The sequence below is a fragment of the Centropristis striata genome, chromosome 8 (assembly GCF_030273125.1).
Source record: "Centropristis striata isolate RG_2023a ecotype Rhode Island chromosome 8, C.striata_1.0, whole genome shotgun sequence".
NCBI lineage: Eukaryota > Metazoa > Chordata > Actinopteri > Perciformes > Serranidae > Centropristis > Centropristis striata.
The window spans coordinates 15,676,619-15,748,707 of record NC_081524.1 but is presented as its reverse complement, the minus strand read 5'-3'; the positions used below and the strand labels follow the sequence as shown (position 1 = coordinate 15,748,707).

The window sequence follows — 72,089 nt, the reverse complement described above, 5'->3', positions numbered from 1 at the left end:
AGAAACTGAAATCCAGTGACATTGTAAAAAACCTGTCATGAAAAAACACCTGTCAGACATCAAGATGAAATTGAAAAACCAATCATAATGCATAAAAATATGAAAAAAAGAAATAACATAACATGATTGTGAGATTGTAATTTTTTAATCTTTATGTTTTATTTGTCAGTTGAACATTTTTCAGTGCCAAAACTTGTTGTTAACTGTCACTGTTCTAGCTCCATATGGGAGTTACACCACAAATACATTGAATGGCTATTGCTGAACAAATGCTGGTCATAATAAGCTTAATATTATTATAATAACTTTAAATCTGAAGTCATATTTGAGGAAAGATTTTGCATTTTAAATTGTTACCAGTTTATTTTTGCGCAAATTCATCAGAAGTTAAATTGATTTATAATTGTATTCATGTTAGTAAGGTTAAAGTGATATTTGGGGTTGGATATGCATCAATTCCAGTTAAGCTTTCAGGATTCCTCCAAAGAATACATGCAAATCAATGAAATGTCCCCTAAAATGACATATGCAAATGTGTATGTGTGTGTGTGTGTGTGTGTGTGTGTGTATGTGTGTGTGTGGGTCTGTCATATGGACGTGCATGGTTGTTTCCTCTATGACAGCTCGTGTCTTGTTTCTTCAGACCAGCCAAATGCAGATAATAGCACTGATTTACACACTGCACTCCTTTCTCTGTCCCCTTGTTTTGTTCATCTTAAATGGGCTTGAATGAAAATCAAATTGAAGGCGGCTCTTAGTGGAGTCTGGCTCTGATGTTTCACTCTGCCTGTCCATGCTTAACGGAGGACAGGTTTTCTCTGAGTGGATGGCTGGGGGTGGGGGGAGTCCAAGCTCTTTGACAGAATTGTAAAGCTGCAGAATGAACAGATGTCTCCCAATGATTAATGTTCCTCCCTGCCTTGCCTCAGAGGAGCTGCGTGCCCATGCATCTCTAACCCTACACCTCCCCACACACTATAAAGCTAATTTCTTTAACTCACAGCTTTCTCTGTCCTTTCTCTAAGTTCATCTTGCCTCTTCCCCTTTTATATTTCTCCCTCTAGAAACTTCAACTTCAATTCCGTGCATGTTTTTGGAATTAGAAATAGTAAGTGCCTTCCCAAACTGAAGCATTTCATCAGATCTTGGTTTCTAGGCGATGCACTGGACCTTTGGACGTTAGACATATGTAATGGGAAGGACATTAGGATGGTTTAGTTTTACCTACTGGGGTGTAAGTGTTTAAATGGAAATCCCATCTAACTGCAAGGTGGCAAGACTGAAGAAGTCAACAATGTGTTTAAGGGATCAGTCACCGAGAGAAATAAATAGACAGTCAGGCACTTCACTTTCTCTCCACTGTAATCTAAAGAACACCTGAAAAACCATTATCAAGAAGTGTGCGCCTGACCCCTATTGGCAGAGCTGGAACGTAGTGCTATTCCTTTTTCCTTTAACGTGCATAAGATAAATTAATAGTAATAGTAATGTGGGTTTTTTTGGTAGCATGCATAAAGTGGACAACACTCTGGGCAGCTGCCTCTCACATCTCACAGCTGATGTGCTCCATTATACAATGTCTGTAATTGCTTATTCTCTGGCATACAGCCATAAAATGTTCTCAAATGTAGACACTTTAGCCTATGACTTCAAAAAGAGAATAAACTCACACAGTAAGGCACTGAGCAAAAACTGCATATTTTAGTTTCTCAAAACATGTCCCTTTGTTTATCTCCTTTCTATATAATGTTTTTTTTTTTCTTTTCTTTTTTGTGGATTTTCTCACCAAAGCAGTGCAGAGCAACAGCGTCCCCTGCTGCAGCTTTCAGGGTAAATGGAGACCAACACAGTCTCCAGGGAAATTGCCCATTTAAATCCAGCACTGCCTGGTAATGAATACCAGGCCTATGGTAAAGGGCTCGCATTAAATATTTACACTGTCGGTTAATATTTCATATGGTAATTTTGTATTTAAATTGGATTTAATATTTAATATAAATACAGAGCTAAGTGGGGTATACTATTCTCAAACACCAATCCAGACACCTTCCATATGAATAGGGGAGTAAACATGACACGGACAGCATATATATGTAGATCCTCAGACCGAGAACACACACGTACACACCCGGACACATAGACACAATATCCACTGTGTCTGCACCACTGGGTTTATCTGATGTGAACTGGGCTGTAGGAGATGTTGTGCATTTTTGTAAATTATCAGATTATTCTAAAATAAACAAATTGAAAAAGGCAACTTGCCAGTTCAGAAGGTGTTAACTGCCCCAGAAGGTGCCTGCAGTTCCCCTCAGCTCTATTGATTTTCTCAATCAACCCCATTTCAAGCCACAGTAGGCTTTTTTTTTTTTTCTTGATTTGGGGTGTTTTTAGCTGAAAAGCTTTAAACTCACTGTACATATAGAGGAGCAGCTGAAGAGCCAATTATCTTTATCAGCAGAGACACAAACGGAGCTAACTGGGAAAGTGCACTCAGTAGAGTGCAGATCTTCACCAAGCTATGAAAATCTCCAGCATAGCATGGCTTTGATTGATTGCAATTCCACTCAGAAAATAAACATTTGGAAAGCTGTTTGCTTATCGTCTTGCAGGCAGACATGACAAAGCACAGATCTAGACTTACTTATACACTGCAGAAAAGGTGTGTCTAAAAACCATATAAAAACTAGCCTGGCTAACACCAGACTATTCTCAAATGAGGGCTCGTCTGGCAACGAGCAATGGATTTCTCCGTAGAGGAGGTGTGGTTTACGATCCTCCAGAGCCGTTTATTGGACGCTTAGAATGTCTATCAAAGCGTCTGTAGGTAGCTCTTAGCCAATCAGATCAGTTATACCAGATGACGTAGTAGAGCAACAGAGATGGATGTTTGTTGTGTGTGTGTCTGTGAGAGAGTGTTGCTTGCTGCTTTGCTTCTCCAGTTCTCGCTTTCTGCAAGATTATTTATTTTCACGCTTTATTCCCCCTCATGTCATTCAGCCACACACATCCACTGATTTTATGGGCAATAAACAAGCTGCTGCGGGTCTCTGGGGGCTCCGCTGTCCCCCGGCTAGTAGCCAGATCACCGGCGTTACAATAGCGGGGCTAATAGCTACCGCTAACGCCGTAATGGTAGCGTAGCGCTACCGCTATTAGCCCCGGTACCGTGACGCCAGTGATCTCGCTACGAGTCGGGGGACAGTAGAGCCGCTGAGAGACCTTTCGCCTTTACAACTTTCGCTCTAAACTATTTAAAACACCGTCTACAGCTAAAGAGAGTTTCGCGTCTGCTGCAGGATCCGTAAGAAAACGTCTGCCGGGTAGTACGCGTCATCGTCTTGCCGTCTCTCCCCGTTCTGTGATCGGATCCCTAAAACAGGGCTAAGATCTCCCTCTAGTTTCCAGACCCCTTGGCAGTTCGAAATTAAATCAAGCGCGCAAGGCAGTCTGGGTATACCCAGGCTAGATAAAAACAGTAAATCTGAGGAAAATGATCTTGCTGCATGGACAGATAATTTCACTTGACAAGATTTCTTAAATTAAGATATTAAATCTAGAAATAAGCATGTTGAACGTTTAAAAATAAGAAATTAACTCCTAAAACTAGATAAATTAAAGCTGCAAGCAGCGATGTTTTGGGGACCTCTGTCTTTACATACTACTATTGTCCTTTATCACCAGCGCTACTTATCGACTTATGACTCAGTACTTTAAGCCAACTGTCTACATTTCAGTTTCTCTCCATTTCTGACTGGTATATTGCCTTTAAGCTGTTTTGGGGACCTCTACTTTAACTTTATCTTACCCTGTTAAGCCACCATTGCAGTCTAATGTGTACTCGGCACTCTGGGTTTTTAGGATCAGGAAATTGAATAGCCTACTGAATACAAAATTCATTTTATGACCTTATTAAATAATTATTTTTAAAAAGATTTTTGGATGGATGCTACTTTTTAAATGTATATTTTAAAATCTCACGTTCCCCCTGGAGTGCCTTCACGTACCCCCATTTGAGAACCACTGCTCTAGTTTGTCCATTATTATCCACATTTTACAGTCTAAAAACGTTATATATTTAACCTTGTAGCCTTTCCACTTTTTTCCTTTGCCTTCCTAATTAATTAAATACAATGAAAGACTTATGTCCGACTTTGATTGCAGTCTTCTGCTGAATAGCAACGTTTCTTTACCAGCTTAAATCACCACACTGTCCCCTAGGAAAATAAAGCTAATCCCTTCTCCATATGGCATTGGCAAGCATCATTATGAATAACAAATGGCAAGAGATAGTGAGAGAGAATTTGATCAAATTTTGATAAAATTCCAAATTGCAATTTCTTGGATAATACACACAAACGACATACAGCACAGATCGGTTAGGATTAAATTGAATAAACGTTTGACCTATTTGGCATGGCACTTTTATCCGTGTCGGCACAGCACAAAACTATGAGTGACAGCATCAGGAAGATTTCTCAAAACGACAAGAGCTGAGAGAGTACATCGGCATATTTGAGGGTTTGTCATCCAGTCAGTGGCTGTCATAAGCTGTCATATCCAACATCCAGAGCAGAGGAGAACATGGAGCAGCACAGATCTGGGCCTCCCTACGATCATCTTCATCTTCATCATCTTTCATCTCAAAGCAGACTTTACACTGTTTTAAATTATTCTGTAGTCATTTCATTTTACTTCATATATTTGATAAAATGTATTAAATATAAATGCAGACTTGATTTTGAGGCAGTTGTTTAAGTAACTTTAATATAAAAATGTTTGAGATAGAATCTAGTTATTTTGATCACATTAACCCTCTATGGTACACTGTAAAAAATGTTTGTAGAAATGACAGTAAAACACTGTCAAATTACATCACAAATAGGGTGTAAATTGTGTATCACTGTAGTAGACACTTTTAATTACTGTAAATCACAGAATAGCACAAAACTTTAACTTTTACTGTTATAAACTGTAGAAAACACACAGTTTTGCTGTAAAAATATAACATTACCATGTAAAATTAATGGAGAAATACCATGATGTCACAATGACCCTAAAAATAACAGGATTATTAATTCTAAATTAGAGGTTTTGCTGATTTTTACATTTAAATTTACAGTAGAAAATCCACTCACTGTATTTTTTACGGTGAAGTTCTGGCAACCACAGCTGCCGGTATTTTACCGTAAATTAAACAGATTATTTTTTACAGTGTACGCATTATGATGCCTGTTAAGAAAAAAATGTTTGGAGTGCTTTTTTGTCTTAAAATACACAAAACAAACATAACCTGAAGAAATGTTATAATTCTTGTTTTTGTGGAAGTTTTTGGGGTTTGTTAGCCCGTAGGCAACATTGTATCATAGTAGTGCACAAGTGAAAAAGAAAGTTTTTAAAATAATTTTTAAATCATTTATTTAATAAACGTGTGAAAGATTCAGTAGCTTCAACAGTGTACAATACATAACATTTTACATTTAAAAACATTATAAAAGGAACTTTTTTAACCGTTTTCTTGTCTGAATGTTGCCTGTAGGAAACATTGAACCAACGACGCATTAAAATGAATGTCTTGAACAGTCTAAGTGTATGAAACTATCAAAAATGAAGGTTTACTTACCTATAAGTAGAAATATATATTTTTCCAGATGGAAAAGGGCCAGGAAATTATGTTTTGAGTGATTTTTTTTTTTTTTGTGGCACAAAATGGCAAAGTTGTTTCCCTTGGAAAAGTCTGCAAAATAGGGTTTCAATATGGCCGCCTGGGTTCCCTAGACTCTTCCCTCTTTTTTAAAGTATCGCATCACTCAAAAACATGCATTGTAGAAATTTCACAGGCCAAAAATGGGTATGTCGCCTGAGGGCAACACTGTACCATAGACCAGTAGTTATCAACCTTTTTGAGTCGCGACCCTCAATTTAACATGCATATTGTCCGCGACCCCCACTCACTGAACGGAATCACACACACAGTTCAGATCACCCAAAAAAAGAAACAAAATGACCAAAAAAAGGAAACAAAATGACCAAAAAAGACACAAAATTGCCAAAAAAGACACAAAAGGACCAAAAAAAGACACAAAATGACCCAAAAAAAGAAACAAAATGACCCAGAAAGACAGAAAATTACTAAAAAAAGACAGAAAATGACCAAAAAAGGAAACAAAATGACCAAAAAAGATACAAATTGACCACAAAATGATCAAAAAAAGACAAAATGACTAAAAAAGACACAAATTGACCACAAAATGATCAAAAAAAGACACAAAAAAGACACAAAATGACAAAAAAAAAAGACATTAAGTCACTAAAACACATTAACACATGAACACTTTAACACAGTGGAGACAGAGCTGACTTCCAAAATGATTTGGCGATCCCCAGAAATCATCTCGCGACCCCAATTGGGGTCCCGACCCCAAGGTTGAGAATAGCTGCCATAGAGGGTCAAATATAATCTTTATGTGTATGTAATTCTAAATCAAGAGAATTTTGAATGAATCCAACACAATAGAATTAGTCCGTTTTTAATTGACAGGCACTTCCTGTTAAGTTGTTATTAACTCAACTTGTAACTTAGGTAGATTTAATTAATAATATTGCGTGCAATCTGTTGCCTCAATTTTATTGAGTAGCTATTGTTCATCTTTTTTTACAGTGTACGTGGTTTGCCCAAAAATGAAGTGATGGAGAGGATTCACCAGGCTTGAGCTTTTCCCAGCGAATAGTGTGAGCTGGTCAGGTTTAGACAGATTGTTAGTTCTCCAGTGTGACACATTCATTTCATCCATTTGTCTCTTGTTTGTTTCATACATCTTCATTTTATCCTTCACCTCAAGATCAGTATTTTCAGTATTTGTGCCTATAATGAAACAGCTAGGCTGTTACCTGAAATACAGGGACAGATCTCTTCACATTCTCCTCTAGAGTTAGATATTTGTTCACTGCTCATAATTGTTTGTCACTCTCTGATATTAAAATTATGTCAGTCTCATTTCCTTTTTGTTGCATCATCTTTATTTGTATTGTACCAGTGCACTGTCTGGCACAGCATTTTATGAGAGCATGAACACTGACATGCCACTCAACCTACACACTGCAAAAAAGGTGTCTAAAAACAAGATAAAAACACAAAATCTTGCTGCATGGACAGATAATTTCACTTGACAAGATTTCTTAAATTAAGATTATTTAATCTAGAAATAAGCATGTTGAATGCTTAAAATCAGAAATTAACTCTTAAAACCAGATAAATTAAAGCTGCCAGCAGTGATCTATCTATCTATCTATCTATCTATCTATCTATCTATCTATCTATCTATCTATCTATCTATCTATCCATCCATCCATCCATCCATCCATCCATCCATCCATCCATCCATCCATCCATCCATCCATCCATCCATCCATCCATCCATCCATCCATCCATCCATCCATCCATCCATCCATCCATCCATCTATCTATCTATCTATCTATCTATCTATCTATCTATCTATCTATCTACGTATCTATCTTTATATTTTATATGGATATATCGCCCAGCCCTAGGTTCTACTTTTCCACATGCTTCGCAGCCACATTTGTTTTATGTTCCCATTTTTTGTGCTTCTCAACTGTCTCTGTGCTATTTCAGTTTTCAAACTATTAACTACTAACTGGGTTGTGCCACATTTCATGCACACATTACATGACTCAAATTTTAAGACACCATGTTTATTTAAAACATGTGGGATGTAGGAACAGAGTGTAAATCATCTTCCCACTCACAATGCTTCAGTAGGTCAAAAGGAAAGTTAAAAACTGAACAGATATCCTGCATGGAGTCTGCCTGCCTCTGTCACTGTTGCTTTGTCTCCTCTAAATGGCCAACATGAGAATTCAATCCAGAGGCATTAAATAAATCAAGTGGTGTGAGAATATTTTGAGTAAAAACATGTAATCTACCAAACTGCAAAGGCTGGTCAAACACACAGCATCCACTCTGAATTCTGATGCCCTTCATCAAAAACAGGAAGTGGAATGTGAAAGAAGGTGCACTGACGGTCACTCCAATTATCTTGATGGAAGTGCATCCTCATATACCACTTTTCTTTAAGAAGCGTCTACACATGAATATGAATCAGAATCAAGAGCTGGTGGGTGGGAGGAAGTTATCTGTCCAGTTTTTTTTACGGTGGTGATCCCAAAGTCAGTGTGACAGGAGAGGACAAAGCTTTCAGGGCAGTGAATTGATTCATTTGCATCAGCGATACACATAAAAAGGGAGTGTGCTGACCAGCAATCCCATCTCAGCCAGTTACCACACTGATGGTCCTATTCAACCCATAAATACAATATTAGAAGACATTAGGCACTTAGCTGATCGGGGAATGTGTTGATCATTTTTAGCTTTCCTCATTATTGCTCCTCCCTCGTCTTCATCTTCACTCATTTGTGTTAAAACAGTGAAATAAGAGGTATTTTCATATTTTATCTGAGCATGCTATGATAACCATACAATGCACATTTGCACTCAAGAACTGGTTGAAGATTACCACTACAGCCTTCCCTGGCTCTATTGAAATTTAAATTTTCAGGTCAGTCAAATCATACATAATACATGTATACATGTGTATATGTCTATGAATGAGTCGACCAAAAAGGTTATTCGGCCCCAAAGACTTGTCGGGCAGCAGAAGGAGCCAAAGACACCTTGGCCCTCTCTCTACTGTTTTATTGGCAATCAGTCAACCGAAGTATTTATAAAAAAATAATATATATCATCAGCCCAAAAGACCTGCCGGTCCACCGGTCAGTCCAGCCCTAAATGTGACCATACTCTAAGTCAGTATTTCTAGTTTGAGTCACGACCCCCAATTTAACATGCATGTTATCCGCGACCCCCACTCACTGAAGATCAGATCACCCAAAAAAAGGAAACAAAATGACCAAAAAAGACACAAATTGACCACAAAACGACCAGAAAAGACACAAAATTACCAAAAAAAGACACAAAATGACCCAAAAAATTAACAAAATTACCAAAAACACACAAATTGACTAAAAAAAGACACACAATTATCAAAAAAAGGAAACAAAATTACAAAAAAACACGCAAAATGACCCAATGACAATAAATGACCAAAAAGACTAAAACACATGAACACTTTAACACAGTGGAGACAGAGCTGACTTCCAAAATGATTTGGCGACCCCCAGAAATCATCTCGCGACCCCAATTGGGGTACCAACCCCAAGGTTGAGAATAGCTGCTCTAAGTCATGCCAGTGTGACAGCGAGCCAATAAGCCAATATGGACAATCATAATTTTTTTCTTTTTCGTCTTCTTTTTTTTTTTTACACCTGTGCTTTTTCCTTAATTCAATCAGTGCAACATTTTTACACTTGTGTAAAATTGTGATCAGTAGATATCACAGTTTGAGACACATAAGCTGGAAGGCTGTATGCAGGACAGATCAGCAGAATGAGAACAGCCTACGTCACATCTTTTCTCTCCTTGTATCCTTTAGTATTGGAGGTGTGTGTGCAAGGTTACGAGATACAGAGTCATATATGGAGGCAGGTGAAAACAGTTTATATGGATCCGCTCTGACCTCTGAAACAAAGACAAAAGCAAGCTGGGTAGAATTTATTAGATTACTACTGATCTTTGGAGACGGGCTGCCCTTCCAGGCACACAGACACCAGGAACAGACGGCTCAATACTGCCACCAAGAGGAAACAAAAGGCAAGTTACTCCTCCAGTAACGCCCCTGCAACGGTAAACTGCAGTACATGCCACAGAGCTACTGTTAAAAACAAAGTATGATACTTGGACATATTTTTCTGGCCAAAACACTGATTTAGTCATTGATTAGTTTAGTGTGACCCATCATGAGGAATAAGTTCATTGCACCTTATTTGTTTCATAGCACCAACATTTTTATACTGTATATTCATATTTATTCTGCACTGGAATTCTATTCTACTCCTTAATACATACTCCTTCTTTAGATGCTTTACATTTTATTGTATTTTTTATTGTATTTTTATATTTTATTGCTTGAAGTATGCCTAGGTTGTTCTTTTTATTTAATTGTGTTGTTATTGTCTCTGTGTGTAATGCTGCTGATACACTGTAATTTCCCAGCTTGGTCTAAAGTCTATCTATCTATCTATCTATCTATCTATCTATCTATCTATCTATCTATCTATCTATCTATCTATCTATCTATCTATCTATCTATCTCTCTATCTATCTATCTATCTATCTATCTATCTAAATACAGCTTTTTTAGGCTACAGTGAAGTGGCATTAACAGAACATATGAATAATTTGGATTCGTTGTAGTGTCTGACCTGACAGATAATGTGGGAGTGATAGGAGTGTCTAATCTTGTGTTTTGATTTTTTAATGGTGGTGTGACTTTTTCTTGACATGTTTTCTTTACACCTTTCTTCATTTATGACAGTGACATTAATGTGTGTCTTTACATTACATTACATGTCATTTAGCTGACGCTTTTGTCCAAAGCGACTTACAATAAGTGCATTCAACCTGAAGGTACTAGACATAGTAGTGTCAAACTCTACACCCCTGCCCGTCCTCTCCGCTCTGCATCAGCCAAACAGCTGGCGACTCCCACCCTCCGTGGGTCAACTCGCCTCAAAACCTCCTCCAGACTTTTCTCTATCTTGGCTCCCAAATGGTGGAACGAGCTCCCCACCGACATCAGGACCTCAGACAGCCTGGACATCTTCCGCCGCAGGCTGAAGACCTATCTCTTCCTTCCTGTGGTCTATGTCTAGTACCATCAGGTTGAATGCACTTATTGTAAGTCGCTTTGGACAAAAGCGTCTGCTAAATGACATGTAATGTAATGTAATGTAACATAGACCATATGTATATAAATAAATAATTATAACTAAGTAATATTGGTTAAAGCAGAGCCTGGGTGAAGGCAAATTGTTGAATTGTAACGCTTTATCATGGAATACCATTAATGTCACTATTAAATAAATAAATAAACCTATGAAATAGATCCTGAATATAAATACATGTGACAATAAATATAGAAATAGCAAATAATAATACATATGAATATATAAATCAGCCAATTAATTTATGTTTCAGGGGACCTTTATTTCCCAACTTGAATAGTTGTACAACAAAGGCTATCATCAACTCTTATTGTTTGCACAAATTATTAAAAAAAAAAACATTGATTGTATTCTGCTCTACAAAGTCTAACTGCAGTAACAACATTTTTTGTCAAAATTGAGTTATAACTACAAATCAACTCCTTGACGTCTGTTTTATCTTCTGACAAAGTTTTAGATTTAAATGTTGCTTTATTTCAGAAAAATAATGATATAAAAATATAATATAATAATATATATAATTGCAGTAACTACAAAATTCAACTCAAAACCAAAGCAGTAAGTTTGACTGTGATACAGTGTATCCTTGAATTTCTTCATTGTGTTGAATAGTGAAGACAAAAATAATAGAAATTATAAGTGTATTTGAAAGGGAAATTATTATCTAGATAGTGATTAAGTAAAAAAGTGAGATCAAATTATATTAAAACTAAAATATGACATTACTTTATAATATTAAGTCTAAAATATGCAAATCTTTGAATGGAATTATTAGACACTTTTAAATACACTTATAGCAAAATTAATTTGAAAATGTTTATTCACTGGCAAAAATACAAAATTATAATTATAAAGGATTAATTATAACAATTGATCCTTTAATAACTTAATTTGTTTGAATTACCAGCTGGAAAAGAGCTGGGGAATAAATGCAGCCTTGGGAAATAAAGGTCCCCTGAAACATAAATGAAATGTATTGGCTGATTTATATATTCATATGTATTATTATTTGCTATTTCTATATTTATTGTTTATTTATTTCATAGGTTTATTTATTTATTTAAGACACTTTTAAATACACTAATAGCAAAATTAATTTGAAAATGTTTATTCACTGGCAAAAATACAAAATTATAATTATAAAGGATTAATTATAACAATTGATCCTTTAATAACTTAATTTGTTTGAATTACCAGCTGGAAAAGAGCTGGGGAATAAATGCAGCCTTGGGAAATAAAGGTCCCCTGAAACATAAATTAAATGTATTGGCTGATTTATATATTCATATGTATTATTATTTGCTATTTCTATATTTATTGTTTATTTATTTCATAGGTTTATTTATTTATTTAATAGTGACATTAATGGTATTCCATGATAGAGCGTTACAATTCAACAATTTGCCTTCACCCAGGCTCTGCTTTAACCAATAATTAGTTAGTTATAATTATTTATATACAGTCTATGACTTTAACCAGTTCATGCCCGTCTTTTTTTTTTAAACTTTATTTAAGCATTCAATTTACATATTATCTCAAACATTAACACATAACACAATACATAAGAGCTCTTTCACAGATACAAAAACGAAAAGTCAATAAATAAAACAAATTAATTTACAGAATATATTCCCAAAGTCTCACATAAGATACAACCTAAATAATAACAAATAAATAAATACTAATAGCTAATACAAAATCATTACATCATAAAATTACAGAGAGTACATCAAATATCTTTTCATAGTAATCTAAAAATTGTGTATTCTTTTTATTTTTAACCAGGGCTAAGGATTTATAAAGTGAATTAAATTCAACCAAAAAATGAGGAAAGGTTGGCTTGGAGGCTGAAAATTTTTGCTTATGAATAAAATATTTTCCCAGTAAAATGAAAAAATTCACTAAATACTGAAGACACTTGTTCTTCTTATTTTCATAATAACATATAACATATTTTAGGGAATAACAGTATGACATGTTAACATGGGTGAAGACATGAGTGTTCTTCCCCGTCAGGCCATTGGTTATCATTCCTTATGACGTGTTTCTTTGTAACCAATCAGGTGAGGTTGACAGCCGGATGTTGTTGCTTGCGGGAACTGCTGAGACTCAAATCAACAAACCAGGGAGGAAGACCTATCAACAAGTTTCCAGTTGATAGAGCTGCCAAAGTCCAGTCCATACGTGAGTTTATCGATGCAAGAGGGATATATTTACGTGAATGATAGTGTGGTGCGTACCCCGCATTCAGTGGGGAAAGGTAGCTTACGTTTTGGCCAGCTATCTTTACTAGCTAATGAGATAAACTACTTAGCTACTGTTAGCTTTAGCAATTTTATTCTCACCGGAAGTAAGGCAATGTTCCCTTCACAATAAAACTAGGACGCTCATTCTACTATATAAGCAGATAAACTACTTAGCTACTGTTAGCTTTAGCAATTTTATTCTCACCGAAAGTCTTATATTATATTCATTTTCCTTTCATACTTTATGAAGAATAATAGTTTTTGTATTATTACATCAATTTTACACACATGGGTCAAAATGACTCATTCATCCAAATTTGTTTTAAAATTAAATGACCTAATACTATAATGATAGTAATTTGTTTCAAATAGTTACTTTAGCAGTAAGAGGGGCCAAACACTCATATATTTATTATATTTAACATGTTTATGTATCATTTTGTCACACATACAGTGTATCTGGAAGGTATTCACAGAGCTTCACTTTTTCCACATTTTGTTATGTTACAGCCTTATTCCAAAATTCATTAAATTTATTTTTCCTTAAAATGATACACACAATACCCCATAATGAAATTTTTGACCCATGTTGTGCATTAGAAGCGTAGTGATACAAAAAGGCTTTTTATTCAAAAAGTAAGAAATTAAAACAAAACATTAGGATGTATGATGTTTTGGTTAAATAATAACATCTATTTATTTAAGTGCAAAAAAAATTCCCTTTACCCCAAATGATCATCAATACCAAATACTAATAAAATGTTTCTTTGATTGCCAGTATTTTGGAATGGTATCTAGAATGAAAGGAACATAATGGTACTTGTACATAGGCCTACTGTATATCACATTTTTCACATTTAGTCAATTAATTTATAAAGTATGTAGTACCATTTGTTTTAAATTATGCTAAACGTGAAGTGTAATTTTTCTTTTTGTCTTCCTGTTAGTTGCCTGATGGAGTGAATAGTGTCACTATGTCTCACAGACTGACCAAAGAGCAGCTGGATGAAGAGTTTGAGCTGTTCCTCAAAGAGGTAATCTAACATTATGTGATCCTGTTCATACGTTATAGTTTTATCCATTTCGGGTTGAAGGAATCAGAGTTATTAATCTGTTAACATGCTTCATAAGCCGTTTTCAGGGATCAGGATTGTAAGGGTGATTCTCATGAACACGGTGCAGCTCACAGCAAAAATCCAAGAGCATTGAATACATATTATCTATGACCCTTTATAACATATACAATCTAAAGTCACTGTTTAATATGAATTTATAATCTATTTAAACATTTTTAAGGTATTTTCTGACATTTTTAGAGACACTGAGCAAAATTCATTACCGTAACACTTTTTTAAATTAAAAAAAACAATAAAAGTTTTTTTTTTCTTGTTTTTTTCTTTGGCAAGCACTTATTAAAATTGACACATATTTTAATGCAAAGGATTCTATCATTACCGTAACATTCAACCATTTTTTCTCATCAATTTTCATTCAGATTTTGTTCTTTATACATTGTTAAAAAACATTATGTTTGATTGTATTCTGTTAAATTATACATTTTTAAACAAATGTGTATTTATTTTTATAAAGTTTATGAAGTATTTATTGCATATAAGTGTGGGGAAAACCATGACATTTTTGTCTGGACACATTGTTTTAGTTTTAGGCCTCAATGGGTTAAAAGTAATCGGTAAAATCTTAAAACCAATTCTAAAACCTACTGGGAGCCAGTGTGTGTGATCATATTTCTGGTTAAAAGTCTGGCAGCTGAATTCTGAACAATCTGGAGTCTATGAATGCATTTTTGATTCAGGCAGGTAAAAAGGCTGTTGCAGTAATCCAAGCGTGATGAGATAAAATGTAACAAAAACAAACGTAAAATGGTCTCTGTGTCTTTAAGAGTTAGCATAGATGGTAGCGTCAAAGCTTTGTGGTGGACCATGGTTGGAGCTTCCAGCAGGACAAAGATCTCAAGCATACTTCAAACTCTACACAACAATGGTTCACCGACCGCAGAATAAAGGTTTTTCCATGGCCATCACACTAAAATGTTGTCTCATGTGAGTCAGTTGTTTTTGTTTGTAGCCTTTGGAAGTTCCACATAAGAAAACAATGTAATTGGAAGTACAGTATTGGTACTTTAAACCAGCTATTCTCAACCTTGGGGTCGGGACCCCAATTGGGGTCGCGAGATGATTTCTGGGGGTCGCCAAATCATTTTGGAAGTCAGCTCTGTCTCCACTGTGTTAAAGTGTTCATGTGTTAATGTGTTTTGTCATTTTGTGTCTTTTTTTTGTCATTTTGTGGGGGGTTTTGGTGATTTTGTGTCTTCTTTTCGTAATTTCGTGTCTTTTTTTGGTAATTTTGTGTCTTTTTTAGTCATTTTGTGTCTTTTTTTGTCATTTTGTGTCTTTTTTTGGTCATTTTGTCTTTCTTTTTTACCATTTTGTGGTCAGTTTGTGTCCTTTTTAGTCATTTTGTGTCTTTTTTTGTCATTTTGTGTCTTTTTGGTAATTTTGTGTCTTTTTTGGTCAATTTGTGTCCTTTTTTTTAAAAAATCATTTTGTGTCATTTTGTGGTCATTTTGATTCTATTTTGTGTCTTTTCTGACAAATGCCAAGTAGTAGCAAGTTATTACTTTACAAGGAATCTCTGGCTTGAAGCTGACTGTTTTTAGTTGTTGTCTGCTTCATTATTTGTCCAAAATACATCATATCAACTGAATTTGGGTGATCTGAACTGAGCGTGGAGATTGTGTTCAGTGAGTGGGGGTCGCGGACAACATACATGTTAAATTTCTGTATCCTGATATACACTGTTAACATTTTGGCCACATTTGCTTGTGCATAAAACATAAAGATTGAGTAACAATACTTAAATAACAATGTTTTTAAAAGGCTGTACAAAACTCACATTTATTTTTTCTCTAAATGTATGGTTGTGGTTGTGGAAGTTTTTGTCAACTTGGAGGCATTCAATTAAGACTTTCCCCATGCTGAAAGTTTCAGAAATGTTGCAAGGTCTAACCTTAACAACTTCACAGGCACGAAGGACTTACAAATCATAACACAGACTGGATTTTAATGTCTCTTAATTAAAAGTGCTGTAAGCCCATTAGAAGAATGATTATCTGACTAATTGTTTAATATGCACAGTCTTAGCCTAAAGGCATCTCTCTGACATGAACCTTTATTTCTTGTCAGTCTGTTTCAGATGACTCTGACAAGCAGCCTGGAGCTAAAAGCAGTCATAAACCAGCCCAGAAACCAACTGTGTCTTGGTGGAAAGATGACAAACACAGCGCTGGAGGAACAGGGAGAGGTAAGAATGAAGAAGATTCTCCATCATATACCACAAAAATGTAGTGCAACTATACTGCCCTACAAAGCCTAACTGCAGAAACTATCGTATTTTCCGACTATAAGTCACTCTGGAGTACAAGTCGCACCAGCCATAAAATGAATAATAAAGAAGGAAAAAACATATATAAGTCGCACTGGAGTATAAGTCGCATTTTTGGGGGAAATTTGTTTGATAAAATCCAACACCAAGAACAGACATGTCATCTTGAAAGGCAATTTAAAATAAAAATAGAATAGAGGCAACAACAGGCTGAATAATTGTACGGTATGCTTACGTTACATGACACAACTGAGAACGTGCCTGGTATGTTAACATAACATATTAAGAGTTATTCAGATAACTATAGCATAAATAACATGCTAAGAAGTTTACCAAACCATCCGTGTCACTCCAAATAACTAAAATCCAATGAAATCTTCATCCTCGGTGTCGGAGGTAGAAGATGCGGCGCTTCTTCTTCTTCTACGTCGCTTACGTCAGACTCATCCTCATACTCGGCCTATAGCGCCCTCTTGTGGTTTAGTGTGAAAATAACATGTGAAATGATATACCGGTAATAATGTGTTAATAATTTCACACATAAGTCGCTCCAGAGTATAAGTCGCACCCCCGGCCAAACTATGAAAAAAACTGCGACTTATAGTCCGGAAAATACGGTATATATTTGGTCATTTTTGCTGATTTGCTCATGTTGTTATTTAGTGTCAACAACAACAACAACATTATACAGAGTAGGGGTGTGCCATATCGTATCGTTCACGATAATATCGGTATATTTTTTTTATGGTTAAAAAAAATGCATATCACGATATTGGCAACGTTCCTACTTCTTGATGTAGTGGTTAAGGTTAACAATTAAAGTTGTTTTAATCACAAAAAGCTACTTACTCTCTGTCGCTAAACACATGCAGCTTTCAAAATAAGAGCACGGTGTGTTAACAGAATCCACCACAGAACTTACAAGAAGACTGTCAAAATAAGATGCCGTAAATAAAACATACAAGAACCTTTATTCTCCTTTACAAAATGTCATTAAAATATGCCCCCAGAACCCCTAAATGGTTATTTTTTATTATTTGCTCATACTCAAGAGTCAAGAGAAAATTTTTTTGTATTTGGCAACTGTTGAGATTTGCACTTCACACTACATGTTAGATTTGTATTTAATCATACAGACTAAAAAAAACATATTTTCTATATCTTTTTAAGTATTTCGTAATATCGTGAAGAATAATCGTTATCGCAAAAATAGCCTGAAATATCGTGATATTCTTTTAGGGCCATATCGCCCAGCCCTAATACAGAGGACCTTACAGGGAATTGAAATCTGTTTCTTTACCTTCCCCTTGATTCCATGTTTGGTATTGTGTCTAATCAACTCTCACTCGTGGAGAAGAATTGTTTTTAAATCTTGCAAGAGGACTTTTTGCAAGAAGCCAATGTTGGAATGGTGAGTGAGGGAGTTAGGGAGAACACAGGGAAGAGTTTGTTGTGTTGTACAGAAAGCGTAGCTTAGTGTTATCTCATACATTTCCAATGTTGAATATTTAGCTGATTTTGGTAGTACAAGTGTTCCTACACTGATTTGCACACTTTACTGATGCTTTTCTGTGGTGGTGCCGTGGCTGCAGAAGAAGGGAGGTTGTGGGGTGTAATTGATAGCTGGAGACACCTGGTGGCAGCAAGGTGCTTTAATTCTGACTGAACGGGTATAATGTAATACAGTGGTTCTCAACCTTTTTTCAGTGATGTTCCCTCTGTGAAATATTTTTTCAGCCAAGTACCCCCTAACCAGGGCAAACCATTTTTGGTTGAAAAAGAGACTTAAAAACAGAGCGCTGTGCCATCAGTGTCTGATTTATTAAACTTTGGAACTGATAAAACACATACAAAATTCAAACATTTGAAAAAAAACAACTATTTCAAACATTTTACATGTTGATAACCCATGACTAAATGTATTGGAAATATTTCTCATCACTAAAATGTAGTGATTCAACCTAATGTAGTAAAAACAGTGAGCATATAACCATTTAAAACTATAACTGCTACGCTTCAACCACGGTTTTTAGGAGAATCAAATTGAATTGTCTACTGAATATAAAATTCATTTTATGAACTTGTACTTATATTTTCCTAAAATATTTATTAAATAATTATTTTTAAAGGATTTTTGCATGGATGCTACTTTTTAAATGTATATTTTAAAATCTCACGTACCCCCTGGAGTGCCTTCATGTAATAATGTATTTGTTAATGTATCAAATGTAAAGCTTTTCCATTTTTTCTCCTTCTTCTTGGCTACAAAAATCATTTAACTATCATAATTTTTCAATGTAAGGAAATCTTTGCTTGTGTAAAACTCTCTCTACCTAAGATAACAGAGTTTAGCTTGTAAATGCAAACATTGTATTTTAGCTGTCAGGTTTTTAGCAATGAGTTTTAAGATAAAGAATTATTTTTTCCTGCATTTTCAGCTGTGCTTCATGATGCATTTCAGTTGTCAGCATTTCCATGCATTTTCTGCAGGAGATGTGATCTCTAGTTCTACTTTAAACTTGTCCTTGACTTATTTCTCTCCTCAATATCTTCTTTCAAAACACTGTCCTGTCTCTTGGCTGGATATGAACTTTATTTCCACAAACTTCCTTGTGTCATATTCACTGAGCAGGGAACACACATGCAGTATAAAACATGCTCCTGTGCAGAGGGTGCACAGTAAGTCATTTGACTAAAATCTAAAATGGCAATTTATGGTAACTTTGTTTCAAAAGCAACATTAAACTCATTTAGATTCTAAATTAGTTTGGGGAAAAGTTACCCAAATATATTTAACACTATCTCTATAAATATCTCTTAGTGCTACTATGTTAAATTTAATTCACTGCAAAAAATGTGAAATTCTGCATTAACATTTCCCAGCTTTGTCTCTTAATGATCTCCTGTTTCGAAATTCTGTCCCCTTCTGTTCTTTCTTTTTCCTCACCAGATTTGGCCAAAAGCAGATTTATCAAAGTCAAAAAGTCTGACAGCAACAGTGGTGAGAGCTAGTTCAGTTAGGTTCTTAGAACTAGAACTTAGTACTTTTACTATTAAAACACTTTGTACGTGTGAAAACGTCATGCATCCATAGTAGAGTTTGTGTGTGTTGTGTGTTGTGTGTTGTGTGTTGTGTGTTGTGTGTGTGTGTGTGTGTGTGTGTGTGTGTGTGTGTAGAAGTGTATTTACAATCACCGGCCATGTTATTAAGTACAACTGTTCAACTGCTCATTTATGCAAATATCTATGCCAAATGAACTGAGTTGCTGCCATGTGATTGGCTTATAACATGTTTGCGTTAACGAGCAGTTGAACACGTCTAGCTAATGAAGTGGCTGGTGAGTGTATATATCTTGTTTTAGGTTCCTTCATGAGTCTCTTGTGGGGTGTTCTCTGACCCAGAACTCAGAGTTATGTGTGAACCTTGTAACACTCCATTGCTGTTATGCTTGCAATGATGAATTGTAGTGTAATAGTAGTGAAATAATCTTTGAGACTGATTTTTATTTTTTTTTTGGGGGGGTGCCCTCTGTGAAACTGCTAAATAGACTTTTTATTAATGCTTAACTGATTGCAGATTTTAATAAAGGATGGTCAGTGTGTGAAGATGAATGAAAGCAAAGACTTGTGTAGTTTAGATGCCACATTCAAATAGCTTTTGAGGTAATTCAACAATACACAAATCTTATTGACCTTATTTTTCTTCTTGCTTTTTGAAGTTGTCAATACAGAGCCCTTATATAAGCCGGTCCCTAAACCTCGCAGCAAAGCTCTTGATAAAGCAGCTCAATTGGACCACACCCTCAAAGATACAGCTGTGGAAGTTTCCCAGAGCGTGGAAAGACCTAGAACGGCATCTGATGTTTGTGACAGTCTGAGCGGTCCAACTCATGAAAACTCCCAGTGTGTGTCAGGCGAGAGGAGCCCTGATCAGACACACTCTGATGATCCTTCACCAGCCAGCACTGATAGTTATTCCCACAGTGACAGTGAAGATGGTAACTTCAAGTCAAACCCTCAAACCTTTTGGGAGTATTACACTGAACAATTGTAATATAAACGGCCCATGTCAAATGTTTGAGTTTTTATTAACATTAGGGTTATGCAATAAATGAAGCGAATAAAATTCATTTTTGTTAATGACTAATCTTCAGATCACCGTTTCAATATCTTGTGTGTCCACCACACACGATACTGAACATTTTTAACTCACACCTCCTTCATGGAATTGATCAGGTTGTCTATTATGGCCTCCACCCATCCATCCATCCATCCATCCATCCATCCATCCATCCATCCATCCAACCATCCATCCATCATCCATCCATCATCCATCCAACCATCCATCCATCCATCATCCATCCATCCATCCATCCATCCATCCATCCATCCATCCATCCATCCATCCATCCATCATCCGTCCGTCCGTCCGTCCGTCCATCCATCCATCCATCCATCATCCATCCATCCATCCATCCATCCAACCACCCATCCATCCATCCATCCATCCATCATCCATCCATCATCCATTCATCCATCCATCCATCCATCATCCATTCATCCATCCATCCATCCATCCATCCATCCATCCATCCATGCTCTATGGGCGACATGTCCAGCGAATATGAACTCTCAAAAGATAATTAACATTCAGCTGCACAGCGACCTCTGGTGGACGTCCCTGCATCCAGCAGCCAATGGCACGTTCCCGCATGACCTGAGACATCTGAGGCATGATGACTGATGACAAAATTTGACAGTTTGGGGTGGCCTTTTATTGTCCACAGTATATGGAGTGTCTGGGTACAGCTCATTCTATCTGATCACCATCTGGAACTGCCACACCCATGTACTGAGGGAAATCACTGCATCACTGAGCAAATACTCACTAGCTGTGTTTCCACTAGGGGGGAAAGTGGCCACCGGGAAAGTCTCAGGCCTCACCCTCTAAAAAGTCCTCTCACTCTGCGTGTTTCGACTACCAGTTAGCCCCCAGAGGGATTTAGAGACTCTGGAGGTGACGTTTGGTTTTCACCGTCGCTAACTGTGCACAACGTCAGCAGCTGAAAGAATTAGAAAAATTAGGGGTGTTTTCGGCGAGTGAGACCCGCCTCATTGTGGGTATTGCCCGGTAGTAGAAACAGCCCTACTGACAGAGAGATGGATTAAAAATGTTACACAAATCAAGAGAAATAATCTTATTGTACAAGTAAAAGTCAGCATATGTTCACTTAGAGTTGTTAACTCCATGTGGCATCAATATTTGACATGGTCGTTTATATTTTTGTTCAGTATACATTATCCCTTGGCAGAAGAGTGATAGAGATCCCCAGCATTACTAGTTCGCTTAAATTCTTGTCTTTGTGCCTAGATTTTATTTTGTGTGTTATAGTTGTTTTTGTCTCCCACTTAGGCCTGAAGACTTATAGTCTTCTGTGTATATTAGATACACTCCTGATCAAAATTTTAAGACTGGGGGAAAAAATACCAAGTATTTGCATTTTGTGTTGGTGGAACACAACCAGGTTGTAAGTAGAGCATTGAAATGCAAAAAGAATAAACAGGAGCAATAGGCAAAAAAATATATAGTAGGACATGTATTCAAAACTGCATTTAAACCCAAACCCTGCCATGTTCAAAGAATTAAAGCATTTTTGCCTTTGCCATCAGGGGGTCATGACAGCATGAATGTCTGGTAGAAAATGACATGAAAGCGGGATTTTTGCACAGATTTTGACTTTTTAAGGGTACGGTCTTGCTGAACAGCTTGTTTGAGTTTAAATGCAGTTTTCAATAAATTGCCTACTCTATTTTTTATTGCTTGCTCCTGTTTATGCTTTTTACTGGTTATGTTTTACCAACACGAAATGCAAATACTTAAAATTTTCCCCCAGTCTTAAGACTTTGATCAGGAGTATATATCTATTACGTGTTTTTCGTTGAGGTTTTCCCTCTTTGCCCAGAAAACATTCTGATGGTTATTCAATTTTATTTCCCTTAAACTCAAATTTAACATGGAAATAGATTATTATTACTATTATTATTATTATTATTATTATTATTTAATGGCGGGAATGTAACTATAACATGTAATAACAACTGAACAGTTGGGGGTGGCCTCGTATATATTTGTGGTTGACACGTTTTTCCAGCACTTAAAACAAAGCATTAATTTTAAATATGTTAGGTTCTCTAAAGCAGTAGTTCTCAACCTTTTTGAGTCGCGATCCCCAATTTAATATGCATGTTGTCCGCGACCCCCACTCACTGAACACAATCTCACACGCACAGTTAAGATCACCCAGAAAAGAAACAAAATGACCAAAAAAAGACACAAAATGACCAGAAAAGACACAAAATGACCAAAAGAAGACACAAAATGACCAAAAAAGGAAACAAAATGACCAAAAAAGACACAAATTGTCCACAAAATGATCAAAGATAAAAAAAAAGATCAAAGATAAAAAAAAAAATGATAAAAAAAAGACAGAAAATGACCAAAAAAGACAGAAAATGACCAAAAAAAGACACAAAATGACCAAAAAAAGACACAAAATGACCAAAAAAGACACAAAATGACCAAAAACACATTAACACATGAACACTCTAACACAGTGGAGACAGAGCTGACTTCCAAAATGATTTGGCGACCCCCAGAAATCATCTCGCGACCCCAATTGGGGTCCCGACCCCAAGGTTGAGAATAGCTGCTCTAAAGTGCATATCTGAAATCATGTATATTAATTTATTAAAAAACACACAAGGTTCCATCAACCAGTAATCAGGATTAGTTCCCACCTGCAGCTTATATTCATCGATAGACTAGTCATTATAGTCTCTAGAAACAGAAATGCATAAAATCCCTGTAAGGATAAGGACATTTACCAAATGTTAGCATAGATGTGATGAAACCACAGCAACAGGACCACACTGTAAAATGTAACACATTGAATACAATCTCATATGAGATGCTGCCTTTTGAAGTAATTATGTTGTGATAATAATTTGTTGTTATGTATTTTTACTCACTTATACTACTAGTACTATACTGCCCTACAAAGTCTAACTGCAGTAACTACATTTTTGGTCAAAATTGAGTTATAACTAAAAATGAACTCCTTGATGTCTGTTTTATGATAAGTTTTAGGTTTCAATTTTGTTTTATTTCAGAGAAGTAATCATATAAAAATTGCAGTAACTACAAAATCCAACTCAAAACCAAAGGGAAAGTGTGTTCGAGTAAAAAAGTGAGATAAAAATATATTAAGACTAAAATATAACATTTCTTTATAATATTAAGTCTAAAATGTTTATTCACTGAAAACTAAATATAAAAGCTGAAAGATGACAAAAACATTGCTGTTACTGCACTCTGTTTTTGCTTTACTATTAGAACATTTACAGAAAAACCAGAGTGCAGTCACTACATTTTTGGGGTTCAAAGGTCAAATAAATCATCATAATTTTTGAGCATTTGAGCAAAAATGACATTATCAATACATGTAGAAATAAGTATATTAATATTAAAGTGATCCGTTTCATTCTGAAGAGTCAGCTTTTTCAAAACCAACATGGCTCAGTTCAAAATTTTGTTTCAAAACAAAACTTCTCATCTCTTCTCTGACATGTTTTTGACATCTCTGTTCATTTGGCTGGCCAGTTAAAAACATTAAACAACTTTAAAGCAGTTTTTCTCAGTTTTACCCTTTGTTTAGTTACTGCAGTTAGACTTTGTAGGGCAGAATAGTCTTATATGAAGAAAAAATGTCTACATTAAAAAGGTAAGTATAATCTTTAGTTCCAGTTGTAAGGTTGGTAAGTCACTAGTGCTTTACTCTCACATTGTTCTCTAGGACTGCTGGGATCTGGGAAGACTTTCAGGAAGTCTTTGGGGAGATCTGTTGGAGTGGAGGATGAGGATGCAGGAGACACTGGTTCAAAGGAAGACAGCCTGGAGGCAGCTGTTCTCAGCAGAAACAGTACTGAGCTAGAGAGGAAGTCTGAAAAAAAGAGGAACATGATAATATTTGGTCATATTTGTTGGGAGAAAGTACTTAATAAAAGCACATATGGGCTAGGAGTTTGTTGAATTACATTTCATAGTTGGATTAAAACAGCACTGGTTCTCTATGGAAGGGGCTTCTAGACAGACAAACCCCCTTGTAATATTTTGTACTTCTATTTACAATTTATTTGAGGCCTATGGGAGGCCTCTGCATGGTTCATATTCAGATTAAGATTAAGATTTCCTTTATTAGTCCCACAACAGGGAAATTTCAGCAGCAAAGTGGATAGCAAAAAACAACTAGAAAATTTCCTCTGGGGAAATTCTGAAAGGGCCACGGGGGCTACTGCCGGTGTGTGTACACTATGATGAGACTCTTCAGAGATTTCTAACTATGCCCTTTAACCTCAAAATGTGTGTGTGTGTGTGTGTGTAGCGAAAATCGCATAAAGTTACCTGTGTGTGTGTTTGAAGCATATGTATGCATGTGTGAGGAGTGTGCGTGCTTACGCGCATGTGTGTGTGTGTGTGTGTGTGTGTGTGTGTGTGTGTGTATCTGTAACTGTAATCACAGCAAAGATCAAAGGCAATCAGATCAAAGCAATCAACAGAATTAACTGACACCTGTTCCTGCTCAGTGACAGCAGAGGTGGACAGACTGGAATTTCTGTGTGTCCAGTGTTTAGGTTAATAGTTTTTTTTTCAGTATCGAAGTATTACAGTTGCTCTTTCCATATGTGCTGTCTTTATGTGTGTTCAGACCTAGTGAAGATACCAGCTGCGGAGACAACAGCACTCGGCTTGGACACTATAGAGGAAGAAGAGGAGAAAGCCAAGTTCTTTGCCCAACTAGAAGCAGCGGCTCTAACTACTATAGATTACTCCAAGCTAAACAGAGAGCTGGACTCAACAAGTTCCACTACTGGAACTACTCACCTCAGGTATGTAAACAGCAATGCTGTACTATTACACCCACTAAGTACTAACTGTTCCACTACTAACTGGTTTAATTTGATGAAAGATTTTCAAGTGGTCTTAAATAAGCCGACAAAAACACAACATAATTATCATCCACATTCTATTATTTAATACCTCAGAAACCACATTGATAGAAAACCCTCATTTTCACTAGCGAGAAGGTACAGTTGAAACCAGAAGTTTACATAACCTATATAAAAAGACACATATGCTTTTTTTTCTCACTGTCCGACATGAAATCAGACAATCACTTTTCCTGTTTTAGGTCCGTTAGGATACCAAAATTATTTCTATTTGCTAAATGCCAGAATAATGAGAGAAGGATTTTTTAGACAATTTTTTATTACTTTCTTCAAAGTCAGAAGTATACATACAGTACACTCCCCTGAAAAAAGCCTGGTTACTGATTGGATAGAACGCTAAGCAGGATGTGATGTAGTACTCGACACCAAAAGCCAGCGAAGCAATGTTGCCAACTTGTTGCTATAATTAGCAATTTTTCTGCTCTTCTTAACGAGCTTCGGTATGGCGGCTCGCTAAGAGGAGTAAGAAGCGGCACATTCCTCCTGCAGCAGTCTCTTCCAGCTGCAGTCACAGAGCCGGCTAACAGTTAGCTCTGTAGCAGTACAGTGTGTATGTGCTAACAGGCTAACAGTTAGCTCTCTAGCAGTACAGTGTGTATGTGCTAACAGGCTAACAGTTAGCTCTGTAGCAGTACAGTGTGTATGTGCTAACAGGCTAACAGTTAGCTCTGTAGCAGTACAGTGTGTATGTGCTAACAGGCTAACAGTTCGCTCTGTAGCAGTACAGTGTGTATGTGCTAAGAGGCTAACAGTTAGCTCTGTAGCAGTACAGTGTGTATGTGCTAACAGGCTAACAGTTAGCTCTGTAGCAGTACAGTGTGTATGTGCTAAGAGGCTAACAGTTAGCTCTGTAGCAGTACAGTGTGTATGTGCTAACAGGCTAACAGTTAGCTCTGTAGCAGTACAGTGTGTATGTGCTAGCAGGCTAACAGTTAGCTCTGTAGCAGTACAGTGTGTATGTGCTAACAGGCTAACAGTTAGCTCTGTAGCAGTACAGTGTGTATGTGCTAACAGGCTAACAGTTAGCTCTGTAGCAGTACAGTGTGTATGTGCTGCTGCTGCAGGAGGTGTTCACTTAGCGATCTCTGTTTGTTTACAACAAGCACCAGACACTCTGTGCACAGTTAGTGATGCCGTTAATTCTCAATCACTATGTTTATGATCAGCAGAGACGCTGTGTATAATTATTAATTAATGATCAAGACTATAATGTGCCTACAGACCCACTCATCGACATCTGTAGTTATGGTAAGATGATGATGTACACTAACTGCATACACTGTGAACATAAAGCATATAGTTATTGTTACTCCTACTGACAGTTTGTTTTACTCAAAATATGGCTGTCTCTTTTTCTTTCTGTGCCACACAGAGCATGTTGTGTTTGTCTGTACTTGGGACTTGGGATGCACATCACATTTCATGACAAATGAATGCAGAAAACCATGTAATTTCAAATGGTTCACATACTTTTTCTTGCCACAAAGGATATTTTAACTCCAGATTCATTCAGGAGGATTCATTTAGATCATGGCATTAGCAATCCTTATAACAAACTGCCAGTGATAGCCACAACATATTGGGAGACGATTAATATAATGCACTTTTCATCACAATCTAATGCTGCAGAATCAATGCTGTTTCTGATTTATGACTTCAGTCAAAAATCATGATCAGCAAACTTCTATGAGCCAAATTAACTTATTATAAAAAGTCAAATTAAAGTCTTGGAAATTCAACTCCTTTATTTTGATGATAGCTAAAATGCTCATATGAATTATAAATAATGAAATTGCATACTCACATACCTTATGCTTGCTTATGGGCTTGGATTCAGTATCTTTGCAGCTGCTCTGCCCTTGTAGATCAGGGTTGTGACTGTAATGTAATGAAGATGAATATTCTCCATCCAGGGAAGCTGAGGAAGTAGCTGAGCAGAGTAATGGTGATCCAAAAAAGTCTGGAGTCACAGAGACCGTCAGGGAGTCTCCAGGTAAGAATAATAAACCTGCCAAAACTCTCTTACTGTTGGTGTTGTTTTTTTCTGTGTGTTCATCAGCTCTTTTCTCTCACAGCCTTTGCAGGATTTCCAAATTACAGTGAGGATTTTGAAGAAGAGGAGAATCAAAAAGAGCCACGTGATGAGGTTGGTAGTTGGACTCTATAATGATTAAAGGTGCCATTGGTAATTTTCAATTTCATGCTGAAATGCATGTAGTTGTAATGAGGGCCACTTCAAGTGAGGGTGCGGGCCGTATGCGGCCCCCGGGCCTCCAGTTGCCCTAGACCAAGGTTATTATAGTTAGTTTTAAAGTTTAGAGTTTTTAAAAAACGATAACTAACTGAAACTGTGTGGTTACAAAACTAACTAAAACTAACTAAAATTACAGTGAAAATGTACTTAGTTTTTGTCTTTGTCAACTTTTTTCATCCGTAAACCTTTTTGGTTGATATGAAATCTATTTCATCTATCTGGTTTTATGACTTAATAAACTTATTGGGGCTGAGATGGATCAGACAAAGGAAATAAAGGAAACAAATACCCCATTACAAAAAAACTAACACTAAAACTAATACAAACTAAACTAAAACTAAGCAATTAAAAAAAATAATAATAATAATTAAAACTTGCGAACACACTCTAAAAACTAACTAAAACTAACTGAATTTGAAAACAAAAAATCACAACGAAACTAAAACTAAAACTAATGAAAAAAGCAAAACTATTATAACCTTGCCCTAGACACACACACACACACACACACAGACGCTTCTTGCTTTTATAGATAGATAAGTATTTTTATGTGTCTGATGCTGTTGACAAAAATTAAATGTGGATCCAGCAAACATACAGTTTACATAAAAATATACAACTGGGAGGTTGAACAAAAGAATGTTTGGATAGAGAAGATAATCATTTAACGAAAATGTATTATTATATTTTGGAAATTATCCAAATATTTTTGTAAAATCAAAACCTGTTTTGTCCCTTATCTCAAGAATCACTGTTTTACATTACTAGGGCTTAATGCTGTATTTGTTTATACTGAAATATAACAAACTGACTGATTGCTACATGATTCAGTAATTCATGCTTTTATCTTTTTCAGGAGCCTAAAATGTCTCCAATCCTTGCAAAAGGTAAGAGAAAAAGACAAGATATTTCACTGAGGTTGTATGTGAGCTTTATCTCATTCAAATGTCTCAAGTTTCAGCTTCTTGATTGTCATATGCACAACGGAAAAGCAGTCATTGGCAATGAAAATATATATATTTTTTGTGATCAATTTATTGAAAAATGTACAATATATACACTACCGGTCAAAAGTTTTAGAACACCCCAATTTTTCCAGTTTTTTATTGAAATTCAAGCAGTTCAAGTCAAATGAACAGCTTGAAAGGGTACAAAGGTAAGTGGTGAACTGCCAGAGGTAAATAAAAAAAGGTAAGCTTAACCAAAACTGAAAAATAATGTACATTTCAGAATTATACAAGTAGGCATTTTTCAGGGAACAAGAAATGGGTTAACAACTTAACTCTATGGAGTCTCTCTTTGTAAGTCATTTTGTGTCTTTTTTTGGTCATTTTGTGTCTTTTGGTGTCTTTTTTGTCATTTTGTGTATTTTTTTGGTCATTTTGTGTCTTTTTTTAGTCCTTTAGTTCAACATAAAATGTGATTTTGAATCTTTTTTTTTTACTTTCAAAACACTATCATGCTCAATAAAGAATTTTAAATGTTGCAAATGTGCATTAATTTCAGAGTACACTGAGACATTAAACTGCATCATTTTCAATTACATTCTGGAAAAGTTGGTGTGTTCTAAAACTTTTGACCAGTAGTGTATATTAACATCATATGCACTCTTTTCATTAGTTTTAGTTTTAATTTCGTTGTGAATTTTTGTTTTCAAAGTCAGTTAGTTTTAATGAGTTCTTAGAGTGAGTTTGCTAGTTTTAGTTTAGTTTTTATTAGTTGTAGTTTTTTGTAATGGGGTATTTGTTGGGTGGGAGATTAAAAGAGGTCACAGTAAATTTTGTCTTTATTTCCTCTGTCTGATCCATCTTCATTATGTATGAAAAAAGTTGATAAAGACGAAAACGAAGGACATTTTCACTATAATCTTAGTTAGTTTTGTAACCACACAATACAGTTTCAGTTAATTTCATTATCATGTAACATTTAACCCTTAAAACAAAGTCTGAAATCTCAAAAAAGCCTTTAGGCTGATGTGAACTGCAAATAAAAGAAAACTGAGGCTCCTCTCATTTAACTGTTGTTTCAGTTTCTCTCCATGATTCCCTGGATGACACAGGTAGAGACAACAGAAGAAAGGACGCTGCAGGGTCACTGGACAAAGGTAACACAAACACACAGGCTAGTTACAGTGCTATCCAGTAGCATACAACAACTAAAGAGTATTTTCTTACATGAAAGTTACATTCCAAAATAAATATCCAGAATGTACAGGGAGCAGGTTTTATTTAAAGTTCATGTTTGTTTAAGTATGGTCATACAAGTCAGTACATGTACTGCAAAAAAAGGTGTTTAGTCTAAAAACAGGATAAAAACAGTAAATCTGAGGGAAATGATCTTGCTGCATGGACAGATAATTTACCTTGACAAGATTTTTAAAATTAAGATGATTAAATCTAGAAATAAACATGTTGAACGCTTAAAATAATAAATTAACTCTTAAAACAAGATATTCAGCCTAAATATATCTGGATATAACTTTTTGTCCATATCGCCCAGCCCTACACAGTGTTAATATTTGCAATGTGTAAGAAAAAATATTTCAGACATGTACTTGAATAAAGAGGCCTCAGACTTTCTCCCCATGTAAAAGTGTCATTCCATAGACATTTCAGTCATAATCAGGCCTTCGTCAGATTAAAGACATCAGTTTACTTCCAGCAAACATCACACTGTTGTTTGTCCAAAATGTGTTTTTTTCCCCAAAAATAAATCAATGATCTTCCAAATGTTTCTCATCAGACTAATTCAAGCGGGACTTACAATCCATTGCAGTTTCTCCACAAGTTCATTTTAGTTTAACCTCCTCTGACCCTGCGTCCTCATATGTGGACATTTAATTTTAGGTTTGCTGGACCTTAATACTTCATTTTGCTTAACTATGACCTGTTGTCCTCAGTAGTCAATACATTAATCAGTATAAAAATCAGATGGCAGCATCTTGGTAAAGTCAATCAGCAGCTTATCCCCAGAAAAAAGTGGACCAGGTACAAAAACTGATCAGATTTTATAGTTAAAACTTGTTTATTTGTGCTTAATAATGTTTGTAGTTTGACTATTTTTAGCAATAGCAACAAGCTAAGACACTGCTAGTCAGGAAGTACTCATTTGAGATCGAATAGACTTTTACTATCGTTCTTTAAATGAGAGGGTGTAAATGTAAAGAAATAAACAGCTTTATAAACTGGTGAATTAATTGTGTTATACAGTAAAATTAACCCATCATTTTTCTTCCTGTTCAAAGACGATGCTTAGTTTTTGTACTTATCAGGTTCTATTGATCCAAAATATCTAGGAGAAATTAACAATATACAAAAGGAGGTTAATCTTGCATTGCTTTTGATACAAAGTACACTAAAGTTGTTTTCTATGCAGGCCAGTCATATGTGCAGAGTGGAGGCTCAGAGATGGAAGCTCTTCATGAGGCCTACAGGCAGATCCATGTGGTGGAAGATTCAGATGACCATAATCCCAGATATTCATTTTTGAAAGGGACGGAGAGAACGAGCAGACCTGTGTTTCCATCTTCCCCTCCTCCACATTCATCTCTTCAGCATGCTTCTACCAATGAATCAGGTCAGACAGCACCATACTGTAAATGGTGGATTCTTTCTATCTATTCTGCTCTACAAAGTCTAACTGCAGTAACTACATTTTGGTCAAAATTGAGTTATAACTGAAAATGAACTCCTTGATGTCTGTTTTATCGTGTTTCAAATGTTTATGTTTCAATTTTGCTTTATTTCAGATCAATAATTATATTAAAAAACACACAATCCAACTCAAAACCAAGCAGTAATTGCACTTACCACTGGCTGCTTTGGATATATATACTAATTTAAACATAAAAATAATGGAAATTACAAGTTTATTTGAATCTATATAGTGATGAAGTAGAAAAGTGAGATAAAATGATAATAAGACTAAAATATGACATTTCTGAATAGAGTAGAATAGATTTGTTAAACACTTTTAAATACACTTATAACAAAACCAATCTGATTTTATTTACTGAAAACAAAACCTAAAAGCTGAAAGAAGACAACAACATTGTAGTTACTGCACACTGTTTGTGCATTGTTACTATTAGAACCTTTTACAGCAATGCAGTAACTACATTTCTAGGGTCAAAGGTCAAATAAATCATCATGATCCTTGAGCATAAAAATGACATCAGTCATTAAAGCAGTCTTTCTCAGTTTGACCCTTTGCGTAGTTACTGCAGTTAGACTTTGTGGGCCAGAATATAGCTCAATGGTTTAACTAAAGCAGGGGTGTCAAACTCTGGCCCACGGGCCAAATTTGGCCCGTAGTGTAATTTTATTTGGCCCACGAGGCAATACCAAATTATTATCTTATTATTGTACTATAAAAGCTGACCCGCAGGTATTATACGGCACATTTACAGCTAATACTACAAATCCCACAATGCCCTGCTGTTGTTTTGGCGCGTCAATCAGGACAGGACCCAGAAACGCTCATCTGTGACAGTCGTCATAGCAACCTCAAGCTAGAGCTGTCTCCCAGCTACCCCTTCCCAAAAATGGAGAAAAGAAAGGCAGAATTTATTAACCTGTTGAAAAAGTTTATTTTGATATTTAAATCAGAAGGATGCAAATAGAAAAGAGGCATACGATTTTTATTTAATTTTTATTAAATAAATTAATGACACTGATGTGTTTTTTATTTGAAATTTGATTTTGCATGTCTGCACTATTTAGTTATATATTGTATGTTTATAAGCGTTGCTGGTTCCATATTTAATGTTAAAGCAAAACATGTTTGGTAAATATTAAAAGGTTTATTTGTTCAATGTTGGCCCGCGATTTTATTCAAGTTTTAAATTTTGGCCCATTGTGTATTTGAGTTTGACACCCCTGAACTAAAGGATTAACTCCTCTGGAGGACACAACCACGGTATCCTTTTACAGCTGTCAGTAACTAATTTTTTGTGATACATTCTGGCGGTCCTCGTCGCCCCCTAAAGTCACCAGTCTCTTGATAATACTGTATGCTCATGGCAGGACTGAAACAATCATTATTTTGTGTATCTAGAGCTCCCCACTGCAGAGGAGCTGATGAGACCCATCCAGCCAGAGAAGGGCAATATCAGGGGCTTCACCCTCCATCCTGTCAGGTATGGGCTGCAAAATTGTGAGTTAATCGGCATGCAATTAATGAATGTTTATCATCTACATGCAAACGTATGACGTTTAACAACAGAACTAGGTCACATGGAGCGCTGCTATCAACTTCACTCCAAAGGACAGGCTTGAAACTTTCTCCCAATTCTTGTTTGACATTCCTCGGTCATGTAAAACCAAAGATATGATCGTTTTAATTTGATAGAACAGAAATATTTGAGCGTTGGTGTAGCTCTCTGTGTAATTTCGCACATAGTTTGTTTTGAAGAGTTGCAGCTATTATTGGACTTTTTTGTATATAGTTTTATTATATTTAAACTTTTACCTTTTTATATGTTCATATTTGTATCCTATGTTTACATTTTCAAAAAAATTTTAAAAAATCAGGTTTTAATACTCCCTTGAAATGAGGTCTAATTTTGTATATTTGACTCAAATTGACCAATAATAATGAAAAAAATATGAAAATTAGTGGTAATATTTTTTTCTACATGTCCTTAAACCAGTCTGATGTCATGGGGTCCTTTTTGACTCCTGAGGACCACAGGTGCTATAAAAAAAATGTAAACACGTAAAAATGTATGAAGAAATTCATATTATCTATAAAGGACGCAGAGCGGCACATATGCTGAAAATTTCAAGCAATTCAAGTTCCAAAACAGTTCATTGAGCATATTTGTGGGTTTTTTTTAGTAAAAAGTATCATTTTTAAACTCAGATTTCATGATTTTTGGGCTCAAAATGTTGATCAAGTAGGTTAAAGTGAGAAAATAATTGTCAGATCATATTGGTGAAGAAAAAATGGATACCAAATATGGGTATAGTAAACATTTTTTATGTGGTACATGAAGGGCAAAATCAAAAGTATTCAAAAACGGCCAAAAACGGCTCAGAGCCCAGAGGGTTAAAACTGGGATTCAAACAAGAAAACCAATAGTTAATCTGAGGGATCTGAGTTGTGCTTTACTCACCTTCCAAACCTGCAGTCTGTTAACAGCCAGTGTTACGACCCAGCTCGATTTTGAGAGCAGTAACATGTGAAAAGGTATAGAAACGAAGGTGGAATGTAACACTGGGAGGTTCTGGTTAAATCAGGTTTTTATTAACCAGTAAAAGAAAGCTTTAAAAACAAAATCTAACAAAAAGAGGCTGTATGGGGCTGACAATAGGCAACACAATATACCACTAACATAAATTACCAAACTCTTGGCTTAAAGAAAACTCTAAGAAACAAAAGGAGATCAGCACCTATAAGCTTTCACAAGACAACAAAGCAAACTAAGATTTAAACAAAGGGTGTCCAAAGTCTTGGTGTTCTTTAACTAACAAATTTGTAAACTACAAAATTAACAAAGAGTCCAAGATAACACAACATCTGAAACCCCTCAGACAGTCCAACAATACTGCAACACACACACTAATACAATACTCCTAATTTACACAAATTGACCCAACAGCAAAGGCAGACTGCTCACAGCAGCCATGAACTGTGAACACATAAGCCTTTTATAAGGTGCAGCCTGTTGATTGACGACTTCTGATTGGCTGCCTCGCAGGAATCTCTGCCGCACCAATCACAGACGAGTAGAGGCAGTAGAACCAGGAAGTAGGCGGTCTCTCAGCTCCAGAAAAGGTCCAAACAACTCCAGGCAACCTCACAGCTGAATTTACATAAATACAGAGTAATGCAGAGAAACAATACAATAAATAAAGAACGGCAGGCGGCCACAACACCAGTCACAACAGTAAAGCAAAATGTTTCTTAAAATGTTTCAGTTTGGTTTTCTCTTTACATGTTCTGATTGCAGTGCTGCAGGACTTGATGGAGAAAAGACACCCAGCTTCTTGGAAACAGCGTTCTCAGACGTAACTTCTCCAGAGTCACAGCTGAAGCAACCAGAAAAGGCCGACTGTGTCCAAGTGGCAGAAAGAGGCGAGGGGTTGACTCGCCCCCCCTCCAGCCCCCCAGAGCCTCTCAACCTCACACGGAGCATCAGACAGGAAGTAGAAAGGCTGATGCAGGATCACAACAAATATTCTCCTTACACGTCCTCCGAGGCCGGCAAAGCTAAGAAACAGCAGGTTAGGAAACGTTTCTCCATTTGAGCATCACTTGGATCTGTTGTTGTATCAAACATATCACTTATATCACTTCATTCAAAACTTTGGAATGAATTTGATATACAAATTAGAAGGTCAAAAACTCAGCACTCAGCACCCTTGAGATCTGTAAGGTAGGCCGGTTCCTGACTTGTACCCATAAATGCTCCTCACTTCTTATAGGAGACCTTTATTCTGAAATCCATCTAGACTAAAAGCGTCAGGACAGCTTTTAGAAACCAGAAAACACCTCTACCACACTCCCAGGTGTATTATTTTGTTCCGTGTATTTGATACAATATTTTGTAACAATGAGGAATTCTGGACATTTTCCCCAGGCCTCCCACGGCTCCACTACTTTTCATTCCTCTACATCTTCACTGAGAAAACCCACTGTGGCCTCTGTGAGAGGCAGGAGACCGGAGGGGAGAGCAGCATCGAGGCTGAGTGGAGCTGCAGCTAAAGCCCAAACCCAGTCTGCTGCTCCCCGTCCTCGGCAGCATCCACAGGAAAAACCCAAATTTACAAAGAGCCAAGAAAAAGATGAATACACAGGTGATTTGTCGCACTCCCATGCAAAATATATTCTTCTTATACTGCTCAGATTAGATTACATACATTTATTTTTCTTTGCTTTTCTACTCTAACCTAAGTTTTTTTTCTCTTCATATTATCAGTTAGCTTTGAAAATTGATTTTCAATCTTGTGTTTTCCTCATTTCTGGATCCCTTTGTGTCTTCATAATGCATGAGCATTGTGTGAAGGGCTGGACCACGTTGTCATGTTAAGAACTGAGTGTTTGATATGTTCCGTATTTCCTCAATTTAAAGCCGGGCCCCTATCAATGACCGGCCTCATTTAGTAACCGGGGGTAAAAACAATTTTTATTAAATAAAGGTCGGCCTCTTTTATAAGCCGGGTGTCTTAGCGGTGTTAAAGTCTGTCCCACGTCGATATGTGTCCCCCTTACCTTAACCTGACCCCTGACCCCTGACCCCAACCACTCCTCCTTTCTCTGGCTTTGTTGGTCATTTTGTGTCCTTTTTTTTTGTAATTTTGTGTCTTTTTTTGGTCATTTGTGTCCTTTTTTTGTAATTTTGTGTCTTTTTTTGGTCATTTTGTGTCTTTTTTGTAATTTTGTAACTTTTGTTGGTCATTTTGTGTCTTTTTTTTAAGGAATTTAGCTTTTTTCTGTCATTAAGTATCTTTTTTGTAATTTTGTGTCTTTTTTTGTCATTTTGTGTCTTTTTTGTCATTTTGTAGCTTTTGTTGGTCATTTTGTGTCTTTTTTAAGGAATTTAGCTTTTTTTCTGTCATTTAGTATCTTTTTTGTAATTTTGTGTCTCTTTTTGGTCATTTTGTGTCTTTTTTTAAGGAATTTAGCATTTCTTTCTGTCATTTTATGTCTTTTTTGTAATTTTGTGTCTCTTTTTGGTCATGTTGTGTCTTTTTTTAAGGAATTTAGCATTTTTTCTGTCATTTAGTGTCTTTCTTTGGTCATTTTGTGTCTTTTTTGTCATTTTGTGTCTTTTTTTGGTTATTTTGTGTCTTTTTTTCTGTCATTTAGTATCTTTTTTGTAATTTTGTGTCTCTTTTTGGTCATTTTGTGTCTTTTTTTAAGGAATTTAGCATTTTTTTCTGTCATTTTGTCTTTTTTGTAATTTTGTGTCTCTTTTTGGTCATTTTGTGTCTTTTTTTTAAGGAATTTAGCATTTTTTCTGTCATTTAGTGTCTTTCTTTGGTCTTTTTTGTCATTTTGTGTCTTTTTTTGGTTATTTTGTGTCTTTTTTGTGTCATTTTGTGTCTTTTTTTTAAATAATAATTTGTCTTTTTTGGTAATTTTGTGTATTTTTTTGTCATTTTTCTTGTCTTCTTTTGTCATTTTGTGTCTTTTTAAGTAATTCATTTATTTTCTGTCAGTTAGTGTCTTTTTGGTCATTTTGTGTCTTTTTTTTGCACCAACCTGACCCCTGACCCCAACCAGTCCTCCTTTAAGTTGTTAACATGAGCCCAAGTTTACCTGAACCCCAAACAGTTCTCTCTACAAGGCCTCACCTTAAACTGAAATCCGAGTTAGGACTACGAGTTAGTCCTGTAGGTAAATATGGTTGTTTCTCCTGCCGTCCTAGTCATTCTCTGTAAAGTCCAGCCATTTACACACGTTCTTCTGGGCTTTTTAGTAGTTTAGACATTTTAAATCCTGCTAAAATGAACATTCAGCTGTTCATTGTTGGTTTACATCCCAGTACTTCCAATATGGCCGACATCCTGGTAACTGGCTACAATGCGCTGTGTAAAACACTCTAAAAAGTTCTTTTTTTAATAAAAGCCTCTTTCAAATAATAGCCTGCCCGTATTATTAGCCAGGTCCCAAACTGATTTTTTATTAATAGAAGCCCCGGCTACTATTGGAGGAAATACGGTATGTGTGTTTGATGAAAGTACTAAATACATTTTATGTGTTTTTGATGAGCAGAGCCAGATGTGAAGGTGAGCAGTGAGCTGGTGGCGTCTGTTCAGTCCTTAGTGGCTGTTATCCAGCAGCAGGTAGACATCAGCAGCCACCAGGACCCAAACACACAGAACACCAGACAGACACTTCCTCATCCAAATAACAAGGTAGGAGTGTGTGTGTGTGTGTGTGCGTGTGTGCGTGCGTGCGTGCGTGCGTGCGTGCGCGGAGATTGCCGCCTGGTTTCAATTTTTGGTAGGAGCCACTGCTATATCTGCCAAGCCACTTAGAAGGTCAATCTTGGTGTCAAAATCTACATTTTCTGGGTCAAGGAATCATTTAAAGCTGTTGAGAATATCACTAGATGATTATTTGATCAAGTAGATATGTTCATTTTCACTCAGACTGGGCAACTCGCTTCAAGTGCTGCAGCAGGGAATCCTGAGCTGAAAATGTTTGGAATCAATGTTCATGGGAGAGTGCGGATTAGCTGCCATGTCCACTGCTGAATAAAATCAAGGGAACGCTTTCATCTCATGTCAGATCTTGATCAACAAATTATTTACAGTGAGTCATCCAGTGATATTCTCAATAGCTTTAAATGATTCTTTGACCCAGAAAATGTATATTTTGACACCAAGATTGACCTTCTAAGTGGCTTGGAAGATATATTGGTTCTCATAGACTTTATATGGCTGCCATCTCCTATCTGCAATCTTGATGAAGTGGCTCCTACCAAAAGTTGAAACCTTTGGTGATAGAGAGCATGTGGAAAATGTTTGGTGCTTTTGTCCGGCGTGTCCCCTTTCTTCTCAAATCTGATCCTAAGCCGCCTGACTAACTGTATTGTTCCTGAGGTACTGGACGAGCGTTTTTGGAAGGATTATATGTCAGTTATTGCAGCTGGGATGCCAGTGAGGGATCATGTCAGTGCTTATGGGCTGCCCAACCATTCTACTACTACAGATGAAATATGAGGGGAGAACATCTGAGACTGTTCATGATGCATGTGATCATCCTTGTTGTCTGACCTGCAGAGGGAGGACAATGGCTCCGTGGTGGAGGAGCTCAGAGTCCAGCTGGCTGAGAGAGAGAAGGAGCTGCAGATGATGAAGGGAGGTGCAGAGGAGCTCAACTCACTCAGGAGGCAGAACTATGTACTGCAGAGCAAGGTACCAAGTGTAGCAGGCTGCTTTCTGCTCTCACACTGCGTTGTGTTGAAATAATCGAGACATGGTGGAGTATCTGTGGGGTTTATTCTTCACAGGAAAAATGGGAAAAAACACAGGCGTTACACAGGAGCCACACAGGTCTTTTACTATATCGCACAATAAATGATATAGCCTAAACTACATTATAAACAACATGAAAATACATAAACTCTCTTACACACCTCTCACAGTCAAAAAAAAATAATTTTACCCACACATCTAATTTTTTATAGTGCAAAAAACTGGCATACCTTCACAGGAAAAATGGAAAAAACCACAGGCGTTACACAGGAGCCACACAGCCACTCTCCACCCTCTAGTTAGGCTTAGTTAGCTAACTCTGAATGCATAACTAGATTTAAAATAAATTTATAAATTGCAAGTCATTGTAAGCTTGATCAACAGATTCATAAGTTTCTTACATAACATTATATATGAACATATTGTGGTTTTGAATGGAAAAAATAGTGAAAATAAATAGAGAGAAAGAGAGAACGCTTTATCTTATGACTTTGAGCACAGCCAGCTCTTTGACGCTAGGTGGTGTAACACCAAAACAACTCCCCAGAGGAACAAAGGGCATGAATTGATGACCACCATGGGAACTTTTTTACAGGCAGAAAATAATTATATTTTTGGGGAAGTTCACAACACAAAAAAAATAAAGGCTGTCTGTATTAACTGCCAAATAAATCTAAATTGTCCAATCTAAATGTTTTTTTCATGACTATATAAAGTATATAACTGTTTGTAGATCAAATATGTTGTTTCAGATCTTCAGATCTTCAGTACCGAAGGAATTGTAATTAGATGCAAGAAAAACTGCAGTAGCAACAATGATACATCTAAGAATCGTAAATAAGCTTTTTTTTTTTTCAACCCTTCAGCTGCAAAGTGCAGAAGAAGCCAGTCAGAAGAGGAAACGGGCCGAAGCCACGGACTCTGCTGCAGAAGAAAAGCTCAAAGAAATTGAAAAAGAAATAAAAGAGCAGGAGACTCTCATAAAAGGTTACCAGCAGGTTGGTTTCCCTCAACACTTACATCTCAGAATAATTGTCTTAACTTGTGTGTGGTTTCTCCTCTGATTGTCATTTAATCAAATCTGATTAGGATGTTGTTTCTGTTACATGATTTTATTCCAAGCGTGTGGACTCTGTTCTACATTTGTGTCAGAAAGTTGTTTTCCCCCACATAGTCTAGACGGATTTCAGAATAAAGGCCTCCTATAAGAAGTGAGGAGCATTTATGGGTACAAGTCAGGAACCGGCCTACCTTACATATCTCAAGGGTGCTGAGTCCAAAAAAATGGTTCCCAAGCGAAATTTTGAGTTTTTGACCTTCTAATTTGTATCAAATGGCCAATTGCCCATCTTGCTCAGTCATTGGACCATTTCCCCTTAGTTTTTTTGTAAGTAGGCAATCAAGATGAGGAAATTAAGTTTCTGGATCTATAGTCTAGAGTCAGAGCAAGAATATAGTGGAGGCTCAGTGTCTTTTTTATGTATATATACGTGTATATATATATATATATATATATATATATATATATACATATATAATTTCGCCTTAAAAGTTTTTTCTTAAAATATTTTGCATATATATATATATTTATATATATATATAAATAAATAAAAAAGGCACTGAGCCTCCACTATATCCTTGCTCTGACTCTAGACTATAGATCCAGAAACTTAATTTTCTCATCTTGATTGCCTACTTACAAAAAAAAACTAAGGGGAAATGGTCCAACAACTGAGCAAGATGGGCAATTTGGCCGCCATTTTGATATGCAAATGAGAAGGTCAAAAACTCAAAATTTCGCTTGGGAACCATTTTTTTTGGATTCAGCACCACCAAGTAGGCCAGTTCCTGACTTGTACCCATAACAGACATGTATCCTCACTTTCACTTTTTGGACAATTCCGTCTAGACTAACAGCTCTCTGCATCTGCACCTTCATTGTCCCAACTCAGTCGTCTTAGTGAATGAATTATTCAAATGATGAGCGGTCTTCCACCAAAACTCATTACTCAATTGCATGATTGTTTTCTTTTTTGTTTCATTTGTACACTTTTGCTTTGTTTTCTCTTTCCTCGTGTGTTTTACGATGTGTGTTATTAAACGTGTGTTTCACAGGAGAACGAGAAGCTGTTTCTGCAGGTGAAGGCTCAGCAGGTTAAGAGTAAAACCAACGAGGAGGCCATGTTTCAGGAAAACCAGAGGCTGCTGAATGAGCTGGCTTTCACAAGGTGGGTTCAGTAACGGTTCAGATCTGTGGCTATTTTGTGACCACAATTTTGTGTCCATTTAAAATCAATGATGGCCGACTTAAGAAACAGTAATACCTTTTGAACTCTTCTTTTTTTTTTTGCATTGTTGAATGTTTTTGTATTCTTTACCAGGGAGCAGCTCTATAAAACCCCGAGGATGGATCACACTCAACGCATTACAGACTTGTTAGCTCAAGTAAACATGTTTCAGGTAGGTATCACAATCACAAAGAAGCTATATGTTAAGTTCTGACTTTGTCAGTTTTGAACAAGCTTTGTTTCACCTCAGCGTGGACAGTGTGTGCAAATGAACGGTGTATTAGTCTAGACGGATTTCAGAAAAAAGGCCTCCTAAAAGAAGTGAGGAGCATTTATGGATACAAGTCAGTAACCGGTCTACTTTACATATTTCTAAGATCAATTCTCAGACTCAGACGTGTGCACTTCACGCTGACTCACATTTGCGTAACGAGCTGAGAGCAGACTGAGATCTGATCGTACCCTCCGCTCACGTCCACAGTGATAAATGCCGAGGCTTGAGTAGAAATGATCGTACGCCCACTTTACGCTCACTTTCTGTCGTGCGCTCGTTTGATAAATGAGGACCGCTGTGCACACTGAAGTAACTCAAAGCTGGTTTATTTTCATTTTCATTTTTTTTAAATTAATTTTTCATTTTATTAATTCTTCTTTTCGAACCGAAAAAAATAAACACCATAAACTAAAACAGCGTAGGCTAGATGCATATACATATTCATACACATACTCACATAGACACCATTATACAGATGTACATAAACATATAAACATTTACACACATACAGTATATAAAGCTCTATACATATACATGCATCTGCCCCGTCTAAGTAATAAGATAGAAATAAGAACCAGTTAACTTAATATTCAATACGCATTTCCTTATATTATTTTGGTTTGAAAAAAAAAGGCAGTAGGCTGAAGTATAAAATACTTCTCTAGGCCTCTCCCCTGATACTCAACACTTCAAAAATAAGAAATTGTATCTCTATATATAGCCACTTAATGTCAAATAAATATGTATTATTATTATTATTATTATTATTATCATTATCATTATTTATTTACTTATTTTCTTATTAGTCAACCAAAACAACAACAAACAAATCAAAACACTGGAGGCAGTTACAAGAACGTCCTCATCCAGCTTGCGAGCTATATTTTTTTAGCCTTTTAGCCTTTTTAACTTAACAATTGTTGTGCATGATTTCATTTCATCGCTGCAGTTATTCCATATTTACAATTGGCAAAGCAGCTCTTTAGGTTCTGTTTCAGCACACTCAGTTGCCAAAGAAATCCATGTGTTTGTGTTTGTGTGTTTAGAGGACTGAGGCCAAGCTGTCTGAGGACATCCACAGACTGAAGCAGGAGAAGCAGACTCTGCAGGTCGACCTGCTGCTGATGAAGAAAGAGAGGGACGTAGCCAGAGCTCAGGCTGTGTCTGCCTCAGGTAAAACTGGACTCACAACACAACTATTTAGTCCATTGGTTAACTTTATAACCTCTGTTATTAAACAATTACAAGGACATGCTAAATATGTTTTCTGTTCAATATCTTTATTGAGTTTTTCATATAACAAGAATAAAAATAAATAAAATAAATACAAATATAAAGAGATCTGCTGGAGAAACATAAATGGAAGGTTATGTCATGTGTTACAAAAAATGAAGCCGTACAGTTTCTGTTCCTTCGCATATATACAGCATGTCAAATATACATTACACACACCAGCATAGACAGCTACAAAAAACTGTCTTAGACTAAAACAACCATAACAACAAGAACCACAGGGGGTAGGCCATATCATACATAAATAAAAACACATTAAAAAAGATAAATCATATATGATACATAGAGGTAAAAGAGGAGGAAGTCCCTGTAGTGGCAAGCGTAAATCTTAATTCTAAAGCCACTCAATTTATTAGCAGCATGCAGGTACAGCTGGCTCGACTCGTATGTTACTGTTCCTTAATTACTCACAAACCACCGGAGTCAGGTCCTAGTTTCCTTGGTTTATTTATCGTTGCAGAATCCAGGTATTCCATTAATACACATCAATCCAAGCTTCTCTTGGTTTTCCACAAACATCAGAAAGTAACTGAAACATCTAAAAGAACGGCAACATCTGAAATTAGCACTCTGCTAATCCACCTTTTTTTTTTTACCTTTTTACTAAGTCCTTCAGAACAACAATGCGCATGTGCAGCGCCTACTTCAGGTGCTGTGGTAAATTTCAACTACACAATAAAAGGCAATAAACCAATATAAAACACGCTGTAATCTACAGTAAAAATCTCAACTGTCTTTAACATAATATTGGCTCCTACAGTCCCCCCAGAGACAGCATCCAGCTTTGCTTACCACCACAGCAGCATCATCAAGAATATAATAACTCATGTAACCCAATATGTGTTGATCTGTACTGTATTATCTCACTTATGGTCCAATGGCTCACAATGGCAGTGAGTCTGGTACCAATATTTATTGTCTGTTTTTATCCTTATTTTTTGTAAAGCACTTTGTGTTACATTTCTATGTATGAAAAGTGCTATATAAATAAAGATTTGATTGATTTGATTTGAATATAAGTCAGGAATACTTCTGGGCCGATATGTTAAGTATTCCATGGGTAACATATCAAAAATAACTTTATGCCATCCAGCTATTGTGGCTTGTTTGCACAAAAAGTGAGAATAGAGAAGAGTCTTTTGGAATGGGCACTTTTAAGTTGTGTGTCCAAACAGTAGACACTACGGGTCTTTTTTGGGTTTAACGTCAAAAATTAGTTGTAGTCGGTTTTCTGCACCTTGCCAGTATTTATCAATATATCTACACATGCTAAATATTTAAAATACTTTTCAATTGTACATACAAAGGTGGTCTGTGGTTTTACTGACAATGCGTATCTATTCTGAATGTGTCAGGTGACAAGACTTTAGAGCAGAGAGTGTTGGAGGACGAGCACAGGGAAGGAGTGTCAGCCCTGCAGAAGAAGCTGCAGCGGTTTGCTGAAAACCAGAAACTGCTGGACAGAGACGCTGGGAGACTGAAGGCTGCTACAGCTGAGATACGCCAACTCAAGGAGCAGGTGAGGCTCAGTGATTCATCATACAAAGTCCCCTTATTATATTCTTTTCTTTACAATAACACATTAATTCGTAGTGGTTATGTACTTTAAAAAACTACTTCATTAGGCCACGTGATGATCTGTGAAGTTTGTTGACCCCTTTACAAAACGGCCTCCCCACGATTATACTAGTCTGATTAAAAATAATGACGAAGAAACAATTTGCCAAAAGTCTTCTCACCTGTGGAACAAACTACCTGTAGATGTGAGGTCTGCCCAAACGGTCAGCTCCTTTAAATCAGGACTAAAAACACTATAGTTTACTGCAGCGTACTCTTAACTTTAACACTCTTAACTTTTATCTGCTGCACTCTACTGCCCTTACTTTATAACTACTAATGTTTGACTTGTGCTTTTTATTATTTTATCTCTTTTTTATCCTGCTGTATCTTATTTTATCTTATTTATATTTTTATTTCTATTTCCCTGTTTTAATTGACTGTTTTTACTGTTTTCAATAGTGTCTTGCTGTTTTAATGTGTATGTAAAGCACTTTGAATTACCTTGTGTTGAATTGTGCTATACAAATAAACTTGCCTTGCCTTGCCTAAAGGACACTCACAAAACATATGGATAAATATGCTGCGAGGATGTGGGATGTAAAGTGCTTTTAAAAGTTTGATGCTACCTGTTTTGGAATTGACAGTTTGTCTTGTTTGTCTTGTTTGTCTTGCAGGTGGAAAAACTGAAAATGGATGTGGGCAAAAGAAGCAGTGAGCAGCAACGAAAGCTCAAAGAGAAAACAGCGGACACGAAGAGGATGCAGGAGCTCCAGCAGCAGGTTCTTCACACAAACAAGCAAACTTATCAAACGTGTTATCAAACTCCTCCCCTACAGTTTATGTTTTTTCATGATTTACTAAGGCTCCGTTTACATGGTGACGGTCTGAACAGAAGACGCAAAAGTGGCGTCACGTCTTCACTTTTTATTCCTTGTTTAGACGAGCGTTTTCAGGAGGAAATCTGCTGCATACGTGATCTAAAGTGTGTTTAATGTGATTGGGTATGGAGCCAGGCAGCATCACTTAAAGCCATAAGAGCATCTTTGGGCATGTGGAAGTTTTCACGCCACACATTTTCATCAGCTACTCCTTCCACAAAGTTCTCCACCATCACTAGATCTCCCAGGTCTCGTTCACAGCCGTTCACAGATCCTTCTCTGTTCACTAATACTATCTGTACATATCCTGTACATTTGGTGGAAAGACTCCTGTAAGTTTATTAGAGCTGCCAGAGCAGCTTGAAGGTCCCACCATGGAAATAATCCCACGTTTGTTTATTTCCTGTACTGGAGCATGTATGTGACGTAAACACATACGTGACGTGAGCAGATCAGATCAGAGTTTTGTGTCTTGTCAGTGTAGACGACACGCTACGGAGGAGAGGATTCAACTTTTACACTTTGGAGGGTGGTTTCAGATTTTTGCGTCTTTAAGCCCCAAAAACGCCGTCACCGTCTAAACGAAAGGCACTTCCCATAAAATATTTTTACCCGTTTTTTTACCCGCGAGCGTCCTTGTGTAAACGGGGCCTAAGAGTGGCTGTCTTTACCAGGTGAAGGACCTGAAGCAGATTCCAAGATCTAGAAACCAGAACTCCCTGCATGCAGCCAAGGCTGGTAGTCAAGACGACCTGGCGACCAGGACGCCCCTCAGCAGGATCAACGCCCTGCTGGAGCGCCGGGTCCAGAGTCTGGAGGCCGAGCTGGAGAGCCACGATGAGAAGACCAAGAGCAGCCTGTTGGCCATGGAACAGCAGTTTCACAGGGTTAAGGTACACCTAAATTAATATAATGGTTTAAGAATACTGAATTACTTGCTGTATTTTTATTTATTTATTATTTTTATTAACGAATAAACAAAGAAAAGAACAGTGGATTACTTATTAGGAGCCACAATATGAAAACAAAACACTAAAACACAATTCTAGACAACAAAGACTCAGAAACATATTTACAAATTAGATGTAAACACAAATAACATACAAAGAATAATATAAAGGATAACCACAACAACAAAAATGAAAACAACGATACACCAGTACAAAGCCACACAGCGAAAACAGACAGACAAACAAACGACCAAAAAAAAAAAAAAAAAACACAACATAAATTTAGCCCAAACAGAAATATAGAGAGACTGGTAATATACACAGATTCCAGGATAAAAAGAGAATCATATGAAACGTTAATTAAATTCAAAGTAACCCTTGGACCACAGCGATAGCTTTAGACCAGCTGATTATGGTTTCAGGTCTAGCACTATTAAATTATTAATCCTGGCTGTTGACCTCTCAACAAGACAGACATCAAAAAACAATAAAAGCCATGTAGTAACCTCAGTGTCAACAATGAATAGAACACTGTCAGATGAATATATTATTTCTACTAAAGCAGCACTTTTTTACATTACAAACATGTTAGAATAAATACATTTGTAACTACAGCTTCACTGAATATAGCTATTCATCACAATTTGCTTAGCATGAGGAATGGGACACATTTACCAAGAGATTTACACAACCTGGTCTCACAGGAATCCGTGAAATAGCCACGGATTCGCTGAACTCAAAATCCGTGGAATAGCCACGGAATCACTCAAATTTCCGTGAAACTGACATGGATTTCGCTACAATGCAAGTTAATGACAGTCATATCCCGTGGCTATTCCAACATACAAAGTGATTATGTACATTCACTGAGTGAATATTTAGAAAATAAAACATATATTTCTCACTAGAAATGTGATCAAAATCCATTTTTATGCAGAAACTAAGTCAAAATATTGATTTTTCACTAAAAATGGGAGAACTGTCCGCCATGTTTTTTTGTTCTGACCGCCGGGACCTTGAAAGTCACGTGACTTGGAACAAACCAATAGGAACAAATATCCATGGAATAGCCACGGGATATGACTGTCATTAACTTGCATTGTAGCCAAATCCGTGTCAGTTTCACGGAAATTTGAGTGATTCTGTGGCTATTCCACGGATTTTGAGTTAAGCGAATCCGTGGCTATTTCACGGATTCCCGTGAGACCAGGTTGGATTTACACCTATCGACAGAGAGCATCTTCTCTCCGAGACCACACCATAATTCTACTCATAAAAGAATTGTCACTAGCACTTATTGATGCACTAATAGCTCTTATTGCACTAAACCTTGATTGTTTGCTTTTGCTCTTCCTGTAAGTCGCTTTGGATAAAAGCTTCTGCTAAATAACTAAATATAAATGTAAATGTAAAGTTATAGCAAAGCAAAGCACAGTTATATGTGTGAAATTGTTACAGTATTTATTTTTAGAATAACAGTGTAACACATGATAATATGAAAGGGGTTGCTCATGGCGATGAACCTTAAGAGAATTAATTAATAAAAAATGAATTAATTATCAACTGAATAGCTAATGTTTAGCTATTGATCCGGCCCACAACGATTTCTGTAAAAAACACATAAAAACTCCCTGTACTCTATCTGCTCCACACCAACAGCAGACAGACACAATGGTCCTCATTTATCAAACAAGCGCAGAAACAAGCGCAGATTTGAGCGTATATATTTCGTCTTACGACAGGGTTCACATGTGATTTATCAAACGAAATGTCAAGTTTTAATATGTGTTTGTGCATATGTGTATGTGCATGGCATTTAGTTGCACTATGAGCAGCAGATCACAGAGCTGGAGCAGCTGCTTGAACAGAAAGGAGAGGTGGAAGCAGCAGATCCAGCAGCTGGAGCCGAGCCGTGGAGGTCTCAGGTCCAAACTCTGGAGGAAGAGCTTCAGAGTGTGAGGGAAAACCATCAAGAGAAAGAAAAATCCCTCCAGGACCAGATCGAGTCCCTCCAGCAGCAGCTCAAACAAAAGGTTAGCACTTGCAAAAAAAAAAAAATGTATTTTGCTTTGACGTGTGACATATTGGACCATGTCAGATATTAGTCTATTGGTGAAAAACCAAGGAATGAAATCTATGGGCTGAAATATGTGCCACCAGAAAATGAATTTGAATTATTTATGTTTGAATTTGAATTGCTTAACTTGAATCATTGCATTGAAAAACTGAATCTGAATTGTAATTTGAAATTAAATTTATTAGTTTGGAACTGAACATTAATTTCTCACAATTTAAATTCAGTTCACAAAATTAAATTTCAATTTTCTGCGACCGATACACAGATCGCCTCTTCGGCCAATCAGCACCTCTGTTTTCTTTTGTAACATTTGTTGCCAAAGAGCCTCTTCGGGGTCCGGGTGCCCTTTTCCTTTTTTCGTTTTAAATCAAAAACGGAAAAACGGATTTTGCTATCAGCATCAAAAAACGAAATAACCAAAAAACCAAAATGAAATAACGGCCGTTATTTGGTTTTTGCAAATTCCTTTTTCCCTTTTTTCGTTTCTCATTTATTGATAAGACATCGGACACATCGGAATTGGGAAAATAAAAGTCCCGTCAAAATAAAAGTCCAGTATTAATAAGTACTTATTATCAAGCATAAAAAAGAAAAAAAAAAGTATCATCATATACTAGTATAGGCTACTGTTCTCTGAACCATGCATGGTTCACATTTATTAACATAATTATTATTGATTATTAATTATAATTATAACTAATGCCAGGCCTAACGCCATAAATGAAAGATTAGATAGACTAGATAGGCTATAGCATACTCAAAACATTGTTGAAGTCGGAGTTTGAACAGTATATCTCAACTCTCTCCTGTCTACAAAACAAAAAAGCTGTGAAGACTGCCAACATGGTCCGTAATGTAATTATTCAAGTTAAGAAATTCAAATATAAATAATCCAAATTCAGTTTCTGTTGGCACATATTTCAGCCCATAGAAATCTTACTTGCCTTTACAGATCCTAACTAGTCCAGGCCGCCACCAGCGCCAGGCCGAGGCAGCGTTCGGCTCCCGGATACAGCGTCTGGAACAAGACCTCGCCTCCAAGACACGGAGCGTTCAGGAGCTCTCCCGCACCGTGGAACGACTGCAGAAGGAGAGGAAGAACATGCTGAGTGTCTCCAACCAACGAGCAGAAACCAGATCTACAGAGACCAAACGACCACCAGGCCAGACCAGAACTCCCTGTCCTGCTGCAGCAGAGACATTCAGAGAGGAAGAAACTTTTCCAGATGCTCATCATGAGAAGACCTACCAGCCCACCGTCTTTACAGGTACGCATGTGGATGTTTGGTTATGTTTGACTTTCCCCTGCATGCTTAAATATCATCCTTGTTCTTTTAATGCTAGAAACTTTTAGACTTTTTTGCTTATTATTTGTCTTCTGGGCTGTTTTTATAAGAAGCAAATGAAAAACCACTTGCATAACCTAATGTCATCCAATTCAAAATCCCCAGCCATAAATTCTGCCTTTACAATAATAGTAATAACAATTCAGTATAATAGTTATTTTAATTATCATTATTATTATGAGTTATAAATGTAACTATATCTTCATTATAGAGGTTGTAGTTTGCAGTAGTTTTGAACTGGAGTGCATTATACTAAGAGGTAACAACAACTAAGAGGTAACAACAACAATAATATTGTGTAATCTGTGTAATTCTGTAATGGTAACATCCAATCACAACACTGATCAGTTTAAATGTTTTTGAGCATTTTTGTGACCCAACTAAGTTTTTATATTCTTTATCTTATAAAGAAATCATTTTCATCATTCAGTATTCCAGGTTTTCCTCAATTAAGTTGTTTTTGATCATCATACATCCAAATATTTTGTTTTCATTTCTTACTTTTTGAATAAAAACCCTTTTTTGTATCACTACTCTTCTAATGCACAAGGTCATTTTTGACCCATGTGTGTAAACTTGATGTAATAATACAAAAACTATTTTTCTTCATAAAATATGAAAGGAAAAATGGATATTATGATCTGTTGTAATAAAAAAAGATATTCAAACACACAGCCAGCATGAAATAACATGGGGAATGAATGTGGGTCATTTTGCCCATGTTGTGCATTAGAAGGTGTTTATATGTTGTCCATGAGATAGACAGGGAAGGGGGAGGGAGAAACGGATGATTTGCAGGAGGACCACTGGTCAGACTCAACCCGTGCCCACAGCCTCTACACATGGGCTGCCGGCTCCACCATGTGAGCTACAGGGTCCCCCAATTATTAGCTTTAAAGATTATTAAATATGCCACGTTGATACTTCCAGTCAATGCTCACTCTTTAAGAAATTATGTTCTACTTTTTCAGACACAAGATTAAGATTAAGACAAAAATTTATGAGATTTTTGTATGATACGGATTGACTAAAATATGTAAGAAAAATGTGGCAAGAGGTTTGCATTTATTACTTTCTAATAGTTGCTAGCAGAGCTTTTACAAATGTTTTGTGTTCTAAGTCAAGACCGAACATTTAAATGGTGACACCCAAAACCAAGACAGTCCAAACACCCATAATGCCAAGAATTAAGTTAATACAAAATAAATGTCTCAAGACCAGACGTATATGAAGGTAAAGGTTAGTTTGCATCACTTTCCCACTGTCCAGTATGTGTTTAATGCCAGTGAACTCTCTGCTATGCATGGTCGTAGTGACTCATGTCATAGCTGAAGACGTTAGCAAGCATTTGAATTCTCCATGTTATTATTGCTGCATCTTGTTGACAGGCAGTCATATCTCAGAGGTTCAGCAGGAGAACGAGGCTCTGAAGCAGCGGCTGAAGCTGCTGGAGCTGCAGACTGAGCAGGAGAGGGAAGCATTAAAAGCCGAAGCTGTACAAGCCAAAGAGGAACTGTGCAGGTCTGTATCACTGTCAACTCATCAACTTTCTGCAGAGCATGAATGTGATCAAGTAGCTGAATTTAAACTGATGTGTTAGGCTAAAGGAGCTCTCTGCAGAGCAGCTGTCCTCCGTTAAAGAAGAGCACCTCAGGGTGTTGGACCAGCTGAGTGCCATCCACGCCCTGGAACACTCGTCTTCAAAGTTTGCTGAACTGGCCAATAAGCTCAACGCTCATGAGGTACTGCCCCGAACACTCACATGTCAACAGGAAGTCCTTGAAATGGTCCTGCTGTTTAAATATTCACATTTACCTGCAGGTAATGGTGAAACATTTGCAAGACAAGCTGAAAGAGGGGCAGGGAGATAAAAATGCTCTGGCAATATCCAGGACCCGACAGGACGCTCTGCAGAAGCAGGTGAGGGTTCAATTCATAAATCATTTTAGATTTATACACTTATTTTTTATTGCTGATTGGTATATGGAATTGTTTGTTTTATTGTTGATTTTGTGTACAGCACTTTGGAGACATTTGTGTTGTTTAAATGTGCTATACAAATAAAGGGGGATTGGATTGGATTGAAATTCTGATGGCTGTCCTTGTTCTTTTAATGCTAGAAACTTTTAGACTTTTTTGCTTATTATTTGTCTTCTTGGCTGTTTTTATAAGAAGCAAATGAAAAACCACTTGCATAACCTAATGTCATCCAATACAAAATCCCCAGCCATAAATTCTGCCTTTACAATAATAGTAATAACAATTCAGTATAATAGTTATTTTAATTGTTATTATTATTATTATGAGTTATAAATGCAACTATATCTTCATTATAGAGGTTGTAGTTTTGAACTGGAGTGCATTATACTAAGAGGTGTTTCTAATGCTTTGGCCACCCAATTTACATACATGGTAGCTCTTTTTTAAAGCTCTTTCTTTAAGATGTGAAAGTATTTGAGTGCCAAATCAATACAGCAGATAATAATCACAAAGCTTTTTTTCAGTAGAAAAACATTGGCACAATGTTCTGCTTTAAAACAGATGAATAAAAGGAAAATTCAAATGTGAGGGAATGGGAAGCTCGCCAGTGCATTGCCACTGTATCTTTATCAGCTGTATAATCAACTAGAAATATTATTTGTTGCCACATTGACACAAAGACAAAGAACACACATTATTCAGAATCAACAGTTTGTAACAATGTGGTATTTTGATTTTGAGAATGTAGTAACTTAAAGTACATTTGTAATAATTGGTGCTTTGTCTCTGACAGTGGTGCAGTGTAATTGCATGTTGTCTTCTTGGATTAGATTTTCCAGCATCAGATCTTTTTTTGAATTAATAACGAGGTTGTTTATCTGTTTCTGTACTGGAGTATCATTTTAACCAAGATTAAGAAAAAAAATTGTTTATTGTTGTTGTTGTTAATTATTATTTTAACATTACTGCTTTCACTCCTTTGCGTTCAGCTGACCAGACTCCTGAAGGAGCTGAAGGAAGCTAAAGAATCTCAGAGCCCAGAAGTGAAGATCCTGTGCAGCCTGGAGAAGAAGATCCTCAACATGGAGCTCAGACACCAAGTCAAAGAGAAACAGATGCAGCAGGTACAAATGATGGCAGTTTACTTTTTACAGAGTATTTTCATGGTTCCATGCCACAAGTTTTTCAGTTTCACCTTGTGATTGTTTGCCGCTTTATTTAAAAAAAAATCATGTTTGAGGTGTTTTTTTGGTCATTTTCAAACTGTTGTTCTAGAATTGAAAAAACATTTTGTTAACTGAAATAAAAATAAAAATAAAAATAAAAAACAATAACTTACTAAAACTGTATTTTGTGGTTACAAAACTAACTAAAACTAACTAAAATTATAGTGAAAATGTCCTTCGTTCTCGTCTTTGTCAACTTTTTTCATCCGTAAACCTTTTTGGTTGATATGAAATCTATTTCATCTATCTGGTTTTATGACTTAATAAACTTATTGGGGCTGAGATGGATCAGACAAAGGAAATAAAGGAAACGTTTATTGTGACCTTATTGAATCTGGACCCAACAAATACCCCATTACAAAACAACTACAACTAATAAAAACTTAACTACAACTAAGCATTTTCCAAAAAAATAAATCTGATCAAAACTAGCAAACACACTCGAAAAACTAACTAAAACGAACTGAATTTGGAAACAAAAATTGACAATGAAATTAAAACTAAAACTGATAAAAAATCCAAAACAATTATAACCTTGGTGCTGAACTGTATTTTAGAACAATTCAGAGGTTCAGAGGGTCAAGCTCATTGGAAACTAAAGCTCCACTTACAGTTGAAACCAGAAGTTTACATACACTATATAAAAAGACACATATGCTTTTTTTCTGACTGTCTGACATGAAATCAGCCAATCACTTTTCCTGTTTTAGGTCCGTTAGGATACCAAAATTATTTCTATTTGCTAAATGCCAGAATAATGAGAGAAGGATTTTTTTAGACAATTTTTTATTACTTTCTTCAAAGTCAGAGGTTTACATACATTAACATTATTATGCCTTGAAACAAGCCCAGATGATGCTGTCATGTCTTTGGAAGCTTCTGATAGGTTCATTGACAACATTAGAGTTAATTCGGGACACACCTGTGGATGTATTTTAAGGCACACCTGAAACACACTGCTGGTGTCTGGTTCATCCTTGGGTGCAATTTCCAGATGGCTGGACATTCCCATGGTGTTTATACTTGGGTATAATTATTTGAACAGATGAATGTGGCACCTTCAGGCATCTGGAGATTGCACCCAAGGATGAAGAAAGTAATAAAAAATTGTCTAAAAAACCCTTCTCTCATTATTCTGGCATTTAACAAATAGAAATAATTTTGGTAATCCTAACGGATCTAAAACAGGAAAAGTGATTGTCTGATTTCATGTCAGACAGTGGGAAAAAAAGCATATGTCTCTTTTTATATAGTGTATGTAAACTTCTGGTTTCAACTGTAGTTCCTGTAGTGGAGCTTAACAGATATTTGATGCATCATTGGTGACATAGATCAGTAGTTCTCAACCTTTTTGAGTCGCGACCCCCAATTTAACATGCATGTTGTCCGCGACCCCGCTCACTGAACAGAATCTCACACGCACAGTTCAGATCACCCAAAAAAAGAAACAAAATGACCAAAAGAGACACAAAATGACAAGAAAAGACACAAAATGACCAAAAAAAGACACAAAATGACCGAAAAGACACAAAATGACCAAAAAAAGACACAAAATTACCAAAAAAAGGAAACAAAATGACCAAAAAAAGACATAAATTGACCACAAAGACTAAAACATATGAACACTTTAACACAGTGGAGACAGAGCTGACTTCCAAAATGATTTGGTGACCCCCAGAAATCATCTCGTGACCCCAATTGGGGTCGGGACCCCAAGGTTGAGAACAGCTGACATAGATGACAGATGCAGAATACAGTAACAGACATGCACAATGTATCATGAGGTTGCCAAACCAATTTACAGACACTGGTTAACCTACTTTCCTCCCACATCCTGTCCCTGCAGGTGATTGATGGATCCTGGCAGACATTAGAGGCTGATCAGCAGTCTGAGGTGGAGAGCTGGAAGCGTCTTGCTCAGGATAAGAGCAGAGAGTTGGAGGCTTTCCGTCTGGAGCTGGACTTCATCCTGGACATCCTGAGACATCTCCAGAGACAAGGAGTGGTCTTCCCCAATCCTGACCCCTCCACCACAGTCCTCCTCACCCAGAGGAGTTAGTGCAAACAGGGTTTACTGATGCCTGTTAGTGAAAGCTAATGCTGGTAATGTTGTATTGAAGCCAAAGATAGACAACATAAGAAACAATGTCTAAGCACCAGATTGAGTTCAGGGGAAGGCTTCCCATTGACAGCTAGTATGATGTTTATCAGTCTCACTTATCAGAGATCCAGATCAGCAGCTGTTTTATCAACAGTTTGAACATTTGAAAGCCATGAATCTGTAATTAAACCAAGCACACTGAATGTCTTTATACACACACATTATTCTTGTGTATAGTTTGTAGTTAGTTTCTATTTTTGATTTAAACTATTGTAACTTATTTAATTATGAAGTGAAAATAAATGTTTGTTTTTTAAACTGTGATGAATTATATTCATATTATATATCCCTTTAATGCACAGGATGTATTATATTAATACTCTATATATTCTAAGTATATACTCTAAATACTCTAATACTTAAGGGCATATTTAACAAGTAATTGCTCTTTTATGAATGCTAAACAGTCTAACTCGATCAGGCGGCAACCTCCGGGTCTGAGCAAGGAGGCAAACCAGGAATTGCTATCTTCTTCTTGCTGCATTCTACCGAAAACTCTTAAAAAAAATCTGTCCATTTATTTCAGTGCAAAATGAGAAAACTTCTCACTTGATTTATTACCTCAGATTTTTTTTTTTAGGACAACTCTATAGTCTCAATCGCTAGTAAAAAATCTTCAAGACAATTTGGTGTTAATAGTTCTAATAATGGCCACTGTTAGAGTGGGTGGCAACGTGACTGTTAAGGCTTAGTTTGCTCCCTGGGGGGCTAAGTAGCTTTGGGGTCTCAACCTGAGCCCAAAGGTGCCCCCTGCGGCAAACAATGAGTGGTGCCAGTCGGTCCAAGAGGTCCTGACCGATGAGAAGAGGTCCTGAGTCCAGGACACAGATGTAAATGGGATGCACAAGAGTCATCTCATTTAGGGTGATGGGGGATCCGTCCTGAGTGTAGCTGGTGATGCTAACGTCACAAGCCTCCACTTGCAACGGCTTGCAAGGGTGTTCATACACCCCCCAAGCACCACAGAAGTGTAAATGCGCCTGGCATTTCTGTTATGGGTAGTGGGGAGAGGCTCGAGCGCACAACACAGGAAGCAGGATTTAGTAGAGTTCAGGGTTTTATTAGCAGGGTGATGTGGGGGGAAAGGCTGGGTGAGCTGGAGGGGAGCTGGAGGTGAGCTGGAGGGGAAACGGAGGTGAGCTGGAAGTGAAGAGCAGGTGAGGTGACTGGGCTGGTTGACGGGCAGGCAAGCCGGATCACTGCTGGAGAGGGGAGATCTGTGGGAAGAGAGGTTGAATATGAGTTGGAGCAAGGCAAGGAGGCAAAAAGGGTCAAAAAGCCAAAAGGCAAAAAGGCAACAGCAACAAACACTTTGCAGGGAGTCTGCGTCTCTTCTAGATACTTGCCAGGTAACAATCAGGGAGGATCTGGCGATGACTGGCAGGAGAGCTGGAGTCTTGTAGGCAGAGGGGTTGATTGGAGAGTGGCAGCAGGTGTGCAGTGATCCGGCTCATTCACCTCGTCAACTCAACCTGTTGCAGCTGTGTCTGAGGAGTGCCCACTGGGAGCGAGCTGAGGTGCTGGGAGTGGCTGAGGCCAGAACAGAGGGGTGTGAAGGAGCAGAGGAGGAGGGTGTGGGTGGAGCCGTAACAATTTCCTTTGCGGACAAGGTCGCCCAAGAAAGTGAGAAAGGGAGGTCGTGGTCTGTCAGTCTGTGTTTCCAGTGATGGCTTAGGCTCTTTTGGCTCTCCTCCCCGTTCCGGAGATACGTTCATTTAAAATTTTCATTGTTGACACACCCATAATTTTTGAACGGTACCTCCCACAAGTGTCCAATTGGTGGCCACCCCCCCAATTTTGGCCACACCCGACATCAAAAGTTAGAATTTTTCGCTTACCGTGAATTCCCGATAACCCCTTTTACCTTATTACCTAACCCTACGACTTAGCGTTCTTGAGTTATTCAAGAAAGTCTCACTTCGGATATGAAGTAACTGAGTAAAATTTTCACCTTTCACATGTATTGCTATGGGGATTTTTGACACGCCCTTAACTCAACAACGGTACCTCCCACAAGTGTGTAATTGGTGTCCACCCCCCCCCCCCCCCCCCCCCCCACCCCATTTAGGCCACGACCAACACGTAGAGCCCACCCACGTGTCTCTACGACCTTCCTATCAAAAGTTAGAATTTTTCAGAAAACGGAAATTTCCGATTCCCGTTTTTGGCCAATATCTCCGGGAACCGTAGGTGCTAGAGACTTGAAAGTGAGTGGCTTGTGACCCAATTTGCGGTCGCTGAACACGCCAGACGTGAAAACGCGGTGTGCTCACAGTGGTAGATAAGTTCAGAAATAGTAAGTCAGTCTAACAGTGGAGCTCAAACAAAATCAGACTTCCACAAATGTGTTAGCTGCAGTCGTTTAAACCTGCTGTCAAGCTACCCATGCACTGGGCACGTGTTACCGCTTCCAATGTAACTGAGCTAAACTAGCCTTTGGCAGCTAATTAGCAGTGGCAAACATTAATATTGCCGTCGACACACTACGATACGATCTCATTAGAAGATATTATACTGAAGCTGCGTGCTGTCAGGTCCTCATTGGTGTTATCTCCACTAGTTCCCTTCCCGTGATTGGTGCTAGCCATTGCTAATTGTAGCTAATCAGTAGGCAGCGTTGCGATGCTAATGATTGCTAGCAAACACTGGCATGCCCTTACACATTAAATATTTTCCAGACTGGAGAATTCCGTTATGTTACCACACACAACTCAGCAAAATTAACCCAGCTAATGTATCTGGTCGGTGTTCCCTTGCGGAGTTGTACTGGTTTAATACATTAAGCTGCAAGTCTAGTGATTAGCTATTAGCTAACCGTATTATCATGTGGCTCAAACTAGCTCGCTAACGTTAGCTGCCCGTGAGTGCCAAGAAACTAGAGGGTCCCATGATGAGATATTTAAGTGCCTGGGAAATGAATGAATGATACATTACCCAGTTTAATCAGTACCATCCAGTCACGCTTTCATGCTTCCCTCCATTTCAGTTTCGTAATTCACAGACCAATTACGCAATAGTAACTTAACTGTAAACTAAACTGTAAACTTTCCCTTACTGGTAGTTGAGAAAACGTGTAATGTGATAAATGCAAGGAACCCCTAATCAGAAATGTAAAATACTGTCTGACTGGTTTTGAAAGTAGCCTGTACACACTCACTTTAATTTTGTGAGTTCAAAACAACTATTTGGCCAAGATATTAAAATATACAGTAACCCGTTGACCTTACTCGGTTACTTTATCCAGCGTCCAGGTCTCAAAAGCTTTCATTTAAAAATCTGCAAAACAAAAGTGGCTGCACTGAATCCATCGTTTGTCAGTAGAGTAGTGTACCAGTAACTAGAGCATGAAATTTCTGAAGAAATTTGAGTTTGAATGCTGTTGTCATTGACAAACAAATTTGTCATTAAAACGTTGAAAAATACCAATAATGTAAAAAGATAGATGATTTTAAGTTGTTCTTGAAAAGCTGACACCAAACTGTAATGCTGGCTTTAATGCATCAGAAAAAGTTGAATTAGTAAGAATAGTTGGAAAAGTGGGAATGGGTCTTGTTAGTATGTCATTGAAAAGTTGAATAAAAGCATTCCTGTAAATTCAGAATATTTTGTAAAGGTGTAAATGAAAAAAGTAGTAGTGCCTATGGTCTAATTGAGCTGAATATTTTGAGTATAGTGCCAAAGATGGGTACAGAATAATAATAATAAAAATATGGAATAAATAAGACTTGAAATAGGAGAATATAGATTAAACAGATTTCTTTTTTGCTCTAGCAAAACATCATGTAATCATACCAGTATCTACTATTAGCCAACAATTCAGCTTTGAGTAACACTTACCCCATGAGGAATATATACAGTAGCTGATCTTGATATCGTTAATAACACCTGTGATATACGTTTCCCACATCTGGCTACAAATAATGTCATTTGTAAGACCCATGAGCATGAAGCAGTAAGCAATATCCTGTTCACCAAAACCTGGCAATTTAGCTGCATAATGTTTCTTTAGAGAGCCAGCAGCTTGGACAAATTGGACAAAACTGAGTTAACCAAATTCTGTGTTACATGATTTGCTTTTGATGTATCCAGGTCACTTGATTAGATTAAACTGTTAATCTGTTTTCATAAGCGGTTATCTCAGTGGGCCTAAAATAAGAAGTTAAATAATCAAGTCAATTTACAGTTTACAGTGTTTTTTTTTCTTAAAAGAGACTAAATACTCATAATGTGAAGAAATGTTATTATTATTATTTTTAAAAGTTTGGGGTTTGTTGCCCATAGACAACATTGTACCATAACGGTGCACAAGTGAAAAAGAGAGTTTTTAAATTAATTTTAACATAATGTATTTAACAAACGTGTAAAAGATTCAATAGCTTTAACAGGGTACAATACATAAAATTTTAAATTTAAAAACATTATTAAAGGAACTTTTTAACCGGTTTCTTGTCTGAATGTTTGCTGTAGGCAACATTGTAACATTGAACCAAATTAAAGCATTGCTATTGGTTCCCTATACTCTTCCCTCTTTTTTTTTTTTTTAAAGTATCGCATCTCTCAAAAACATCCATAGTAGAAATTTGACAGGCCAAAAATGTTATGTTGCCTGAGGGCAACACCGTACCATAGAGGGTTAATTTCTAGTTCATGCTCCCCAAAATAGAACATTAGCAGCAGACGTGTTTTAGAAGTCCACTTGAAAGATTCTCAAAATGTTATTAAAAAATAAAAATTATAAAAACCACCAGTAGAGAGCACTGTTACTCCACCAGTCAATGACACAACTGGGTGTATTCTAGTGCAGCACTTGAAATATCACAGACCAAAGAATTTGCATTACACTATTTATTGCATGCAGCACAAGTTAATTTAATGTTAGTAACATTACGCTAGCAGCTTTATGGTAAAGTCTATCTGCAGTAGCATCACCACAGTGGCAGCCCATCATACCTGCAACACAAGCAAGAAAACAGCTCTTAATAAAATTGAATCCAATCCAATTCCAACAGTAGCTGCAACCCTAAAAGTCAACACTTCTTTGACAGAGTGTGAACGGAGCTATCGGCTTCAAAAGAATACATTTATTGCATACTTCAAAATCAAATATAAAAAGCATGTCTTCCACAATATAGGGATGAAAACGGGTGTGTAAAATGACAGTAGGTGGTTATTGTTGACGTTTTATTTTTTAAATGTGTTACTATTTTTTCTTTTTTGTGTGTTATTGTTGTTTGTTTGTTCATTGTTGTCTCATTATGACTACATGGGTGTATGTTTACTTATGTGTTTGTAAGTTAATAACAAGTTATGTGTGTTAATGGTAATAATGAGTTTATAAACTACATTACTATGTGTTACACATACATATATATAAATATTATTGATATATAACTGAATATAGTAAATTAACATAGGGAGAAGGGATTTAATAAGCTTTGACTCCTTTTGAACACAAATAAGTGTTGAGTCTTGTTGTTGTTTCATTTTGTGTTGTTGTCTTGTATTTATTGTTGTTTGTTTGTTTGTTTTTAAATGTTCATCTTTTATTTTGTGTTCAAATAAATTCTCAATCAATCAATCAAAAAAAGCTGTTGTATTCAATTACATATCATACAATCCATTATATTGCATAAAATTGAAAATATATATTTTTTTTAATCCACAAAATATATAGAAAGCAGTATTTGAAATGATTTACCTGACATAGTTTAATCCTGGAATACTTTCTGTGCTCTCCCTCATAAACACACCTGAAAACACAGTATCTGGGGTGTCTCTTTTCCCATACCTGCATAAAAAAGGGTCAAGCAATACATCAATACTTCTTTACACGTACTTACAAAAACATTTGAACCTACACAGTATGTTATAGAAATTGAAAAACGAACCTCTGTCTTGTAATAAGATTGATGTAGTGTCTTAGTGCAGAATAATATTTGGCGAGCTCCTCAGGTGGAGCTCCTTCCCGAGGACTGGCAGGCTTGGCTGGATACGCATTGATGCCAGAGTGAATAGAAGCCAGCAGGCAAAGAGCCAGAATACTCAGCGACATCACAGCGAGTCCTGGAGGACGGTCAGACTGCAAAATAAAACGTTTGATAATGCCAAAATAAGTCATAGAAGCTCCATATTGGATTGATACTTCACAATATGCTGCCAGATCCAACATTACTTACAGACATTCAATTAAAAAGTGAGTAACTGAAAAAAAAGAAATAGCTTACATGATAATGCGACCCTTGAAAATGATCTTGTTGTGGGTTTGCTCTGTGTTCAAGGCTCCTCTGTCAGATTCCCAACATTGCCTGTGTTTTATACAGAGCGTGAGATGGGAGGGAGGGTCATTTCATTCACTTTCAGGGTTCTCCTGAGAAATATCCACCGCCTCATTAGTTTAGTAACTCCAAAATGTCAAAGCAGTGAAACAAATGGAGATACTTAATTACATTAGTGTGAAAACACCAAAACATGTCAGGGGGCACGGCATTAGATTCATTAAAATGTGAATTGTTTGACCAGAAGGTGTGCATATGTCATGTTGTTCTTTTAAAATATTGAAATTAACTACATTAGAAATTTACTACAGGAGTCAACATGTGTGCTTTGAGGATTTTATTAGGGCCTCGGGGCAATCGCACCGAGCACTGGTCCCATACAGCAATATCTGTAGGGACCAGTGCTGCACTACTGTTATACTGTGCGACGTAAGTCGCGAAAAACTGCCCAAAATTTTGCATTGAAATGAATGGGACGGCCGAAAGAAAATGAGCAAAAAAGAACATTAATTGAAGATTTTCAGACGTCTACTTCTCCGGCATAATTTCACCTAGAGACTCCATTTAAACTTTAAACAGTAGACACAAGTCTTGTGTATTGGTGTATTACTTTGCGTTTCGATAGGTCATATAGTTTTTTATCAATCCCTGTTCAATGACCATGATCATTTTTGGAGAAATTCTGAGATAATGGGTGTGTATTGCACGAAATGTTCGTGTCAGAGTGTGTGATGTCATCGCTCAGAGTGTAGAGGGAGAGGTAAAACTGTCAAAAAATAAATTTGAAAACTGCGCTCCAGGCCGCAAATTCCACTCTACAGAAATAATTTATACATAGAAATGTAGGAAAATTTGTCTTCTCACTCACAATCCTCTGGTAAAGCTGTCAGAGTTATAATTTGGGCGTACGACGCAAAGATGCGCCACCAAAACCACCAACAGCCCCATTGGGTCCCATATTAAAAACGCAGGAAGATTTCGGAAAAAGTGAGATTTAACTGTTTTTATTAGATCGCTCTAACAAAGCTATTGTTTTATTTTTCTTAAAAAAAAAACATATGTAGAGGTTCAGGAAGAACTCAGGACGCTCAAAGTGAAGTCGGATCAATGATAGGTATTATGGTTTTGCCAAAAATGCTTTCTGTTCGAGGCCAGAAATTTCACTCTGCCCACCTCTGGCTGCTGTCACTCTGCCAGAAGATTCCACAGCTGTTAATTCCGTTGATTGCTCTGCTCTGATTGGTCGACCCCAACGCTTTGATGCTTTGATGTGATTACAGTTACAGATACACGCACGCACGCACGCACACACACACACTGGTCATTTAATGTAATAACAGTTAAAGATACACGCACGCACACACACACTGGTCATTTAATGTAATAACAGTTAAAGATACACGCACGCACACACACACTGGTCATTTAATGTAATAACAGTTAAAGATACACGCACGCACACACACAATGGTCATTTAATGTAATAACAGTTAAAGATACACGCACGCACACACACACTGGTCATTTAATGTAATAACAGTTAAAGATACACACACGCACACACACACTGGTCATTTAATGTAATAACAGTTAAAGATACACGCACGCACACACACACTGGTCATTTAATGTAATAACAGTTAAAGATACACGCACGCACACTCACACTGGTCATTTAATGTAATATGAGTTAAAGATACACGCACACACACACACACACACACACACACACTGGTCATTTAATGTAATAACAGTTAAAGATACACGCACGCACACACACACTGGTCATTTAATGTAATAACAGTTAAAGATACACGCACGCACACACACAATGGTCATTTAATGTAATATCAGTTAAAGATACACGCACACACACACACACACTGGTCATTTAATGTAATAACAGTTAAAGATACACGCACACACACACACACTGGTCATTTAATGTAATAACAGTTAAAGATACACGCACGCACACACACACTGGTCATTTAATGTAATATCAGTTAAAGATACACGCACGCACACACACACATTGGTCATTTAATGTAATAACAGTTAAAGATACACGCACACACACACACACTGGTCATTTAATGTAATAACAGTTAAAGATGCACGCACACACACACTGGTCATTTAATGTAATATCAGTTAAAGATACACACACGCACACACACACACACACACACACTGGTCATTTAATGTAATAACAGTTAAAGATACACGCACGCACACACACACTGGTCATTTAATGTAATAACAGTTAAAGATACACGCACACGCACACACACACACGCACACACACATATGCGCGCGTAAGCGCGCACACTCCTCCAGATACAAATGTTTCACACACACACATTTTGAGGTTAAAGGGAATAGGTTGCTGTATAAATAAATACTTGAAGAGGAATAGTATCATAACATTACTAGTATTAATTGTTTGAAATCTCTGAAGAATCTCATCATAATGTACACACACCGGGAGTAGCCCCCGTGGCCCTTTCAAAATTTCCCCCAGAGGAAATTTTCTAGTTATTTTGTGTGCTTGCTTGCAAAAGCACACTAACTACTATTCACTGGGACTAGTTTTATTTTGTGTGCTTGCTTGCAAAAGCACACTAACTACTATTCACCGGGCTTATTTTGTGTGCTTGCTTGCAAAAGCACACTAATTGTTATTCCGTGGGCTTATTTTGTGTGCTTGCTTGCAAAAGCACACTAACTACTATTCACCGGGCTTAATTTTATTATTCTTCCGTTTCTTCCGTGTTTTTTTCGGTCGACTACTCCTCCCAGAGTTTTGGCCGCACATACACAAAAAAGGTATCAAATCGACCGGCTCGCCCATGACAGGTGTGCTATGACTTTTATAAGGGTTTCGACAAACGGTTTTCAAATTATTGGGCAAAAACACGTCAAAAAATCCCCCCAATGTAACCCTATGGAGAGTCTAGAGCGGTGATGTCATCAAACAGAGTGTAAAGGGAGAGAAAGAATTGTCAAAAAATAAATTTGAAAACTGCGCTCCAGGCCGCAAATTTCACTCTACAGAAATAATTTATGCAGAAACGTAGGAAAATTTGTCCTCTCACTCACAATCCTCTGGTAAAGCTGTCAGAGTTATAGTTTTGGCGCAGGACGCACAGATGCACAAACAAAACGCACAAACTGCCTCATTGGCTCCAATATTAAAAATGCAGGAAGATTTCTCAAAAAAAAAAATTTAACAGTTTTTTAAAATCGCTCTAACGAAGCTATTTTTTCATTTTTCTTTAAAAAATATATATGTAGACGTTGAGGAAGAACTCAGGACGCTCAAAGTGAAGTCGGATCAATGATAGGTATTATGGTTTTGCCAAAAATGCTTTCTGTTCGAGGCCAGAATTTTCAGTTTGTCCACCTCTGTCTGCGGAACTGTCTCCAACAGCAGTTAATTTCAGTTGATTGCTCTGCTCTTATTGGTCGACTCCACCTGGCCACGTGGTTGCTTAGCTACCAAAGCCTCCCCCCTCCCCTCCCCCCTCCAACACAGACATTCTAACTGATAACTGTCAGTTTACTCTAAGTGAACAGACTTCATAAAACATGAGACCTTATAACTTGACCATACATTGTCCAATCTTCCTCAAACTTGTCAAGCATGATGATGGTTCATCACTGACCACTTATACATAACAATATTTCATAAATTCCCGCCCTTTTTGATTAGCCACGCCCCCTTTCATAACCAATGAACCGTTTGTCCTAGAAACTTGTATAAGGTGTCAGATTACTCGGCACAGAGTCCCTGTTTAACTGGTGATTGATTACCCCGCCCCTTTTTATTAGCCACGCCCCCTTTTACTAACTAGTGAACCGTTTGTCCTAGAGACTTGTACGAGGTGTCAGTGCACTCAGCAGAAAGTCCCTGTTTAATCCCTGCCCCTTTTGATAAGCCACGAGAGTCACGGTCCAGAGGCAAGCACACAATCAAAATTTCTTTAGAAATTTTCTAGTTTTGTGTGCTTGCTTGCAAAAGCACACTAACTACTATTCACCGTAACTATTTTTATTATTTTGTGTGCTTGCTTGCAAAAGCACACTAACTACTATTCACCGGGCTTATTTCTACTTTTTATTATTCTTCCGTTTCTTCCGTGTTGTTTTTCGGTCGACTACTCCTCCCAGAGTTTTGCTCGCACATACACAAAAAAGGTATCAAATCGACCGGCTCGCCCATGACAAGTGTGCTATGACTTTTATAAGGGTTCCGACAAACGGTTTTCAAATTATTGGGCAAAAACACGTCAAAAAATCCCCCCAATGTAACCCTATGGAGAGTCTAGAGTGGGGATTTCATCAAACAGAGTGTAGAGGGAGAGAAGGAATTGTCAAAAAATAAATTTGAAAACTGCGCTCCAGGCCGCAAATTTCACTCTACAGAAATAATTTATACATAGAAACGTAGGAAAATTTGTCCTCTCACTCACAATCCTCTGTTAAAGCTGTCAGAGTTATAGTTTTGGCGCAGGATGCACAGATGCTCAAACAAAATGCACCAACTGCCGCATCGGCTCCCATATTAAAAATGAAGGAAGATTTCTCAAAAAAAAAATTTAACCGTTTTTTAAAATCGCTCTAACAAAGCTATTTTTTCATTTTTCTTAAAAAAAAACATATGTAGATGTTCAGGAAGAACTCAGGATGCTCAAAGTGAAGTCGGATCAATGATAGGTATTATGGTTTTGCCGAAAATGCTTTCTGTTCGAGGCCAGAATTTCAAGTTTGTCCACCTCTGTCTGCGGAACTGTCTCCATCGTCAGTTAATTTCAGTTGATTGCTCTGCTCTGATTGGTCGACTCCACCTGGCCACGTGGTTGCTTAGCTACCAAAGCCCCCCCCCCCCTCCCTCCTCCAACACAGACATTCTAACTGATAACTGTCAGTTTACTCTAAGTAAACAGACATGGCTTTCTTTATAAAACACGAGACCTTATAACTTGACCATACATTGTCCAATCTGCCTCAAACTTGTCATGCATGATGATGGTTCATCACTTTTCAGTTCTACATAACAATAATTCATAAATTCCCGCCCTTTTTATTAGCCACGCCCCCTTTTACTAACTAATGAACCGTTTGTCCTAGAAACTTGTATAAGATGTCCGATTACTCAGCATAGAGTCCCTGTTTAACTGGTGATTGAAAACCCCGCCCCTTTTGATAAGCCACGCCCCTTTTACTAACTAGTGAACCGTTTGTCCTAGAGACTTGTATGAGGTGTCAGTGTACTCAGCAGAAAGTCCCTGTTTAATCCCCGCCCCTTTTGATAAGCCACGAGAGTCACGGTCCAGAGGCAAGCACACAATCAAAATTTCTTTAGAAATTTTCTAGTTATTTTTATTCTTCCGTTTCTTCCGTGTTGTTTTTCGGCCGACTACTCCTCCCAGAGTTTTGGTCGCACATACACAAAAAAGGTATCAAATCGACCGGCTCGCCCATGACAAGTGTGCTATGACTTTTCTCAGGGTTTCGACATACGGTTTTCAAATTATTGGGCAAAAACACGTCAAAAAATCCCCCCAATGTAACCCTATGGAGAGTCTAGAGTGGGGAAGTCATCAAACAGAGTGTAGAGGGAGAGAAAGAATTGTCAAAAAATAAATTTGAAAACTGCGCTCCAGGCCGCAAATTTAACTCTACAGAAATAATTTATACATAGAAACGTAGGAAAATTTGTCCTCTCACTCACAATCCTCTGGTAAAGCTGTCAGAGTTATAGTTTGGGCGCAGGACGCACAGATGCTCAAACAAAATGCACCAACTGCCGCATCGGCTCCCATATTAAAAATGAAGGAAGATTTCTCAAAAAAAAAATTTAACAGTTTTTTAAAATCGCTCTAACAAAGCTATTTTTTCATTTTTCTTAAAAAAAAAACATATGGAGATGTTCAGGAAGAACTCAGGACGCTCAAAGTGAAGTCGGATCAATGATAGGTATTATGGTTTTGCCGAAAATGCTTTCTGTTCGAGGCCAGAATTTCAAGTTTGTCGACCTCTGTCTGCTCACTTTGATGGAACTGTCTCCATCGTCAGTTAATTTCAGTTGATTGCTCTGCTCTGATTGGTTGACTCCACCTGGCCACGTGGTTGCTTAGCTACCAAAGCCCCCCCCCCCCCCCCCCCTCCCCCCTCCCCTCCTCCAACACAGACATTCTAACTGATAACTGTCAGTTTACTCTAAGTAAACAGACATGGCTTTCTTCATAAAACACGAGACCTTATAACTTGACCATACATTGTCCAATCTGCCTCAAACTTGTCATGCATGATGATGGTTCATCACTTTTCAGTTCTACATAACAATAATTCATAAATTCCCGCCCTTTTTATTAGCCACGCCCCCTTTTACTAACTAATGAACCGTTTGTCCTAGAAACTTGTATAAGATGTCAGATTACTCAGCATAGAGTCCCTGTTTAACTGGTGATTGATAACCCCGCCCCTTTTGATAAGCCACGCCCATTTTACTAACTAGTGAACCGTTTGTCCTAGAGACTTGTATGAGGTGTGAGTGCACTCAGCAGAAAGTCCCTGTTTAATCCCTGCCCCTTTTGATAAGCCACGAGAGTCACGGTCCAGAGGCAAGCACACAATCAAAATTTCTTTAGGAATTTTCTAGTTATTTTTAATCTTCCGTTTCTTCCGTGTCATTTTTCGGTCGACTACTCCTCCCAGAGTTTTTGCCGCACATACACAAAAAAGGTATCAAACCGACCGGCTCACCCATGACAAGTGTGCTATGACTTTTCTAAGGGTTTCGACATACGGTTTTCAAATTATTGGGCAAAAACACGTCAAAAAATCCCCCCAATGTAACCCTATGGAGAGTCTAGAGTGGGGAAGTCATCAAACAGAGTGTAGAGGGAGAGAAAGAATTGTCAAAAAATAAATTTGAAAACTGCGCTCCAGGCCGCAAATTTCACTCTACAGAAATAATTTATACATAGAAACGTAGGAAAATTTGTCCTCTCACTCACAATCCTCTGGTAAAGCTGTCAGAGTTATAGTTTGGGCGCAGGACGCACAGATGCTCAAACAAAATGCACCAACTGCCGCATCGGCTCCCATATTAAAAATGAAGGAAGATTTCTCAAAAAAAAAATTTAACAGTTTTTTAAAATCGCTCTAACAAAGCTATTTTTTCATTTTTCTTAAAAAAAAACATATGGAGATGTTCAGGAAGAACTCAGGACGCTCAAAGTAAAGTCGGATCAATGATAGGTATTATGGTTTTGCCGAAAATGCTTTCTGTTCGAGGCCAGAATTTCAAGTTTGTCCACCTCTGTCTGCTCACTTTGATGGAACTGTCTCCATCGTCAGTTAATTTCAGTTGATTGCTCTGCTCTGATTGGTCGACTCCACCTGGCCACGTGGTTGCTTAGCTACCAAAGCCCCCCTCTCCTCCAACACAGACATTCTAACTGATAACTGTCAGTTTACTCTAAGTAAACAGACTTCATAAAACATGAGACCTTATAACTTGACCATACATTGTCCAATCTGCCTCAAACTTGTCATGCATGATGATGGTTCATCACTTTTCAGTTCTACATAACAATAATTCATAAATTCCCGCCCTTTTTATTAGCCACGCCCCCTTTTACTAACTAATGAACCGTTTCTCCTAGAAACTTGTATAAGATGTCAGATTACTCAGCATAGAGTCCCTGTTTAACTGGTGATTGATAACCCCGCCCCTTTTGATAAGCCACGCCCATTTTACTAACTAGTGAACCGTTTGTCCTAGAGACTTGTACGAGGTGTCAGTGCACTCAGCAGAAAGTCCCTGTTTAATCCGTGCCCCTTTTGATAAGCCACGAGAGTCACGGTCCAGAGGCAAGCACACAATCAAAATTTCTTTAGGAATTTTCTAGTTTTTATTTTTATTCTTCCGTTTCTTCCGTGCCATTTTTCGGTGGACTACTGCTCCCAGGGTTTTGGTCGCATATACACAAAAAAGGTATCAAATCGACCGGCTCGCCCATGACAAGTGTGCTATGACTTTTCTAAGGGTTTCGACAAACGGTTTTCAAATTATTGGGCAAAAACATGTCAAAAAATCCCCCCAATGTAACCCTATGGAGAGTCTAGAGTGGAGAAGTCATCAAACAGAGTGTAGAGGGAGAGAAAGAATTGTCAAAAAATAAATTTGAAAACTTCGCTCCAGGCCGCAAATTTCACTCTACAGAAATAATTTATACATAGAAACGTAGGAAAATTTGTCCTCTCACTCACAATCCTCTGGTAAAGCTGTCAGAGTTATAGTTTGGGCGCAGGACGCACAGATGCTCAAACAAAATGCACCAACTGCCGCATCGGCTCCCATATTAAAAATGAAGTAAGATTTCTCAAAAAAAAAATTTAACAGTTTTTTAAAATCGCTCTAACAAAGCTATTTTTTCATTTTTCTTAAAAAAAAAACATATGTAGATGTTCAGGAAGAACTCAGGACGCTCAAAGTAAAGTCAGATCAATGATAGGTATTATGGTTTTGCCGAAAATGCTTTCTGTTCGAAGCCAGAATTTCAAGTTTGTTGACCTCTGTCTGCTCACTTTGACGGAACTGTCTCCATCGTCAGTTAATTTCAGTTGATTGCTCTGCTCTGATTGGTCGACTCCACCTGGCCACGTGGTTGCTTAGCTACCAAAGCCCCCCCCCCCCAACACAGACATCTTTACTCTAACTCAGCGGTTCCCTCTTCTACTAAATACCAGTAACTCTGCCGCTGAGACCATGTGAAGCAGTAACTTTGTCGCTGAGACCATGTGAACCAGTAACTCTGCCTCTGAAACCATGCAAACCAGTAACTCTCCCGCTAAGACCATGTGAACCAGTAACTCTGCCTCTGAAAACATGCAAACCAGTAACTCTCCCGCTAAGACCATGCGAACCGGCGACTGCCACTGAGACCATGCGAACCGGTGACTGCTACTGAGACCATGTGAACCGGTGACTCTGTCGCTGAGACCATGGGAACCAGTAACTCTGTCGCTGAGACCATGTGAACCAGTAACTTTGTCGCTGAGACCATGTGAACCAGTAACTCTGCCTCTGAGACCATGCAAACCAGTAACTCTCCCGCTAAGACCATGCGAACCGGCGACTGCCACTGAGACCATGCAAACCGGCGACTGCTACTGAGACCATGTGAACCGTCGACTGCCACCGAGACCATGCGAACCGGCGACTGTGTCGCTGAGAGACCATGTGAACCGGTGACTCTGTCACTGAGACCATATGAACCAGTAACTCTGCCGCTGAGACCATGTGAAGCAGTAACTTTGTCGCTGAGACCATGTGAACTAGTAACTCTGCCTCAGACCATGCAAACCAGTAACTCTCCCGCTAAGACCATGCCAACCGGCGACTGCCACTGAGACCATGCGAACCGGCGACAGCTACTGAGACCATGTGAACCGGCGACTGCCACCGAGACCATGCGAACCGGCGACTGTGTCGCTGAGAGACCATGTGAACCGGTGACTCTGTCGCTGAGACCATGTGAACCAGTAACTCTGTCGCTGAGACCATGTGAACCAGTAACTTTGTCGCTGAGACCATGTGAACCAGTAACTCTGCCTCCGAGACCATGCAAACCAGTAACTCTCCCGCTAAGACCATGCGAACCGGCGACTGCCACTGAGACCATGCGAACCGGCGACTGCTACTGAGAACATGCGAACCGGCGACTGCCACCGAGACCATGCGAACCGGCGACTGTGTCGCTGAGAGACCATGTGAACCGGTGACTCTGTCGCTGAGACCATGTGAACCAGTAACTCTGTCGCTGAGACCATGTGAACCAGTAACTCTGTCGCTGAGACCATGTGAACCAGTAACTCTGCCTCCGAGACCATGCAAACCAGTAACTCTCCCGCTAAGACCATGCGAACCGGCGACTGCCACTGAGACCATGCGAACCGGCGACTGCTACTGAGACCATGTGAACCGTCGACTGCCACCGAGACCATGCGAACCGGCGACTGTGTCGCTGAGAGACCATGTGAACCGGTGACTCTGTCGCTGAGACCATATGAACCAGTAACTCTGCCGCTGAGACCATGTGAAGCAGTAACTTTGTCGCTGAGACCATGTGAACTAGTAACTCTGCCTCAGACCATGCAAACCAGTAACTCTCCCGCTAAGACCATGCGAACCGGTGACTGCCACTGAGACCATGCGAACCGGCGACTGCTACTGAGACCATGTGAACCGGCGACTGCCACCGAGACCATGCGAACCGGCGACTGTGTCGCTGAGAGACCATGTGAACCGGTGACTCTGTCGCTGAGACCATGTGAACCAGTAACTCTGTCGCTGAGACCATGTGAACCAGTAACTTTGTCGCTGAGACCATGTGAACCAGTAACTTTGTCGCTGAGACCATGTGAACCAGTAACTCTGCCTCCGAGACCATGCAAACCAGTAACTCTCCCGCTAAGACCATGCGAACCGGCGACTGCCACTGAGACCATGCGAACCGGCGACTGCTACTGAGAACATGCGAACCGGCGACTGCCACCGAGACCATGCGAACCGGCGACTGTGTCGCTGAGAGACCATGTGAACCGGTGACTCTGTCGCTGAGACCATGTGAACCAGTAACTCTGCCGCTGAGACCATGTGAAGCAGTAACTTTGTCGCTGAGACCATGTGAACCAGTAACTGTGCCTCTAAGACCATGCAAACCAGTAATTCTCCCGCTAAGACCATGCGAACCGGCGACTGCCACTGAGACCACGCGAACCGGCGACTGCTACTGAGACCATGTGAACCGGCGACTGCCACCGAGACCATGCGAACCGGCGACTGTGTCGCTGAGAGACCATGTGAACCGGTGACTCTGTCGCTGAGACCATGTGAACCAGTAACTCTGCCGCTGAGACCATGTGAAGCAGTAACTTTGTCGCTGAGACCATGTGAACCAGTAACTCTGCCTCTGAAACCATGCAAACCAGTAACTCTCCCGCT

At 37.8% G+C, this 72,089-nt stretch overlaps 2 protein-coding genes across 2 annotated transcripts; one reads left to right on the top strand and one right to left on the bottom strand.

The window, feature by feature from the left end:
- Positions 1 to 12,973: 12,973 nt before the first annotated feature.
- Positions 12,974 to 55,235, top strand: cep162 (centrosomal protein 162). The gene is made up of 29 exons (XM_059338613.1): positions 12,974 to 13,049; positions 14,059 to 14,145; positions 16,315 to 16,432; positions 24,367 to 24,492; positions 25,279 to 25,459; positions 27,493 to 27,572; positions 27,655 to 27,725; positions 28,690 to 28,720; positions 29,863 to 29,937; positions 31,209 to 31,409; positions 32,889 to 32,970; positions 34,786 to 35,059; positions 35,416 to 35,632; positions 37,554 to 37,696; positions 38,567 to 38,701; positions 39,628 to 39,759; positions 40,877 to 40,989; positions 41,143 to 41,221; positions 42,370 to 42,496; positions 43,972 to 44,135; positions 44,851 to 44,955; positions 45,729 to 45,947; positions 47,825 to 48,037; positions 49,034 to 49,349; positions 50,816 to 50,948; positions 51,028 to 51,169; positions 51,249 to 51,347; positions 52,397 to 52,531; positions 54,480 to 55,235. The coding sequence occupies exons 2-29, from the start codon at positions 14,086 to 14,088 to the stop codon at positions 54,690 to 54,692; spliced, it is 3,984 nt and encodes a 1,327-aa protein (XP_059194596.1). The 5' UTR covers positions 12,974 to 13,049; positions 14,059 to 14,085; the 3' UTR covers positions 54,693 to 55,235.
- A 4,364-nt stretch (positions 55,236 to 59,599) lies between these two features.
- Positions 59,600 to 63,223, bottom strand: LOC131975847 (peptide YY-like). The gene is made up of 4 exons (XM_059338632.1): positions 61,019 to 63,223; positions 60,683 to 60,873; positions 60,493 to 60,582; positions 59,600 to 59,744 (listed from the first exon to the last, which is right to left on the bottom strand). The coding sequence occupies exons 2-4, from the start codon at positions 60,844 to 60,846 to the stop codon at positions 59,720 to 59,722; spliced, it is 279 nt and encodes a 92-aa protein (XP_059194615.1). The 5' UTR covers positions 60,847 to 60,873; positions 61,019 to 63,223; the 3' UTR covers positions 59,600 to 59,719.
- Positions 63,224 to 72,089: the final 8,866 nt, after the last annotated feature.

Excerpts from the sequence above, each read along its gene's own strand:
- cep162 (XM_059338613.1), top strand. The coding sequence starts at position 14,086 with ATGTCTCACAGACTGACCAAAGAGCAGCTGGATGAAGAGTTTGAGCTG. Across the intron at positions 16,433-24,366 it reads CGCTGGAGGAACAGGGAGAG|GACTGCTGGGATCTGGGAAG; the intron begins GTAAGAATGAAG and ends ATTGTTCTCTAG. Across the intron at positions 49,350-50,815 it reads CCAGCCCACCGTCTTTACAG|GCAGTCATATCTCAGAGGTT; the intron begins GTACGCATGTGG and ends TCTTGTTGACAG.
- LOC131975847 (XM_059338632.1), bottom strand. The coding sequence starts at position 60,846 with ATGTCGCTGAGTATTCTGGCTCTTTGCCTGCTGGCTTCTATTCACTCT. Across the intron at positions 60,583-60,682 it reads AATCTTATTACAAGACAGAG|GTATGGGAAAAGAGACACCC; the intron begins GTTCGTTTTTCA and ends TTTTTTATGCAG. Across the intron at positions 59,745-60,492 it reads CCAGGATTAAACTATGTCAG|GTATGATGGGCTGCCACTGT; the intron begins GTAAATCATTTC and ends CTTGTGTTGCAG.